The sequence below is a fragment of the Convolutriloba macropyga genome, chromosome 5, assembly GCF_964194025.1.
Source record: "Convolutriloba macropyga chromosome 5, txConMacr16.3, whole genome shotgun sequence".
NCBI classification, from domain to species: Eukaryota; Metazoa; Xenacoelomorpha; order Acoela; family Convolutidae; genus Convolutriloba; species Convolutriloba macropyga.
This window is the reverse complement of record NC_134472.1, coordinates 53,493,144-53,565,232: the sequence shown is the minus strand read 5'-3', so window position 1 is coordinate 53,565,232 and position 72,089 is coordinate 53,493,144. Positions and strand designations below refer to the sequence as shown.

Genomic DNA, 72,089 nt, shown 5'->3' with positions numbered 1-72,089 from the left:
GTTCCTTTATTTTCACGCAGTCGAACACCCCTAACTCTAAAATTTCGTCTAAAGAGGAAATCTGCAGCATCATTTTGACCATATCAAAATCAAAAAACAGTCGCTTTCACTCATCAGCCAACTAGCTTACCAACTCTCGTGATGGAAAAACACTACGAGGAACAAATTCGAGCTAGCTCAACATACAGTGGTGGACAGGCAAGGCAAAATATTTCTGGTGCAGCTGGTCTGGGGGCCCTAACTGTGCGCGTGGGACGATCAGCACTTCCTCTTTCGACAAAATATGCCCTGCTTCTCGCCAAAAAAGTTGGACGCAACCTAATTGAAGCAGCGATTCTAGAGTTGGGTCAGACTTTGCGAGGAAAAAAGAAGATTATGTGTGCCCTCAAAACCTCTGTAAAAAGTTGATTGCTCAAACTATTGAAAAACGTGCGAGCGCCCCTCGGGGTGCTCGCACGTTGTCAAGGGGCGCATCCAGACACGGAAGGCCGGCGCGGTCGGGCGGACCGGCGCGTGTGGGCGGGTAAAGGGTCGCGCGCAAAGTAATGCTTCGAGCAAACAAAAGATAACAATTGTTAATAAAACAGAGGAAGCCTACCGCCAGAACTTGCTCCGAATCACCCTCAAAAGGCAGTCGACTCTCCACAGCTTCCACAGCTGATATCCCTTCAAATTTGGAATTTAACAAACAACGCATCTTTCAAAAGTCTAGCCACTGACATTGTCAACCCAGTAACTCACACTGCTCTGGATTTTTTTAGGAACCTAGTGTTTCGGTCAATTATGAAGGTGCTTACGATCAAGAGGTTTTCACGCAGTACGGATCAAATGGGCCTACTCTAGATTTTGTCGTTAGTGGGGCAATTGGAATTGTATTGATGTGTATTACGTTCATTTCTCTCTGTAGCAAGCATTTATGAATAGCTAAAATGAATGGCAGTTTTTTTCACAAACAATACGCTACATAGTTTGTTCTCGCAACTATAGCTTTACTTGTACGGTTGCCTGATAGCAGACGGCAACAATACGTATCACTATCGCGCATTCATAGAGATTGAGTCGACCACAAACAAAGATAGCAAAGAAACGTGGGCCGCCAGTCAAGTCTACACCCACAATCGTGATCCAGACGACTCGTGAACTACAACAGAGTGGTACGCAAAACGATTACAAACAACTGTAGACTTCGATTATCGGATCAACTTTTATGGAGCTCTATAAGTCGATTTTTTTCACGTGTGAAATACTCTTGTTGCCAGATATTAGTATGCGGATCCAGCTTTATCGCTTCAGCAACGAGTTCAGTCTCATTGGCTTGGGCGATGACGCCAAAAAATCATTCTGTGTGAACGTCAAAAAGGCAACAATTTTCGTGAGAAAAATTAGCATTAAGAAATCCGTAAAGCTCTCTATTGAGCGTGCACTTTTGAAACCTCAGCAAGGTATCCTTACATCGAGAGTCTCTGCAAAAGCTACATTATTCAGTCGTGTCAAAATAGTTTTGTCAAGGAGTCCATTTTTGGATCAGAACTAATTCGTTGAATAACATTTTGCATGATAGCGAATGCAAAGTTCAGGGGTACCTTAGCATCTGACCTGTTCCACTACATCAAATTTGGATTAACACGTTTGGAAATCAGTCGCAGAAACGGTTTGCCAATCGCTGGATCACCAGTTGATGCTCAAAACAATTCTCGTCTGTATCACGAAAACTGACTGCTTTAGGTTTTAAAAACGGTGGTATTTGTATCGAGTTTGACAATTTTGACAATCATTTTGTACTAATGTTCGTCTTGACGTCCCCGCAAAAAGCCTCCAAGTGACTTACACTTTTTCCTGATTTTATTGGAGCACCAACTACCCTCGAGTTTTCTTTCAAGACAGCTCTGACAAAAGCTATAGAGCTTTACTTGATTGGTGAAATTCTTAGTCAAGTCTTCATAAACAGCGCCCGAGACATTAGCAAAAAGCAGATTTTAAAAAGCAATTTTTAAGCTCATGGATAACCGTTCTATTACTGCAATTGTGAAAAAAAGTCCGAAACTTAAATTCGCCTTCAGAGGAGTTTGGTCGGCAGAAAACTTCCCGAAAGATTCAAAAAAAGCGCTCTATATTTCAAAAAATAAACACATCAAAATCTAACATGGAAGGCACCCATTGGATTTTACTAATAACAGTTCCACAGTCCTATAAAAATTTCTCGTAAAGGAAAAAAGTGTAACTTGCGTTAAAATGTTATTGTTTGGATCAGTCTGAATATACCACCACTTGCTTTCTTTATCGATGTTTATACCAGGCTACAAATGTTACATAAAAATGAGGTCTACATTTTGCACGAATTATCATCATCAGTCCAGAAAGCATCATTCAACCTTTGCGGATTATATTGTACATACGAGGTTATTTTGTTTTTCTCCAGAGTGAATACCAATATGAATAGCAAGTGCTTTGTATCTGATGAACAGTTTCGCTCAAAATGTGCCTCAGTCTTGAATGACATAAAAATTATGAGTGAGATCAATTTGGTGCGGGTTTTTAATTCTAGATTACGTACAGATTATAGTTTTTCTTTGATGTAACTTGTTCAAATACATTTTTCTTCTGATATACAATCTGAATCCAGCAGGGTCGTTAACCTCATCCGCTTCCTGAAGCTTTACATCATTTTCTTCCGCTTGCTCATTGTCAACGTCACCATCACCACCACAGTTAACATCATCATCGACATCATCACCAACATAAACACCATCATCATTCTAACCATCTTCATCGTTTGCCAAATCGTCAACACGATCGGCTTCTTCGATTGCTTCGTCATCAATGAAGGGGTTACGACTATTGTCGCTTTCTTCAACGTCGTCAGTAGTGCTTAGTACATCCCAATCAATAAAATTGCTTTCGTCACCGTCAGCGTGCAAGTCGTGCTGAAGAAACCCGGGATTTGGAACATGTGTAGCAAAGGTATCATTTGAGGCAGCACTGTTGAAACATTCAAGTTCATCTCTGCTATTCTGCTGGCCAACTAACGACAGCTCACTGCAGTCTGATGCACTCCCGGTGCTGCTTTCGCCACCATCAATGTCACAAAACTGACAGAGTAAACATTCACGGTCACCCTTTGCATGTATTGTTGACTCTGCATCCTCACTCTCTTGGTTCAGCCAAAAGTTTCCATGTGGCAGGGTATCTATACCTGGCTCAAAAATGTATCGTGTATCGTCGAAACAGCTCAAGGCAATTTTGTTCGTAATTGTTACAATAGTTTTATGGTTCTCTGACGTAATGTGTGTCATTGGCGCCCTTTCAGTTTTTCTGTTTTTCAAGCAGTTAACAAACTTGCCATGGTCCAAGCTCTTTTTTACACTTTTTTGCACTCTCTTTGCGCTCTGCTTAGCACCACTCCGGTACTTGATGCTGTATATTTTCGAACGCAGAAAGACAGCCTCCTCCAGTATTTGTCTATTGAGCTCGTTCGTCATTGTCAAAGGAGCTTTTTTGTTGATTGGGTGATCTGAGGGATAGTCGAACAGGTCGAGGAGGCGTTCAATTTCTTTCATGTCTTCATAGACGTCATCTGTTTCAATTCGGTAAAAAAGAGAGTCAGTGTCTTTAAACGTCATCAAGATTTTTTGTCCGTATCGCGGCTTCATCTCAACTTGGAAAGATCTAGGATAGCCACCCGACTTGCGTGGGTTTGTCCCAAAATATCTTATGCTGTGACAAGGACACAGAGCACAGATTTTCACTGATAATCTGAAGAGATTTATAGTTGGGTTGGCTGGTAAACTTCATTGCTTCTTGCTTGTTGGTGGCAAATTGATCATTCCGGTGGTTTCGTTTGTTTACCATTGTTTTACCAAAACAAGCATTTGACATCAATTTGTAAAAAATTTGTTCAAAAGGACTCTTGGCTTGCTCTTGCATCACTGTGTTTTTCTCTCTATATGATGGTATCCATATTGACTGTTTGAATTTGAGTGCTTTGTGAATTTTGACAAACTGAATCCCGTTCTGGATATAAAACTGCAGGTTTTGTATATGGCAAATGTAATTCTTTTTATCAAAAATTGTTTCTACAAGCGTTGAAACATCCTCATTCATTTTCTCATTGAAATCAGAACAGTACTCGGACAGCCAATCAGACTGTATCACAAGTTCTTCGGGAGTTAGTAGTACATCTTGATGTTCGGTATGAAACTCAGATGGATATGCAAGATCAACTTCAACAATGAATATGTATTCTCCCTCGCAATCCCATTCGAAAGAACCAATCGGCATTTTTTTATCATTGTACCAGCGTACAGAGAAGTAACATCAAAGAAAGCTCCAAAACCACGGTTTCATTGATCTTGAAGTCAGGAATATACTTGTTGTTTGCTTTGAAGTACCGCAAAGATCTGACGCCATTCAGCCCCCTTCTGATTGCTTTTTCGCAGAACAACAGCATGTCATAGTCTTGCAGCAATTATTACTTGACACCAGTTGTCATTAGCATCGCATCCCAACTTAAATTGGGAGCGCTAGAAAATCAAGCAGGGTCCAACTTGTAGACCTCCAAGCAGACGTTACGAAACTTTTCAAATACACTTGCAAGCAAAAGTAAATCAGTTTTCAGGTAAATGTCGTGATAATCTCCAAAATTCTTGCAACCGATCAATTGATACATCTCATGAGCTTCCTGATACGGTTGCAGAGTAATGTCAATCTTTCCTGAGAGCGTATTGACCCTGTCAGGACCATATTCTGGATAGGGGGCATCAATTTTTTCAGATGTGTCGAAGTAGCAATAGGGGAAAAGCCTTTCCTCCTAATCTTTTTAAACATTTCCTCTGCATCAGGAGAGAATTTTTGTTTCAGAAGACTAGGGTTTTCGTAGGAGAGTGTTTGTGCATGTGCGTCTAACTCAGACGTCATGAAGTTCAGACTATCCAGAAATCGTAAATCACTTTTGATGCATTTTGTCGACGTAACTTCCAATTGGTATACGCAACGAAAGGGCGATAAAGGTCTCATCTTTTTTAGCAAATGCATTTAACTCTTCTCCATCGTAGATTTCCAAGTCCTTAATATTATGATGAGATTCGTAGCGAGACAAGTTGTGAAAGAACACTGTACAAATTTCATCACACTGCAATTAATATTGCAATTCCTGTGAGCAAAGCCATATTTCCTGTCAAATGAGAATGATGATCACCTTTGTTCTCTTCTTCACAACAATCAAAATCTTTGTTACATATGCAGCAAGAAGCAGTCCAAGATGCCAAAAATTAGCTTTGTCTACCAAATTCATTTTGAGTTTTCGGAAGTTCTGCTGCTCCTGATAAGCCCATTCCAGCCACTCCCGAAGGTTTATATCATTTCGCCAATAATTTGTTCTCAGCGGTAGGAAATTTGTTTCTCAGCTTTCCCACTTCTTATATCTATCAAAATGCGCCAAAACTGCAAGGAAACTGATCTTCGATATTCAGGGTGGCAGCACCCATGTTGTTTAGATTGCTTCCAGAATAATCTTGCAACATATCGGTGAAAAAGAATTTTCTGTCATCAAAGGCCTCCAGGTCAGCGTAAACAACAAAACGACACCAAATTTGTCGGTTGAAGCTTTCAAATTGCAATTTTTCGAGCTTGTTTGGCATTTGGATCGGCAGAGGCTCCTGATTAAAGCAAATTCGTCTTTCTGCATCATTTTGCCCCTGTTAATACACTGCAGACACCAATCACAAAATTTTCGGACATTATTCTTGGATCTAGCAGTTTGCTCGGAATAGCGTCTTCAGGAGTTGACCGAGATTTTTGATAGAACAATAATGAGAATTTTAATCGTCTGACACAATCAAAAGATGTATTTTAGTAATTTGAACACTCTTCTGCTTCGTAAGATAGACAGGAAATATTTCATTCCCTTTATGTCCATAGACATTCACTGCTAGATTACAATTTTCTAAAAAGCTGGATTAGCTGGGAGAGGCATTGGCATAATCTTTTCATTGAAATTCAGGTCAACAAAGTGTGATTGATAGCTGCTCGGATGTTGTTGATTTTATTGAACGGGAAAGAGCGCGGCCAGAACACAAAAAATCAAAAAAAGCTATTGCTCAAACTTTGATGTTAAGGACACTTCTTCGCAAAACTCTCCAATGTCTTTGGAGTCATGATATACATTGCAAATTTCAATGGACTTTATTTATCCGTTTTCACATCAAGACTTTTCATTCGATCAATAACACAACGACTACCACCCGTAAAAAAGATATTAATTTGAGTCATATTTTTGTCAATATGATAGTAATATTCTTCTGATGTCAATTTTCGCCAAACAATGTCCAAGCTGGTGAAGTAGGAAGTGGTTTTGTCTAAAGTTATGGGTTTTAAAAAAATCAATTGAAACACACAGCGAAAGTTTCATGGTCTGCGAATCTATGTGGCTGTCAATAAAACCAATTAAACTCAATTCGTTTGCTGCAAACCTCGTCACTTGACGGCTTGAATCGGAATGTTTGAAAGCAGCCACGAATAGATTTTTGGACTCGTTCACGGTAGGTTAATGTATCGTTGATTTCATGATTTGAAGCTCAATTGTCATTTAATTTCTGTTGTGAAGAAAAAATGTCTGACATGGTGAACAATTCTGGTAACGTCCACTGTTATGAATTGTCCTCAAATGTCTGACTAAGCTACGCGATATAGTATAGTAACCGAAGCATTCACCGCATTTGTACGATTGACTTGGCTCAGTGGTGTGTTGCTGTTCCCGATGAACTATTAGATTGCGCCTTGTTTTGAAAGAGGTTCTACAACTGCTACACTTCCACATTGTGGAATCTAAAGCAGAGAAATTTTGAAAACTTTCAAAGGGAGGACTCATTGGGTATTTTTGAAAAAATTGGGTCTTTTCGTAAGTTTTCGAAAATTATCAAAGGGGGAATCTTTTTGGTGATGTCCTCAAATGTCTGACTAAGCTACGCGATGTAGTATAGTAACCGGAGCATTCGCCGCTTTTGTATGATTGACTTGGCTCGGCGATGTGTTGCTGTTCCCGATAAATTATTGGATCGCGTCTGGTTTTGAAAGAGGTTCTACAAGTGCTACAAATTTACATTGTGAAACCTAAAGCAGAGAAATTTTGAAAACTTTGGGTGGTTTTGAAAAAATTTGGGTTTTTTCAAAAAATTTTGAAATTTTTCACAGGGGGACCCTTTGGGTGATGTTGACAAATTTTTTGAAATTTTTCAAAAATTAAGCCCTTCACACACTTAGTCCGAATTTGCTCTTCTTCCTGAGTGGACCCTGCATTTTGTATAGGGCTAGGAACGATTCCTGAGCCAAGAGGGAATTTGTCAAGGTCAGCAGCTGGAGAACCTCTAATTTTGCGTGAGGGTCTCGGTCCGAGGCATCAAGAAAACTATATCTCAGTGGTCATTTGTCAAGCCGATTTTGGAAAATGTCCAGCTGCAACCATTTTCCGACATCTTTTTGACTAATTTTTTAAATGGAGTTTTCCCTTTATTCATACTTTTCATAGATTTCATAATTTTTTCTCCCATATACAGGCACTCACGTATCTTTTATTAAATATCATTGAACTCAGTTTTTACTGAGATACTTAATCAGAAAACATTCAAGAATCATGGCTTCATCATTTTCAGAAATACCGATTTAAATCTTTGTCATAGCTTTAAGGAATCATAAAATTTTATGAAATCAATAAATTTTGTCAATAGTGCGAAGGGTATACCATAAAACGAAGTTCAACAAAGAGATTCAACTCTTGGTTAAAAGTTTTGCCCAGGTTTTTGTCTTATCAATGAAATAAACATCAAACCCAAATATTAGGACAACTTTTCTTCCGAATATTGCTGAACGCCATGTTTGCTGCAAAGATAACTAAAATTTACGATTGTTCGATCATCGATAAAAATTTCAATGGGGAAAACTGTAAGGTGAAGCAAAAAACAGATAAGGATTGACAGCAGTAAAAACCAACCAGCAGCTGCAAGGCATCAGTCGTCGTAAATTTAATTTCAAAGCAGTTGGTTCAGATTTACTATTAAATATTTGATTTTTCCTACGTTGCCATCTAATTTATTCGGTATGACCTTGAGAGACACAATTTCCTTTACACAATGAGGAGCAACGGAAAAATACTCACGGTCTCACAGCCAAGATGTGACAACATCCATCAGGAGAAACAATACGAAAATACGCACCTTATTGTGGAACAGCACCTTATTATCCCGAGGAACATCTTCAACCGAATGATGGATGTCTTCCATTTAACAGATCAAATGGAATATATACTTGCTCATAGGTTGCTTGATTATGCCGTGCATCAAGCAACAGTATTCAAGTCAAGCGGAATCATGGAAGCAGACAGTGAGAATTGCGAAATCATTGGTGATTACATGCTAACTAACAAATGTTACATGCGGTTGAGTTTTGTCGTGTACCAGCCCGAAACTTATAAAAGTTCATATTATTTTCACACGAAAAATTTTGCGAGCTGACGCAAGAAAAACGAGAGTAAACCAAGTGTCCATAAAACTCTGGGAGTTCTGTGGATTAATTGTCTATACAAGGAAACATGAACGAATGGAACGAGAGTCGAGGCCTGCTAATAGTATTGGGGTTGGTGCTGTAGAAGAAAAGGTTCCAGCAAGAAATTTCGGGTTGATAACAAAAACACAGAATTCGACTGATCAAACAAAAAGCTTGTATACGAAAACTTGGGTAAAAATTCAAAAACTGTTGTGATAAACTGAGTAAAACAAATTGCTTCTGTTTTCTGGCATATTTATTTTCTCTAGTATATTCGCTGTTAAATTATGAACTGTTGCTTTCTTTCGAAAAGTGCGCGCACAGTGCATTCCAATAGGGCAAAAAAGAGTAGCCTTGCATAACATCTAAGCTAGAGGTTTGAAATGAACCAATTGCCAATAGCGTTGTTTAAATGAATCAATTGCCTACAGCGCTGCCTGACATAAGAAAGAATTTTAATGGTTACAACCTCTAGCTCAGAAAAAAAAATTGGTGGCGTAGGTTCAAATCACGATGGGGGCGGAGTTTTGGGCTGAACGGATTAGGTGGAAATGTGTAAAACAGACCAAATGTGTAAAACAGACCACCAATTTCTCACTACTCACGCGCAGTGAGCCTCAAGAGACACCGAAAGCAGCAACAAAATTTTCGTAAGCGCTGCACAGAAAGAGTGAGAATTTTATGTTCTGGGCAGACAGGGCGGAAAAAGGGGAATGCTCAGATATCATCACATCAGAGTTGCTCCAGAACTTCTGGCCAGTTGGTTGTCTTGCATTGGACTAATCATCAACATAAGTAAGGCGAATGATTTGACCATGGAAGTAACACAAGACAAATTTGTGACTGTTGTTCATACTGCACAGAGCAAAACCCGAGAGTTGGAAGTTATGACGATTTGTTAATGGATCACGAAAAATATGAGGAAATCAGTCAGGTGGATCCTTAGATTATGCTGATTTCTTGCAGATTGTTATCGACTATTTGCACATTCATGTCGACAGTTTTTAGAGCAACAAATTTTCATTTAGCAGATACTGGAAACAGATTAACAAAAACAGTTCAACGGAGCGGGAGCAAAAATTTGGCCGGTACTGCAGAGGTTCCGCTCAAACTGCGGAAGACCTTTGACGCAACAGATAAAAACTGATAAATCAGACTTTTTAAATAGATACTCTTAAGAGATGCCTGTTTGGGTGTTATTGAAATTAAAGTTACATAATTGTTTCTTTTATAATCAAATGCAATTTTTGCTCAATACATTTATTGCAAATTTTTTGCAAAACCTCTTTGGTCTACATTTTTCCCCGGAGATTGTCAGGAGCCCATCAAAACAAGTCAATTGCAATTTGGTTCCAGCAAAAAAGTTGACACTGTTTTGTGACCAATATTGGACTTGAATAACTTTTTTTTGAAACATGTGTGTATTTCGAAGGACAAAATAATCTCGTTATTTCGTTGTTTTTGTACTCAATACGAATTTCGTTCAATTTTTGTCTTCTCAATTGTATTCTTCTGAAATTCTAAAATTTTGCAAGGGATGAAGGGACAAATGAACTCTGGATGTGAATATGTCATCCAACGCATCTGAGAACTATAGTTTCTTCTTATTCGTCAATATAGCCTAATTCGCAATTTTAGGCTTAAATACTAAAGAAAAATGGAGATTATTGGGAACAGTAGATAATGACAACGGGACCGAGATAGCAATTACTTTTGGTGTTTTTTTAAACAGATTCTTTGGAGATCATACTCGAGATTTCAAACTAATTCCCTTTCCGGGCGTGATGTAATTTGTAAGCCGGACAGCTTGAAAGAGTACTAAAAATTTCAAAATCTGTTTAATACGTATTCTTGCACAAATGTAACTGGAACAATTTTTTTCACAACTGACACATTTTATTTGGATAAACAAAAACCCTTCCAGTCAGGCAGAGTTTAGGCCCTCGAAGTAACATTTCACAATGTAAGTTTAGCCATTGGACTAAATTATCTGAGGATTAGCTAATTAATTTTTGGCTAAATTTGAATCCTTTTGCTCACCCAATGTCTTGGTTCAGGTTTAACTTGCTAATATACAATAATCGTGTCAACCTGCGTTGACAGCCTATCTTTATTTGCAAATTTCTCTATCTACGTTCTCACATTTATTCGATTGAGTTGGGGTAGACACAGAGACAAAACAGATATGGAGAATTTAGTCAGGAGATCATTTCAAAGATAAGCTTTGATTGACTCCTAGCGTTGAAATAGTTAAAAATAAGGTCTGTGATGCATTTGAAGACTTCTATTTATATGACTGATCTCTTATAGCTGCAGTTTTACATTAATTCAGAGTATTGCATATCTACATTTAAAAGACAGAAGGTTCTAGAACAATTGAAAAACCCGCAGATGAAGTTAAAACATCTTCGGATTAAGACATCAAAAATGAGGACGGTCGACTGCTTCGGAAGATTTTTTTTAGAGTATCAATTGCCTCGCTTCTCTTGGATAAGAACTAGCCAAGCTAATTCTCGCTGATACTAGAGCTGCCTGCTTGTTGTAGATTTGGCTAGCAGGATTAACACATAAAGTACGGAAGTGCAAACCGAAAATTCATCTATTGTGGTCTACAGGAACCCTGATTTCCAGGTGGGCAAAATATTCTGGCTTCTTTTTCAAGTGATTGTTTGTGGTAGTATTTTGAAGAGAACAACGACAAGATTTTCTTCATTAGCGAAAACTAGTAGCTCCCTTGGTTATAGGTGTTTCTTTTTGTGTAGTTGGTGTGAAACTTGGTATTGCCTACCGCTAAATCGTAATTGTTCATTTAACCGAGTTCTAGTCGAAAAGAGACATCTCGGAATCGGACTTGCTTATTCCTGTAATGTATGGGTTATTGCGTATAAGTTAGAAACGAAAGATCAGTTTCTGTAGTAACTAAAGTAACTATTATTATCCTTTTCGTTTCTTAGGATTGTGGGCTAGCAGATTTAACACTACTCTAGTTCTTTTATAACAGAATTTTTGGTTTGCTTGATTGGGATTAGAATAGAAAAATTTCCCAACCCAATTTTTCAAACTCTTCGTTGTCAATTACAGCGGGGTAATGGCAAACTAGCTGCGTGCATTGCAAAGGTACAAAACAAGAAAAAACAAGTGGAAGAGAAAAAGATTTTGAAGTAGTAAAGAAAAAGACTGTTTAGGAAATAAAAGAACAATAGAAGATCAAAACGAAAAAAATCAAACGAAATAAAGAAACTTTAAATCCCCGGGAAACCAGTCATTGAAATTCATAAGTTCTGGAAAAAGAGTTTAGCTGGCATCTTTCGTTTTTTTGAAGATGAACCTTAAAAGAAATAACTTGGCAGGTTATAGAGAAATTTAAAAAGGGGACTTACAAAAGTCCATTCCAACCATTTGATAAACGTTTGACAAATGCAATTGCAAAAAACATCAATAACAACAACAACTACAAGTGAATCGTAGTTCCCGCCTCTAGTTCCTTTGCGTTAAATAGTAAGGAGCTTGACTGCGTCGAGCAATGGATTTGCCATTGTGAGGCACTTGACAAGCAAACCATTGTGATGAGGACATGCGGCGACCAGACTTTCCACTCGCCTCAGCAACAACGTTTTCTACGAAAACCGTGATCTCCAAAATTAGTATTCAATCAAATGCAATCAGGGCAACCATGGACCATCGATTGAACGAGCACATATTGCACGTAACAACCGAAATGGCGCCGTTCCCACCACTGAACAGATATCTGGCTTCCCAAATAAAATGAAGGGGTAGCATCAGCGAGTTGTCAAGAGCATGTTCTTCACATCATCTGAAATAGCCATGGCCTTTGAAACAATTGCAAACAATGAGAATGCCCATTAACGACCGAGTCAAAGAGGAAATGTCCACTAGGTACAAAGAGATAGCGTTGAATATTGGAAAAAAAGAACCCAAGATTTGTCAACAAATGTGGGCACAGAACTCAGTAAAATTTTGAAGAAAACCATCAAGGATTTCATGCACGCAGTTTTTAGAACAGCTTGAATGAAACACGCAAATACTGGACAGTACCTTAGATCCGCCGAATATTTTTCATACAACTTACTAGAGCCAACAGGAACTTGAGCGGTTCAGAGATATTGTTCCACTTGTTGGCTAAATCGCTAGTACTATCGGCTCTGGCTGTAGTTTGAAGTCAATGGAAACGAGCCAGTTGTTAAGCTTATCATACATAGATCAACGAGAAGAAAGTCTTAACAGTACAACAACCGGGAGCGCTATTGGCACTTTTTTATGTTGGTGCAAAGCTGAAAGGGAAGTTTTACAGAGCGATACCAGACACAAAACAATTCAAAGCTTTAGAGACATTTATCTTGCAAGAATATAAGTAGTCAATTTTCAATCAATACAACATTTGGTGGGCTTAGAAAGTAGTAAATCAGTTTGATATTATTTTGAAATTAGAAAAACTAAGACAAATGACGGTTTGTGCAGCAGCGGAAAATGAGTGGCAACTTTGAGATTCAGATGAAGGCTAAGATCACAATCAAACATCAGCGGAAAAAGAATCAGATTTTCAAAATCGTAAGATCCAAAATAACTGACATTGATGCTGAGCTGAAGACACTATGAACAGCTGCCTTCTTTCGGCATTTTTTGCTATAACCGATGAAAACTTGGAACAATTCCAATGGTGCCAAAGAATGACAATGGAGACTCTGTCCGAATTACGAGCTCCTTTTCCGAATAGCCCCGGCAAGGATGGCATTCGTGAAACTAGAACTAGAAGATGTGATCAATTGAAACAATTTTAGTCCCTACAATGCCCTTACAGTGCACATATGACATCAATAAACCGCAAAAGCACAGATTCGATGTCAAATTAAGATAAGTTTAATGAAATACGACAAAATATGCATTCGCTTACACTGGATTGATCAAATTCACTTTTGTCTCCAAGATGTTATCACAATTTTAATACCGGAGTTAGACTTTTGGCATTGGCAGGTCCAAGTTGGCAATTTGCAATTTGAACCAGAGCTCAGTCACGTATTTGGAAGAAAATTTAATGTCCAAAGGATCTCTCCGATCAAGAGAAAATCAAAGCCTTGAAATCTTGAAATATTCCTTAACATTATAGAAGTGAGCTCATTCATAGGATTCCCTAACTATTGTCGGAAATTTTCAAAGAATTGCCAGAAAGATTTTCATCGTCAGATTGATTTATATCAGATAAAAATGCAAGTGAAAACAATTTGGGTGCTCTGTCTTCAAATCTCAAATGTCATATGATGTGTTGAGTAGCCGGTGAATTTTGAAGGAGAATCCTTTCTACAATCAAATTCTACAATTCAAGAGCAAAACAAGCTGCTCAGGTTCTTCTAACCGAGGCAAAGAAATGAGACATGCTGTTATAATGAGGTTCGAAATTTGTTGACATCAGAGTATGCTTCGCCTCAGTGGTCGGTTGGGTAAATCATAAACGGTATGTTCTCCCGGTTTTTGCCGTTGGACCATCACCCTGGTTAAAAACATGGAAATCTTGACGAACCTTGACGACTGATTAAAGGGGAGCAGAGAGAGATGTTTGGTGACTACACCGCAGTTGAAAGTGTTACAAAACACGAGTGTTGATTTAGCATAGATTCGACCCAAGTTCGATAACAAAATTGACGCTAGCATGCAAACAGAACATCTCATGTTTATTAGAAATTATTCTGAAACCAATAAAGATTTAAATTTCAAACCCCGAACTCATAAAGTGTTCCCCGTTTACTCTAAAACAACCCTCAAACAGAAAGAAGAGAGCATGACGCAGATTATAAAACGCACTATGGCATCATTTTGTTGAATTTGTACTATGTCGTGATCGAAAAGCCGGCGTTAAGGGGGATAGGGGTCCTGACAAGATGACCGAAGAAGGGAATGATTACTTTAGCCACGCTGGTTGTGGCGCAAAACTATTTATCATTGACACCTGCAACCCCTATGCACCCAACCTGAAACCTCCCAATCAAACGTAATTAAGGAACCCTCCTTAAATCTTAGAAAAATCAGATAGAGTTGTAAATCAGAAGTGTTGTATGGAAGAAACAAATACTAAAATCCGACTGTTTTTGAATCCATTGATCTGCAGGAAAAAATCAGGTACTACAAAATAACACTAAAAAAACAATTGGCAGGGAGTGACATTGTTTCAAGCGGCTTAATACGTCAAAAATTGTCCAGCAAAAAAAGAAAAATCCTTAATGTGTTAATGGCGATCTACAGCTAGAAGTAAGAGCAGCTCATCGTTAGAAACGATCAACGTCTGGATTCATTTCAACAAAGTTGCAGCCGATAATTTGTTTATGAGGGTACAAATATCTTCCTGTACTCACGAACCAACCAATTCAGCGAATTTACAGTTTTTTTAATTCTGGGAAACAGAACTGCTGAAGCCTTGACAAAAGCATTCTTTAGAAAGGGACTGCTTGATGCATAAGAGTAAATTCAAACCTACCGGTGCTCAATTTAAGCCGATAATTTAATCTTGAGCTCACCTTAGCACACTCGGTGCAACGGCCTGCATGAGTTTCACAACCGGGTCATGGCTGATGCTATTCCGAAATTCTCGGTGCAGCATAGGAATACGTGGGCGAAAATTTTTCCGTACCAGGGCTTTGTCTGAGCACAACAAAATATAAACAAATTGGACATTTCCCATTTTTTCTTTTGTATGACAAAGATTGCAAGTACCCAATCGTTTTATTTCAACCAAGGCAGCAGTTCATAATATGCAAAGCTATAATTTTCCTCGAAAAAGATTCTTTTTTGACAGAGGTGCCCCATGATGCTTTAGATCTAAATGTTTTGAAGGAGTATCTGCTCCTGAAGCAGAATAAAATCCGACTCTTGAACAACCCCAAAGTTTTTTTCTATAGTTTTTAAAGCAGGAAAAGAATCGAGTCAACCTAAACAATGATTAAACCAGAAATAAAACGCAATTCTTTGAAAAACGTCTTCAAGATGTGAAATAGCATTGCATAGGAAGTTGTAGGTGCAATCTAGAAAAAATTGCATTGATTAGGAGGAATACACATAGTAAAAGAAACATTGGCTGTTCAGATAAATTATACAAGAAAAAAACTTTTTACTAGGGGCCTAAAATGACAACAAAAAATGAAAATCATTGATGACGCCTTGGAAGAACCCTCTAGAGCGCTCTGACTTATTGCCGCTAAACTAACAAATAATCTAGTTTGCTTTTTGAAAACTCTAAAACAAACTGATTTGAGCAACTGCTTTTTTGTTACACTTTACAACGCATAAGATTCGAAGATGACCAGTAAAGTTTAACTGACAGATGGGTAGATTTAACGTGAGCAGATGTGTCCGTCGTTTCATGCAATCGAGGTTTTCAGTTTCACGTCAAGGACTGTTGTAATCAAGTTCCTATTCTTGGGAGAAGTTAATTGTTAACATCTGAATGATAGGTTCAAAGGACATATATATATAAAGCCAAGATGGAGATCGAATTCGAATCAAGTTTAAATTTGTCGGCATTGATCATCGACAGAAGATCAGAAATCGTCAGTTAAACTTTTCTCTCGCCTGATTAAATTTTCATAATGGAAAACTTCAGGACTCCTTCGTAAAGATCATATCCCTCTCTTTTTGTAAATAATTCTGGTTGGTATAGCTTCTCCGAATCCTTGCTCTTGTTTTTCCATTTCGACATGGTGCTCCCGTTTTCCGAGAAAGTCGCTACCCTCCAGGTATTGAAGCATCTCCAGTGGTATATGTTGGTGCAACATCTAAGCTTCTTCGTTAGTAGAAATTTAAGAGTATTTTTAGTCTTTATTTAAACAAAACGAGCAATTCAGTTGTCATTAACCAGCACGGTCCTGTTTGAGTCCGTTGGCACGCTGAAAGAGGTTATCAATCCATCAAACAAAAAGCAGTTAACTCGAACCGCTGGTGAATTCCGTGTTGCTTTGAATAGGACATATCCAGCTCAGCAAGTCCGTTGTCTCTTGTTTGATAGTTGTGTGATTTTATCCTTTTTCTCCCCTGTGAATCACAAACTTGTTTTATGTCCACACCTATAAACTCCTGGTCATTATCTAATACTGAGGTTTTTGGCATACCAAACCTCACAAAGATCTCGCACAAAAAAAACGTTTTCTGTTTACCAATTTCTGCCTCAGTTAAAGGTTAAAGCTATTTTCCCCAGTGTAGTCCAATTTTCATGGCAATTTACCGTTTAGTTAAATATCGAAGATTGTTCTGTTTGATTCAGGGACACCAGGCTACCATTCGGTGTGGGTTTTTCAGTGAAAAACAGGTCTTACTAGGGGGAAAGGAACAAAACCACGAGCGATGATTTTGTTGGAGACACTTGGGGCATCTTATTGTTTTTCGAAAATTTTTTGCATCAGGGAATTGATTCCAAATATGGTCTTTACATGACATCTTAGAACCGTAAATTCGAGTTCTGCTCAACTCTGCAATTTCTAGTCTTCTCTAAGCATCAGCATGGGGTACTTGCACACCGCTGGTTTTATAACAAGGCCATTGCCAATCTGGTGATTCTATCTGACTCCGTTTTGTGGCTTTTTTTCATGTCGTGCAACGAAATAAATGAGAGGCTTCTGGTCAGTCTGCAGAGTGAATCTACAAATGAACAGGAAGACAATGGCCAGTTCCTGCATTTCTATGTTTGCGTAATTCTGTTTGGCTTGGCACAGAGTTTTTGTTTGTTTTCCCAGAGACTAAGCTGATGAAAGGTCTCTTCTTTTCTGTAACTCGTCTGTTGTCACAGTGGCTCCAAGTTGTAGGGGTTAACAGAGGGTTAGCTAACAAAAACTTAATGTTTTTTTTTAAAGTTTACACTTTTACGAAAAGTAACATTTTTGTAAGCAAATTTTGGATTTATTGGTCCATAAAGTTCATCCAATACATTTTTCCTCCACAAAATTTTATGGTAAAATCCGGCCATAAACTTCCATCTACCAGGACATCTCCCTGAAATTTCATCACGTCCTCGATTTCTTTCGGAATTAATTCAAAGCAATTCTAAAAAATACATGCAGCTCAGGTAATTCCCTAAAACTTTTGGACCAAAAGAAAGCCTGAAAATCATGATTGCTCCTTGTGATATGTAAATTGGACATACCTATTTTTCATCTTCTTGATCAGTTTGGTAGAAGGCGTCAGACTAATTAGTTTTGCAAAAAATATGAAGCCCATGGGGATTTTGTAAGATGGGGATTTGTTAATCGTTGTGGCCCCATTTATTGTAGTTTTGCTTTGAGCCTGTTTTGCAGAGTTTGAGGTTTCTGGTCTACCTGAAATTTGGTTGACATCCCGCTATGAGCTTCTATTGTGCTTTTACCCTAGGCTACAGAATTTTTTTCATCGCACACCTGATTGACGTTTCCGGAAGGTACAATAGCCCTTCGAATTAGCCCACCCTTGTTTTCTGCTGCACAACTGGTAATTGCTTCTGCATGAACAAAGTTGCATTCCACTAAAAATCACAACTTAATGAGTTGAAAATTGTGAGCTGATGGCAATTATGGGCCTCACTACGTCTAATTTTATCATCTAAATTTACTTCAGCAATCCTTATCCAAATATGCAGTAAATATGCGACATTGTGCTACCTGCACTTATATCCAATTTTTTTAAGGATTCTTTTTTAATGTTTCCCCGAATTTAGTACATTTCCATCTCCGATTCTAAATATGTTTGAACAGACGATTTATCTTTTTCTATGCAGAAGTTCTTGTGTCGGTCATGCTACGGGTTGGTTTTTACATCTTCACGTTTTTGCGATTTTGCCGAACATTACGGTGGTTACAATTTTAGTTCAAAGACGGTTACGGATTTCTGCTGTCTGGCTTAAAGTAATCTAATACACCAGATACCATTGTCATTTTTTAACAATGAATTTTTCAATTGGATTTTTGAAGGTATTCTTGAAGCTGTTAATTCACTGTAAAGGGCTTGTTACCTGGTGAAGAGCTGGCAAAAGCATTTCCCGAACTATGAAAAGCAAAAGCTGGGTCATTTCCCTAACAACATTGTTCGTTTTGCTTTTATACTGTCTGGTCTCTCAAGTGAATGTTTGTCCTCAAGGTCTCCCAAGTCTGAGATGAATTTTTTTATCTACCTCCTCCAAGAATTTGGTTGATGTTTAAACTATTTCAATGTCGAGGTAGCGTGCTTCTCTGAACCGTGCTACAGAAACATCATAGGACTGTCCTATATTTTGGATAACCGACAGATTTATAGTCCTCTCTGCCACTATAACCCTCTCTGTGAGAGTAATATAGTTTTTTATTACTAATTTAGTCAGTTTGAAATGAGTTTCTAATGGCTTCTTCGGGCTCACAAGATGTGTGCTACTTAAGGGTACTTAATCATACCAGTGGTGTTGACTTCGTTTTATGCGCAAATTTTTGCCACAAACAAGTTATTCAGCAAGAAAAAAATGTCATATAATTTACAGTCGCTTAAGAATTGCGTTTTGGCAACTCATACTAATAAAAACGTTTGTTACCAAAATGTTCGCAATTATAATATCAAATTGGACTTGAAACTCCTGTTGCCTTGGCAAGATTTTTGTCAAATGTGAAACCATCCGCACTGTACCAAAACTATCCATGCAAGACATATCTTGTCGTGTGCTAGACCACAACACCATTGAAGTAGTCCCGAGCACGGTTCAAGAAAATTCAACAAAATCAAACTTATTTTAGAAATGTTTTTGATAAAATTCAGAGCTAAGCTTGTTTTTTGTACTTATCAATGCAGAAACAACACAAAAAGTTTAAATCGGCGAGAAACAATTTCAATTAATTATACCATGCAAGGATAAACAAAATTTGGTTCCAGTTCTCGGATGTGATTTTCTATTTTTTACGTTCATGTAATCTTGTTTATCAATTCGAGACTGGTTAATGTTAGAATCAGGTTTCTATGTATGGGAGGATCTAGCTTCTAATAACCAAGACAAAGTTGGAATTAGAAATAAATCATCCGGTATTTTCTTGCATAATGAAGCTTCAATAAAGAAATATTCTATGTCTTCTGAGGTTCAAAGTCAATAAATCATAAATTTTGCATTTGAAACCATGACATGTAAAATCTTCGCAAAATAAAAGCATCGAGTTTTATCCCAGACGTAGTAAATTGACGATTAGACAGAAAAACAACAGATAGAAGAGAAAACTGATTAATTTTTCACAAAACTTGAAACCATATATAGCAATACAAAAATGCAAACACTTAGAAGGATCTCTATGCAACATATTCAACCAGATGCAACAGATATAAAACAGTCTTGTTTTTCAATGAACCATAGCTATTGAATACCAACTTATTACGTTTTAATTAAACGTATTGCGTATTCACCAACAAACGCAAAACAAAAACATTACTTACAACACAAGAAAATCATCCTGGAAATCGATTACAATCTGGACCGACGTTGTTACTGTATATAGAATCCGCCAAGGCCGCCTAAAGTTAATTTTCAGATCGATCTCAGGGTAGAATGGAATAGTTTTAGTTTTCTCTTAATTTGCAAAAACTTTGGTTGAAGTTTATTTTTAGAATAGTTTTCAATGTTTTCTTTATGATAATGATTAGAAATAAGGATCAGAAGTTAACATATTGTCTTTTGAAAAATATTGATTTCAGCAGTAAATCCTTAAAAATCAAAAATAAGTAAGAGTTTTGTTACTTTAACTTTTGGTTGTTTACTACACAATGTAATTAATATGAGATGGTCCAAGTTTTGATGGTAATATCGCTAAAGATCTTTGTATGGCCGTAATGCTAGTAACCATTTTTTACAAAATCGGATAGAGAACACCAAACCTGTGATCTCAATTGGATGAAGAAACAGAAACTGCTTTAGGAGCTCACAATCTAAATGCTTGGGCAATATCAGTGAAAAGAGATGTATATAATGAGAAAAGAGATGTATAGAAGACATGTTCGAAAAAGTTTTAAAAGTAAGCAAACAATTTTCTCTTTACGAGAAAAAGAACAAAACATCGGTAGAAGACATTTTCCAGCGTTCTGCAACAAAAACCTTCTTCCTGAACTAGATTGGAACAAATGTTAATAAATTCTATTATGTGGTTGTCATACGTAGTTGTGGTACCAAAAATAAACGAGCAAAGGTTGTTAACACTGGAGATTATGTGAAATAGAATGAAATGGGAATTTATAAAAACGCATGATAAAACTTTAAAAGATGAAAAATGGAAGAAATAAATACTTATCGAGCATAGTTTTTATAGAACAAAAAGAAAATGATATAAAAAGATGATTCAGTTTCGTTTTTCAGGAGAATAGGTAATTTTTATCTCGTTGATTTACAATGCAGAAGCTGCTCTTTTCACTCTCAAGTATAGTGGCTAAAAAATTAAGCTGGTTAACAGAAACATGCACAGATGCATAGGCCTATTAACCTGTGAGCTCCAAAAAGCGAGAAAAATGTTCAGGTATTTTTTAAAAGCTTTACATTTTTTTTGTATAATGTTGATGGTTGTTTTACTGTTGAATTTTTGTCTGCATTTTTGTTACTTCTAGCAATGATTTTGGGAGGTAAAAACACTGTTTCTTAACATTCAAATTTTCAATTTGCGTGATCTTATTTGTTTACGAAATGTAATTTTAGTTTGTTAACGTATCTCAACGATAACGTATATCAACAAAATATAGAAATAGAAGAATAAGGTATTTCGTGAAGAAAGTCAAGTCAGTTTTTTATTTATTTTATGAAATATTAACAAAAAAGCAAGGAGTTTCTCTTATTTATAAACAACACAACGCTTTGCATTTTTAAAACAGGTTGTCGGGATAGGTCTTTTAAAACTATCTTGTTGTTATCTATTTCTGTTTGAGGTTCTCGCGGCTCCGGAAGGTTGCTTCTCTTCAATTACTGAAGCATCTTACAGTGCCACAACTATCTGTTCTCTACCTTCGGATCAATAGACCGCTTACCAGTGGATGCCGTCTTTGTTTACTCATGGTTTCCAGCCGACCAATTTTGTTATCCCTAATAAGCAATGTCTTCTTCGAATTCTCCGTCTGAGTGAATAAAATGTCCTGTTGCGGAACTGCCTGGAACAGTTGCTGAACTGCTGGTGACCTTGAAGAAGAGTGGTTAACACATAAAAACCTGTGACTGCTGCAAGTCTCACTTTCCGTCTGAACTGTAGTTTCAGGTTTGTTATGCCACGAATTGTTACTGTGTTTTGAAGTCCTGCAGTGAAAAAAACTCCAAATGACACAGTCAAGGAATCCGCATACTGAAATCAAAACTCTACAACTATTGGAATCAGGGTCAATCCAAGAATTCTCAAGGCAAGTTCGTAAGTTAGGTGAGGCAGCCAATGCTCATTATAAAGTCGCGGGACGACAGAAAGCTAAAAAAAAGATGCCTCTGGTACGGAATATTGGACACTGAAATCAGATATACACTCTTGAAGGAAGAACTGCGGAGCTTTAACGCGACTACACAACGGGCCCTTGCTCAAGACGCCATCAGTAAGGCGGAATCCAGTCAACTGCGAAGACGATGAAACGGACACGTGAGAAGAACAGAAGGTGGACAAGATCATGATGAATCAATAACAGCTGACTTAAGAGCAGTCACGTTTTTTTTGTCGATTGATCAAGTTTCAGATCAGAAACTTCAAAAAGATGCTAGAGCAACACGATAGACATACACAGGTCATGAAGAATATTCTTGAGACCCCGACCAGGTTTCTGTCACAATCAGTTCAAGACAGATATCAGAGTAGAAGTCCGAGAAGACCTGAAAGCTATCGCCCCAGGATGTCTGCGTTGCACTGCTATAATTGCCGAGAATTTGCGTAACGTGAAATCAGTGTCCACGGAAAGCAACAATGCAACCGCAATTATCTCTGATCTCAGACAGCAACATACCAGTCATAAAAAGCATTTTACTATAAGCGAACCCTCGACAAGTGAGCTGTATTGAAAAGGTTTCAAATGGAAGCAGTTTTTGAACCCACCGCTACGTAATGTATGGTCTTGACGTACAAAAACACATAGCGTTAGTGGATACTGGGAGCAATGCCAACGAGTTGGATCGTCTTTCTCATTGCACATTCATTAACGGGCTAAAAACGGAGAAACCGAAACGTGAATTCTGCAACGAGCCTCTGGTGGGGTTTGCTGTTACGTTGAGCGACCGACCTGGGCATCAGAGATGCAACACAGCCACAGCCACTAACAATGCGGGACGATGAGGACACTTGGATTACTAATTCAACAATTGCGAAACAAAACAACAGAGATTTCAGCACACAAACAGATTTGGAGATGTTAATGCCAGCATTTAGCCCAAAAACTTACTTCAGTTTGATTCAGTTGGACATTTCTGGGAATTGAAACATGCAGTGGACATTAGAGCATCTGAACAAGGACAAAAAAACATAATCGGGGATCAGCAGTCACAGTCGAGAACTCGGGTGACATGCAACCGAATTAGGCATGAAAGATACTACAGCCGTGGTTAAGCAGCGTAAAAGCAATCTGCAGAGGTCAATAAACAACAAACTTGAGAAAATTTATTAAAAAGTGTTTTTCATTAGGTTATGATAATGAAGGAGACCATGGACTCGCTGGAAATTAATAACAATTAGACTTGTAATTATAACGTGTTTTCACTTCATTAATGTAATTCTTTAATTTTTTTATAATTAATTAGCAGAATAGTGAAGTCTGAGTTGCGGGTGCTGAAATGTGGTTTCCAACTTAAAACATATTAAGAAATTTAAGAATATTGACAAAATGTTAGCAGACGTACTCTCCTTGCGTTTTATGTCAGATTTTTCAATTTAATTTAGAAGGAAATTTAAATAGCTAACTAAGTTATGACTTTACAGGCGGTTTGAAAACAAATATTAATTTTGACAATAATTGCAGATCTGTTTTGCGCAAATGAATGGACTAAGAAACTTCAACGATATTCGATTAAATTCGGCCTTGAATATATCTTTTGTTTTTACTTTTGCGGAGTCTGTATACAAATGGCTTTTTGTACTTTTTCAGAGCTTCCTTTCATTTTCATTCTGTAAATAAAAAAATGGGGTGTAGTTTTATAAGAACATTTCTTCCAGAAATGGGACTGAAATGAAATCATTTTGGAATCCAATTGGAATTCGTTTATCAATAAAAAGGTTTAGTTATCTTTGACAACTTTAGCCAAAAAAAACAAAAGCAGTAAAATATACTCTGTATTTTTTCCTACATTTATAGCGATTATATAATCTGGAACAGTAACTTTTTACATGATGTTAATTTTTTGGACTGTAATATCTGCAACTGAGGTACGTCTTCGAAAGTTTCTAAGTAGAAATTCCAGCGCTCATGTTATACTTCAAACACAAACTCTGGTGTCTAGGACAGACTCCTATAGAGCAGTTGACATCGTGATACTTTTTTCAAGACAACTTAACATGGTGATTCAAAAGTCTTTCAGTTTAAAACAGTCGTCTATGAAGTAGAGTACAGGAGTTGTGTCAACTCAAAATTTTTCAACAACTAGGAACTACGCCTACAAATACTCCACCACTTTGACAATTTAGTATCTTCCATGAAGAAGGAGTGTGGCAGAGCACGAAGCAAAACGGAACTGACGAATCGACGAATTGAGGATCTTTACTAACCAGACAGATCTCATACAGCGTCTAAGACAATCTCCTGTCTAGTTTGCGATGGGAGCAGCGACTGCAATAACCTTAGAGAAAGCCGCCTGCAGATTTTTCTATGAGTTTGGTTTCTGCCAAAGTGCTAAAGAACACGGAACAATTAGAATGCTGACCACACAATCTCAAATCACAAACCGTTCACCTTAACAACTTTTAAACCGAATAAGTCAATGTTCCAGCAAGCAGCATCTTGAAACTACACCAATCGAGTGTCAAATTACACAGAGAACAAATTTCGGTGACTGGAAATTAACTTGGACAATCTTCAGTATACAATGGAAGGCATACAACCAGCACAAGCTTGTGGTCACTGGAAAAAAGGAAATTTATTTGTTTGCTTTCCGAGCCGAGAGTGCAATCAACGTCAGTTGGAGACCAAAACAATACACAGCGAGATACAGTATTAAGCGCTGTACACGGAAGATCAGAAGACACAATTTGCTACAAGTCTGGTTGTTCTAGCGAACGGAAAACCACCTGCAAAGCTGATACCTTACTTGGATGTACAGGAAATACTCTCATTGCTGAAATTTGACGGAAAACAGTTATCAAGGCCCTCGAAAAATTCCAGTCTATATTACAGTTTACCACTAGTCAAGAATGTGTATGTCAAAAACGACTGAACTCCTGATCAAAGTGATGATTCCCATGTAGAGTGGAGAGCCTATTCACAACGTCTACAAGGCAATCGCGCTACCACAACCTATCATAAATTCTAACACTGAAAAAAGGCTTGAACTAAATAATTGTGTCAAGAAGCAAAAAATATGCAGCAATGAACATTGAAGAATATATATCACGCTCTAGTACGTCACAGTTAACACTTTGCACGAAATCTTTGACGTTGGTGATCACAGAAGATCAGTTAAGGTTAACGGTTCTACTTCAAGACCATGAGGTGGCGGCATTGAAGACTTGTGTACGAGAAATATCTGAATTGCCAGTTTTGCTATTGTATACTGGGATAACTCTATCTACTTTTTGTGTTCGGCAAGTGAGTAGCAATTCCTCTTCAATATAACGTACTCAGATGAAAAAAAATCTCTAGGAGGGTGAATGTTGGCAAAATCCACTTGTTACAAACTCCGATCAACGGAAAACTACGCCATCCAACTAACGGATCGGTGATGTTACCTTAATCTGCAGAATGTGTAGAGCCAAGTGGATCAATGATAAAAGTCAGAACTCCAGATAGTCTTGACGAAGTTTTTATTATCTCAATTTTTCCTACAAATCTTCAAACAAACGAGCAGAAGACGCTGGTGCTAAATAGGGTTAGATCAGAGCTTCAAAACCTTCAAACGCTGGACATAACACCTCGATTCATAAAAAAATGGTTGACAAAATGCAAAAAAACTCATTTCCAGCTCTTGTGGTGGAACACACTTTCAGAAACGTCTGGCCTATTTTTGTTCACCTTATGGACGCTGGGACTCCTACTTGCGGCTGCTGGCTAGCAATGAAGGTTTACGTAGACAACAGAAAAAAAAACAACCATGAATATTTCGTCAACTGATCAAATCAGAGATACAGGAAGTGAATATCATAAGGGAGAAAGACCAAACCTAGTAAAAGGATTGCAAATCAGCGAAACTCAAGTTGATTAAAACTATCGTACCGCAAATCATTTTGCGGTGCTGTTTCCTAAGTAAACTCTCTGCTCTATGTGCATTGAGTTGTACTGTTCAGGAGAATAGCTTAGTCGGAATGAGTAGATGTAGGAAAGAAAAATTGAACTTAAGCATTTTCCGAAAAGAACTAAATAAATACTGACCTTGAATTATTCCTCAACATAAAAACAAATTTGAGACTGTACCAAGAAAATATTGTTCTAGAAACTGGAACTGAGGAGAACGATTGAATGAGTAAACATTGTTTCTGATAAAGTCTCTGTGATAGATCTACTGACACTTTCTCACACATGTAAAGAAGGATTAGAGACCCATATTAGGAACCTATGGTATCAAAGTTTTTAATAATCTTCCTAAAATTTTTTCCAAATAAGCATTTTTCACACAGTAATTAGAAATCTTCGGTAAAAACAGGAATAATATATCCTATCAAAACATAGATAAGCATTATATATACGGCTCAATTTTGGCCATCTTTGTAACAAACCGTTTTTAAAATAAACTTATTTTAAAATAAACTAAATTGTTGTGATATTTATATTTACGGAGTAACCTTGATTCGATGAGTGAGTTAACAGATCTCTGTTGAAGTTCTGAAAATTGTAATGTTTGTTGAAGTTAGTGTAATCCGTTGATAACGATTTTTGTATAATTAACTTAGCAGTTTTTCAACCATTTTCTCTTTCTAGAATTGTTCGTATAAATTAGTAGAAATTAGGCCGGTCTCTATCGGGTATTGACTATATATTTCGCTGCTTGGAAAAACAGAAAACCTAAACTAGTTGTTCCAAAACAACCAGAACCTAGTATTCATTAAAAATAGGTAATTGCTAATTTATTGCAGTTTTCTTCCAAATCAAAATTGTACAATTGTACATATTTATTAACATCACATCGCATCCTTAAAGCTCTAAACAAAATATTCAGTTCTAGCTTCAATATAATGGATATGTTTTAGTTCGATTACTATTAATAATAATGATCAACCAATCAATAATTAGGTTAGGTTAAGTAACGAAAGTAGAAGACAATACTGAGGCCGGCGACAACATCAAGGCTATTGATTTGTCATTGTACCAATGAGAAATCAATAGCCAATCACCTTCAAAGATACCATACAGTGCAGCCGCTCTGAGGCAAAACTGCCTGTTCGTAGAGGACTTGGCAAGTTAAATCAAACCATGGAGTTTGAAATGGTGATCCAAGTATACAAATAAAACGGTCTGCAATAACCTGAAGAACCTTATGGACAGCGTCATAGCGTTCTATCAAGTTTCTTAAAACTCGTCTTGTTGGGCTCTGTTGTGAACACCAACGAGCTCTTCCTGTCATATACTCTCTTTTTTAAGTATATTGACTGATCGGTAATTAGTTATTTGAATTGAGGACCTGGTATCATTGTCAATCTTAGAGTAATCAATTTGTTTCATTTGTTACAAAAATTTCTTAGGAACTAAAATATCATATAACATAGAGTTGCTTTTTAAACTTATTGTAACATCAATATTTTTTTGGCAATTGAGTACAGTTCTATACAGCCTCAAAACAGTTCATTTAGGGGTTGAACAAATGGCTTTGCATGCCACTTAAGTTCAATTGGGAGCAGTAGTTTTGTGAAGTTACTACCCCATCCTGTAGTTTGTTTTTCCTCTAAGGATTTATTCTAGGATTACTTGTGGAATTGTGAATAGGGTAAATCTCCATCCTAAATATTCAAATTTTATCCTCAAATTCTATCCTCCCAATATCCTCATGGTTCGCATGATCCCTGTGGGACAACCAAACACTCATGCAAATCATATATGACCCATAAATTTACAAAAAAATGTTCTCTTTGCACATGCCCGGTGATTCTTCTTTCTTATACAGTGTCATAGGGTACAACAAAAGATCTGCGTGATTTTGGAAAGATTAAAATTGCATTGTTGTCAATCTTTGCGCAACCACTTGTAGTCCATACGAATCACATTTCTTTTCAATGGCTGACATGTTAAATGAAAATCTTGCTATACATATTATTTATGGCCTCCATGAGATTTTGTAATATGCTGCCCCTGAAGTTGGGCAGGAAATTTGTACCGTAATGAAAATAACTAATTCCAGTCTTAGCAAGCGGAAGAATCCAAACAGGATCTTGTAGATCCAAGAACAGAGCCACTGGAGTGCAAACCCACAGAACTGACGTTGGGCTCTGAATTGAAGCCTTGCGTTGGGTCATCTTCTAAATCGTACGGGAGGTAGGCATTGGCGATGTCAAATTTTCCATGAAACAATTCGTCTACATTTGTGATTTTGCGACTGGTAGTGTCGTCGTATTCAAATTTGTCAATAATTCGGCTGTATTGGTACCTAGAAAGAGAGCAGCGTGTGATTTCATTTTGGAAAAGTTCAAGTCACATAAATCTTAGAGGCGCTCATTGATATAGGGGAACAGTGACAAATAAACACTGTCAATGGTTTCTATTAATTCAGGAAATATATAAATTTTGTTGTTAAGCTCCAAATATTCTGCAATTAAATAGTTACCCATACCGACTCCCACTGCGTCTCAAACTCAACTTTATAAAACTTTGATTTCAAAACTATTCCCTTGAACAAAATTTCTGAACGCGCGATCATTACTGAGACGCAAAGTTATCAAATTTCTGTTACCACCAGTGGTTGCCGGTGATAAGAAAAGACGTGTAATTCCCCATTTTGAGCTTCGCGCGCATACAATCTAAATGAAAATGTTAAGTTTCTAGTTAAGCTACTACAGTTTAAGATAACTGTTAGGAGCCATATAATAGCGATGTAAAACTGATTTCAGCTATATCTCGATGCATATTTGTGCACTCTGTCATGTTATCAAATCTGCTAATCCAGGTTGAGGTGCGCGTTAATGATCAGACCCATCCAGATTAAAGTCAGCCATGATCAGACCCATCCAGACAATAATCAGCCATTATCAGATTTTAGCTCGTGTTTCGTTCGTGCTCGCTTTTAACTAGTTTTTGTTGTTGCCATGATGAGAACCATCCAGATGATAATCAGCCATGGTCAGACTTTACCTCGTTTTTGATACGTGCTCGTTTTTACCTCGTTTTGGTTGCCATGATCAGACCAATCCATAAAATAATCAGCCATGATCAGAGTTTAGCTCGTTTTTCATAAGTGGTCGTCTTCAACTCATTTTTGTTGTTGACATGATCAGATCCGTCCAGACGATAATCAGCCGTGATCTCTCTTTAGCTCGTTTTTCATACGCGCTCATTTTTATCTCGTTTTATCTCGTAAAAGCAAGCTCGTGTTTCTTAGGTGCTCGCTTTTAACTAGTTTTTGTTGTTGCCATGATGAGAACTATCCAGATGATAATCAGCCATGATCAGAGGTTAGCTCGATTTTCATAAGTACTCGTTTTTTATTTGTTTTTGTTGTTGCCAAGATCAAAACCATACAGACGATAACCAGCCATGGTCAGACTTTACCTCGTTTTTCATACGTTCTCGTTTTTACGTCGTTTTTGTTGTTGCCATGATCAGACCAATCCATACAGTAATCAGCCATGATCAGAGTTTAGCTCGTTTTTCATAAGTGCTCGTCTTCAACTCATTTTTGTTGTTTCCAAAATCAGACCCATCCACACGATAATCAACCATGATCAGATTTTGGCTTGTTTTTCATACATGCTCGTTTTTAACTCGTTTTTGGTGTTGCCATGATCATAGCAATCCAGATGCTAATCAGCCATGGTCAGGCTTTAGTTCGTTTTTAATGAGTGCTCGTTTTCAACTCGTTTTTGTTGTTTCCAAGATCAGACCCATCCACACGATAATCAACCATGATCAGATTTTGGCTTGTTTTTCATACATGCTCGTTTTTAGCTCGTTTTTGATGTTGCCATGATCATAGCAATCCAGATGCTAATCAGCCATGGTCAGGCTTTAGTTCGTTTTTAATGAGTGCTCGTTTTCAACTCGTTTTTGTTGTTTCCAAGATCAGACCCATCCACACGATAATCAACCATGATCAGATTTTGGCTTGTTTTTGATACATGCTCGTTTTTAGCTCGTTTTTATTGTTGACTTGAACAGACCCATCCGGACAATGATCACCCAGGTTGATAACAATCCAGACCATTTTTGTTTATGAAAAGACCGAATTTGGTCTGTGATTCAGATTTTGACTTGTTCGCAGTTTCAGCGCGTTCATATGCTCGTTCAAAACTCCTTATATAAAAACCCGTTCAGTCCAAAACACGATATGATCTAGATTTTGGCTCGTTGAAGTTATGAAGAGACTCAGGCAAAACAAAAAGTTCAAGATCCAGATTTTGCTTCGTTCGTGTTTAAAAAAAGACCAATCTTTAAAATAAGTTAATCCATTTAGGCATTCTGGTATATATTTTGTATTTGTATATTTTCCATTCTAGAATCCACGGTGTTCACTCTTCCAATCTTATCCTTAATTTTCAACCGCGGCTTATAAGGATGAAATTGGGATTGAATAAGTATGAAATTGAAATCCACAATCTTCACTCTTTCACTTCTATCCCCAATTTTAAGCGTTTGCAAATGCTCAAAGTCTCAACCCGGGTTTCCTTACATTTTGGTTCCCCCAAACTACATTCCAAACCTACAATTTTGTGACCCCAAACCTTAACGTACAAACGAACATATTTCATTCGGAAGCCACTTAGTATTTCACCTAATGTTTGGCTGATTTGTAAATCCAATTTGGGAAAAATCAGAAAATTATTCAAAATCAAAACAAAAGAGCATGAACACAAATCATTGTGCATGAATCTACTTTGAAAAAGTGTATTAGGCACGTGGTTTGTAGCATTAGACTGTTACTCACTTGTCGCCCTGTTTCTCGAACACGAAGTATGATTGGGGTGACCTTCTGATGTAGAGAGTGGGTGCCAGAGTGTCCACTGGCATCAACTTGTGACTCCGGTGTCTCCGAAGGGACTCCTCGTGCATACTGCGCTTCCTAAAAATGCGCGAGAAGTGAAGTGGTTTCTCTTGACCAGAATAAAAATTTAAGAAATTGGTAGAAATTGTTCTGTTGTCTTTATCAATCTTTCCATTCAAATGATAATAATTTGAATACATACTAATAAGTTTTTTTAAGTTTATGAGTTTTTTTTTTACTTAATTACACTAAAGCTGTAATTGAGCGTGGTAAGATGTATCGACGGGCTTCTAGGATAGTTCTAAAACATTAAAAAATCCCAAACAAAATCAAAAAATTATTCAAAAGCAGGTTTTTGCGCATAGTTGATTCCATAGTTGAAACAAATCGTCTCGGCATAGAAATAAGAAAAAGTAAAGAAGCATAACAAGAGTCTTGTAGATTTTGTTGCTTTAGACGAAAAAACACCGAAGCTAGTTGATTTGTAAAAAGAGATTAAATGACTTACGTCAAAAGAGTTGCTTTCCAACTACTAAGACAGTCATTTTTTGCAGTTTGCTTAAGGCTTCGAATCATTTTTCAGAGACCACAAATCGAGTAGCATGTCAAAAAGAGACAAATTTGTAGCATTTTTCAATTTAATTTTAATTGTAAACTTCCGCTAACGGTTAGAATTTGTGAATAAGAGAGCAATTTTTATCACACATCAACGATTCAAGGATGCTGAAATCAAATTAAAATTCAAAAAGGGGTCAAGCCAAAACCTTCCTTTTAAAAACACACACGAATTGTCATTACGAGCGTCTGCCGGTACTAAAAAACTAGTTACAATGAATGTGGCTGGAACCTCCTCTCGAATTTTGACGCCTTATGCAGAAAGCGCTTGAATTACTTGTAAGTATTTTCCACACGACAATTAAGTAGCCTCAAAGGGTAAAACTTCCCCAGAAAAGGTCTTAGTATTTTACTTTCGGCGTGAACGAAGTTTTAAATTTTTTTGCGTTAAGCGGATTTGAACAATTGTGAAAAACCCAAAACTTTATTGGAAGTATTTTTCACAAATAGATCTTGAAATGATACATTTTGAAATTGAGTACATATATATAATTGGGAAATTGGTTTCTTAAACAGGCGGCAGACATGAGTGAGAAACTTTTGTCAACATTGATTACTGAATTGAGGAATTATACTGCAAATAATCTGCCGCAAAATTGTTTTTACTTGTTTGTTTTTGTCTTTCATGTTGTGGATTAGGCTTCCCTTATTAGACAATTATATTTGGTGCGGCTTTGTGAAATCTAGTAATATTTTGAGCCAGTTCACAGCGAATTCGGCTACTTTTAAAATTGATTTCTGTTTCCAGTCTTTTGAAACGCAATATTTGCAGCAAAAAGTAGGTTCCATTTTTGAACTTCGAGTTCAAAATGGAAAACATTGTCTGAAAGTTATACTTAGGGCACTGGTTTTTCAACCTTGAAGTTTGTAAATACGTTTCACTGGTACAATGTAATAAGATAGGAGAAATGAAATGTGGTTACAAAAGTGAGTAAGTTTATTAGCAAAATTTGGTAGCCGTAGATGCTCGTTGTAGTATTATTGCTTCAAACTTATTTGAAAGCAATTAAAATTCAAATTTTTAATTTTTTTGAGCTATGCTGGCATAATTTGAATACAAAAAATAAAAGATGGTCATGAGTAAAACTAGAATGGTGACATTACTTAGAAATCTGAAATTCAATCCAATACCGTTCTGAGTTGGTAAAATTTTGCCATAAAAAGACAGCGATGCTAAGAAAATCATGTTTTAATGACCTTTTTCCTGAACTTCATGTGCTGTTTGATCACTGATAAAGTCACGCAAATTAAAAAGTTGCTTACACACTGGATTCTTTATCTATAGAACCATTTTATTTATGGTTTTGTCTATGTCAAATTTGTATTTTTATTAAGCTAGGCTCCAGTTCTTGAGGTTATATCAACATTTTCACTTCCCCAAACTATCTGTGAGTGGATGGTGGCAACTAGCTGCGAAAAGCACCAATGCGCCTGCCTCTTTGTATCTTAGTTAATACACCTTAATGCCTTGAATTTTTACGCTATTACGCTTTTCGCATTAGTTCGTTTTTAATCCGTTAATAAACAGAGATCTTGAGATCTTAATTTTGTTTACACCCCTTATCACTTTTTACCCTGTAATTTTTGGCGAAAAACTTTAACGCTGGATTTTTTAAATCGAGCATCAGTCATACATGCATACCTCTCTTTTGAATGCCTGGAGATGGCAGCTAGGACTGAGAGTGTAGCAGAGACGCATGCAAGAGTGGATGCAATCTCAAATGCCAGTCTGTAAGAGCCACTCAAGTCAAACACTGCTCCTCCCAGGATGGGTCCGAACATGCCCCCAGATCCGACCGAGAGAAGGGTCCAAGTGAAGGCGTTCATCTTTTTACCCAGAACTTCCTGAGGCATAAAAAAATTTAAACAGGATGAAATGATTTGCAACAAATTATAATTAGGAAAAGAATTGAATAAAGTTTCAAAAAATTTGACTATTCAACAACTTTACGCAACTGTGTTGTTCTTAAGCAAACAGTGCGTTCTTCCTATAGAAAAAACCAGCAAATTAATCCGTTGAAAATAGTAATTCCGCAATAATGTTCTGTTGTTTCAAAGTTTATACCCTTTCATTCAAATTAAGGAGTTGGAAGTTTGAGCTTTAAACAATGCTGTGAATTTTATCAATAAAAGACCCCTAGATAGCAACAGCAGTGTTTTAAATTTCTTTATAATGTTTCATAAGTCCATTAATAAGAGGTCAAAGTATTATGTCATTAAGAGTATTTTAATACCAAGTGAAACCCTTTCTCCATTTTAAACAGAACTAAAATATCGCTTCAAAAACTTTCCCGGTCTTTCCGCTCTCATGTTTTCAAGCATAGTTTTTTATGCGCCAACGGGACTCCAGTAACTACGATAAAAGTGATTTGTTTGTTTGCAATAATAAAGCAAAACACCTGTTTAAAATCAAGGATCCAAACTTGAGTTGAAAAATGGAGTGAACCGAAAAATATGTTTTGCTTCTATTTTTGGGCCGTAAAATTCATTGAATATTTATATTTCAATTTTGATAAATTAGTTTCACTCGAAAAACAGATGACGATTTATTTCATGAAGTTGACCATATGCTTCATTAGCTGGTGGCGCCATCTCCGGAAACCAGCATAAAATAATGCAGCCGATAGTTGTCGAATTCTTCATACCATTTGATCCAGAAAAAAATGTATAATAAAAAAATATATACAAGAAAAAAATATCCAATTTTGCAAAATTCAATAATTTGATATTCAATACTTAATTAGAAGCACGATGAGTAGGAATTTGAACATGGCATGACTTTCAGTTACAGTCGGACTTAAAAATTATTGAATATATTGAATACCTGTTCGCAATCATAACTATGCACAAGATCAATCATTGCCTCCTTGACATTGTTTAGGTAACTTTCACTCGCACCAACTTGGTAAGTTCATAAATCACATTTAACAAGATCTTATGCAAGTAAAGTGTTCCACAGCTAATTTCCTTGCGTTGCTACTAAATTACGAAGTGACTGAAAAATGTACCCTTAAATTTATCTACCCTTACGTATACCCTTAAATGTGCCTCAACTGCTGCACACAACATATCACTTGTGTGGGAAAAAAACAAGTCAAAATACTAGAAAAAACATATTTGGCTTAAAGCATGTCAAGAAAATCAACTTGACAACGTTTAATGCAAATTTCAAGAGATGCATAAAATTAACAATCATTGAAATCAGAATGAAGCTATCATTGAAATTCAGAAATCAAAAACTTTTCTTGATCCAGAAGATTGTTATGTGCGAGTATAACAGACACAATTTTAACATGGTAAATTGATGTTCAGTTTGCAACTTCGAAAAAATTGGCAAAGGCAAAATATTGCATGGTAAAGAATTAGAAAATAAAATAAGAAAGTTATATTTTCAAAAATTTTAATTCCTCTCTTTCTATTTTTATCTCTATCTTTCTCTCTTCCTCTCTAAAACAGAATTGCAATTCTGAGAGATGAAAATAACAAAAAATGGCTAGTGAGAGAAAAGTTTTGAAAATTTTGTTAGCAAATGAACTGAGAAATATTCAAATTTTTATATATGATAATAAAAAAAAATTCTATGAAAACTCATTTGTTTTTTTTTCAGTTAGAGCTATAGACAACAACTCGTAATAATGAGCTCTCCTTCCGACAATAAAAATTTCGATAAAAACATCCTACTGGTCATTAAAATTTCATGTTTTCCCAAAAATTGGAAAATTGCGTGCAAAAAAATAAAAAGAATTCCACGAAAATTCATTTGTTTTTGTTTCAGTTAGAGCTATTGTAGTATTACAGAGCTGCGCTCCAAATGAACGAATAACTATTCCCGCAAAACAAATAAACCGCTGACACACCAATCGTAGCACCTGTCAAACTAATTAACGCACGCTTAGGCTAACAAAATATTAGCATTTGAGCCTATACTTTTCTAATATAATAAACGAGTCTCAGTTTAGGCCAGGATTAACTAGGTCCAAATTCAATCTAAAACTAGAACTAAATATGAGTAGGCGCGGCTAATACTGCTCAATTTATCTGGTTTTTGACTGACATTTGGAACTCAGGGGAACTTCTAAAAGCAATGCAGGTGCATCTGATGAAAAGCAATAAATCCCCCCACAAAGTTCAAGGTTACAAAAGCAGGAGGGAAAAAATAATGCGCATACGCAAGGGTGAAACAAGCTCAATTGCTCCCGCTTTTTCAATATTTTTTAACGGAAAAAAAACAAAAAAAATTTCATAAGATGAGCCGAGTTAATTCTCTCGATTTCTCGGTCAACAGGAAAATTAGGAAACCGTTTCACTAAGAACGTGAACGATTTTACGCCCCACTATGAACGTGAACGGTTTTCCGCCCCATATCGGCCCGATCCTTCGCTGATAAAATTGAGAAAAAGAAGCAGGATGAGATTTTTAGTGCTCTGAGCTAGACCGCAAAAGACGGTCCTTTTTCATTGTCAGTAAATTTAAACTAAATTATCTCTCAAAAATATACTGTTTAAACAGTAACAACTTACACAAAAAACAAAAAAATACTTCGACAAACTTTAAAAGATTTTTTGATTAACGGAATAAGTCTCCGACGCACAAGAAGTGTTGAAACGATCGCGACCCAGTTCATCCCGATAGTACAACAACGCAACTGGTAATACTAAGCTGTACTTTAATACTTATTCTTTTATAAGTTAAACACTTCCAGCCACCAATCTTTAAATTGAGACTTATAGCTCGAACAGGTCTTAGGCATATATCTTTGCCTTCGATTTGTTATATCCTTTATCCAGCTAAATCGGCATACATAAAGAGATCACGTATTGTGGTCTGTCGCAGCCCACTCTAGTTTGATACCATAGACAAAAATTCGAAATAAGGAGCACCTTCCAACAGACAAAATTTTCATAGAAAGTTCTTACTGGCCAAAATAATTGGAAAACTGCGTGACAAAAATAGGCGAACTACTACCTAACACAAACTTCTAAAAAAAACCCAAATTCGAACAACTTAGCAGATTCTAATTAGATATTATAATGTGTGATCTTTATTCCATTGTAGGTTTTGCTCAATTAAGATAAATTTGTAGCGACTTGAATCTGCAAAATATAAGCATAAGTCCTGAATTGCAAAAAAGGGGAATTAATATCAAAATTTTTAAAATTCATACGTAAATTTAATTACAGATCACACCTGAAAAAATTTGAACAGTCTTATCATTTTAGTGTTAAATTAGCCACTAAGAAAATCAAAAGAATACTTGAAAGTAACTCTTGCGTAGATTATCTAAATTTTGTTAAAAAATGAGAATCAAAGAGCCATCAAACTGTACACACAATTTTTTTTTCACAAATATCTCCGTTAAGTCTAGAGGTGTTTGTTACAATTGAATGGTCATCATTTGTGTTTAAATGTGTTTCCCTGGAAAGACAAATACCAAAAATGATGACCATTCAGTTGTTTCAAACACTTCTAGACTTAACGGGGCTAATTGTGAAATCAATCAAAACAATTGTGCCCTAATTTGATGGTTCTTTGACTATCATTATTTCGGATGCTTTCAAAACTAATTCTTCTACATCTCTTTTTGCTTTTGTGAGCATATGGAACTCACTCGCCCAAATGGTGGACATTAATGGCACAGTTTAAAAGTAAAACACACATTTCTGCAAGTGAAATCCACAGACACTTTACGACGCAGAGGTTTACCCCAAAATTTCCGCCTTAGTAAGATTGGCTCGAAAATTAGATACATACAATGAACGATATTAGGAGACATCCTTTGTATCTTAATCTTCGCAATAGGGGTTCCGCCAATTTTGCGATATAAAAGAACATTCGAAACGAAAAATAGGTTACAAGTCTCGTAGCACATTTCCGCTCAATTCGGGTATCTATTATTCGCGCGCATTTTGAGCATGCAATAAGCACTTTAATCAAGATTTAATTGAATCTTTCAAAGCTTTAAAGTGCTTTAAGTACATGCACCCACAAAAACTGATTTTTTTTCCGAAAAATCTCTCGCACATCAAAGGCTTTTTATATCAAGATGGGATTGGCTAATTTTAATAAGTAGTAATAAATAGTACTAATAATTAGTAATGAGTAATAAAAAAAGTACTGTAAGTAGTAATAAAGTAGTAATAAAGTACTACTAGTTGTGATAAGTTATACTTAATTAATTAGGTAGTAATTAAATTGAGCATAATTGAGGATTATATGCGAAATCGAAGTACATTGCGAGCGAAAAATTGATATATAAATGAAGCAGATGCGTGATACAAGCCGTGCAAATCATAGGTTATAAAGTTTGTACTTGTATCTGGCGGCTAGGATTAGGACACTTTTACGAACACGGGTTGCTAATTTCCCTTCCATTTTGCCGGTTTCTGCTAAAGTAACTATTTTCCGCAGTATTGTTCCATTTTCAAAGTATTAACAGAGTAAAAACGAACGAGATACACGCATCGGTTATATCTGGCCGTGACTATTTGGGTATACCTCTGCGTCGTAATGCAAAAGATCTCAAAATGGACCAAACGTCAGCAGTCTGTACTAGCTGCGAATGCAACATGTAGCGACGATAGAATTTTTTCGGTCTTCACATATTTCCTATAATTGCTTGTATTCAACATATTTGCACAAAATTTTTCAAGATGAACAGTTTTACCCGGGTCAAGGTTTTGTGAAAAACATAATGTCAGAATTGTTTTGAATAGTGGCGAGGAGAAATATTTTTCAGTGCAAAACGCCAGGATCTTTTAGCGATGAATGCACTGAAAATGCTCCATTTTTGCAAGATTTGGCATTCTTTTTGGTGATTTTTCTACTGCATTCTCCTGCAAGCGGTTTTACAAAAATTAGCCGTTATCAGAAGAAAGCAATGAAAAAAAGCAAAGAAACGCAAACCTTACAAAAATTTACCGCTTTCAACGCATTCAACAGTATAAATAGCATCCTTTGAACTCACTTATCGCAATACTTAGGTTTTTTAAGCATTTTTTAGCGTCGGCAGCTCGACCCGGTTAACAAAAACACCTGCTGTGGCACTCTAAACATAATCAATTTAATTAAATTATGCTTTGTGCGTTCTATTTTGTTTTATGTTCGTCATTGCCACGCTTAGTATATGTTTTTGATTTGGTACAAGTGTTTAGGTCTCGATCCACGTTTGATTAGATATGGTTTTTTTGATCTCTCGTTGCCGTTAAGGGTTCACGATCGAAAAACTGTTTATGATCAGATTCAATAGGAGTCAGGAAGAGAAGCCCAGATGGAGCATTTCGGATAATTTCCGTTTGTGCCTCCCCCCAGCTTAGTGGGTGCGTATTACTTGCAAACCCCAGTCGCACGTGCCATATTTTAACATAATGATTTACCATGTAATGGCACGTGCTCTGTAACTGAGGGGGGGTAGAAGCATAATGTACTGGGGGGGTCACAAATCGGAAAGATCCAGCATTTCTTTAGCTTTAAAGTTCTTTAATTACATGCAATCACAAAATTGATTTTTTTCCCAAAAAATCCCTCTCACATCAAAGGCTTTGTATATCAATGTGGGATTGGCTAATTTTAATAAGTAGTAATAAATAGTACTGTAATAAAGTAGTAATAAAGTACTACTAGTTGTGATAAGTTAGGCTTATTTAAATAGGTAGTAAATAAGTTGAGCTTAATTGAGGATTATATGTGAAATCGAGCTACATTGCGAGCGAAAAGTCGATATATAAATGGAGCAGATGCGTGATAGAAGCCGTGCAAGAAATAGGTTATAAAGTTTGTACTTGTATTTCGCGGCTAGGATTAGGGCACTTTTACAAACACGGGTTGCTAATTTCCCTTCCATTTTGCCGGTTTCTGCTAAAGTAGCTATTTTCCGCAATATTGTTCCATTTTCAATGTATTAACAAAGTAAAAACGTTTGTTAAGCAATTTTTAGCGTTGGCACCTCGACCCGGGTATCAAAAACACCTGCTGTGGCACTCTAAACATAATCAATTTAATTATGTTATGCTTTGTGCGTTCTATTTTGTTCTATGTCCGTCATTGCCACGTTTAGTATATGTTTTTGATTTGGTACACGTGTTTAGGTCCCGATCCACGTTCGATTAGACATGGTTTTTTTTATCTCTCGTTGCCGTTAAGGGTTCACGATCGAAAAACTGGTTCTGATCAGATTCAATAGGGGTCAGGAAGAGAAGCCCAGATGGAGCATTTCGGATTTTTTCCGTTTGTGCCTGCTGTACTGGGGGGGGGGTCACAAATCGGAAAGATCCAGCATTTCTTTAGCTCCTCTGTGATATTATGTTTCTTTAGAAATCGAATGCCAGTTCATACCTCTGATACGTTGAGGAGAGGTGCCCCAGCGATAGCACTTGACAACCCCACCCCCATAGTGAGCACGTAGTAGCTCCAGGGTGAACCAAGCGCAAAACTGGACAAGAAACACACAGCCAGAATTGCGCCCTTCATTGGAAATATGCGGAAGAACTTGATTTGTCCAGGTAGGAAAATGGGCAATGCAGAGAGACCCAGTCGACCGAGTACTCCTGTGACGCCTTGAAGGGTAAGGATTTGTATCTAAAATACCAAACTATTAATTGTTGAGCAGATAGAAAATTTTTTATGAAAAGTACACAATATCATCTAATAGCGAGGATGAAAAATTTCAAAGTTTCATTTTTTTTCTGATCTGTAGCATTTTGGAAAGTTCAAAATATAACTTAAAAGAACGTAGCGGATTTGCGCACGTTAGTTTCTTATTTATGGTGGCTTTTTGTGCATAGTAAACTTTAGGCTATCGAAAGATAGATACTAGATTGCTATCAGTATAGTTGATTGAAGCCAATGAATGAAATTATAAGTACAGCTTAATGAATAAATCTAATAATAGGCTAGCAATAATAAATTCTATTTATATTAACATATATCTGAAAATATGGTCTTTGCTACACGCAATATCAAAAATATGTTTTAAAGCCTTAAAAGATCAAGTAATCCCTCCTACTTGCAAATCAGTGTACCCATTAGCCTTCATCTCAGTCGGCAGAAACATCAACCCAACTAAATTCGAAGCCCAGAACAAGAACAAGTCCATATTTAGCCAGTAGAAGGCAGGCAGGCGAAGTGTCTGAGTTGAGAACTGTCGCTTGAAGTTGGTCACCAGTTTCATTCGAACCGATCTCTGTGCCTGATTTGTCTTGGCATTCTTTTCAGCTTCTGGTTCTGAAAAGTAGAGACAACGATTTAATCTTCGACCAAAAATATTGATGGCCACTATTCCGGGTTCAAATTTTCTCCTCAAAAGAAGAATAAGATTTGAACGCTAAGCATTTTATTCGATTTAAGAACAGCCATTACTTAAGGAGAAATTGCTAAGAGTCCAAACGTATCAGATCATTAGAAATGTAATTGATCGCACGCTTGATTCATCGTGGACACAGGAAAGCGTATGAAAAACTAAGTGAAGACCATTTTGTCATCGTTTTCTTTCTGATAACCTTCTTGGGTTATTAGTGTGAGGAAATATAGTTCTTTTTCAGAAATGAAAAACTAAATATAATTAATAGGACTAATTCCTAACGATTTCCAGTTCCGATATCTTTTGTTTTTCAGTTCGTTAAAAGACAATAATTGCATTCTTTCTCGACTAGTTTGATTTTTTGGTGTGGGGCGAGGTTGGAGAAATAGGACTCGAAATCTGTATATTCTCTTAGGGGGGGGGGGTACCCTACAACACAATAAATGCACCGAATACGACTCCAAATGCACAATTTTTCATGGAGCGCTACTTGGAGTCGTAAACCCACTGTATCGAAATTCTCTATTTTGCATTCAAAATCTGCACAATTCTCCCTGATAGTTCAGCTGCATCCAATTATAAATCTGCTAGTTTGAATCATAAATCCAATTTTTTGCATCATAATTTTTTGCCATCAATTTTTTTCCAACCTTTCTTTTTTGAAGAGCTAAGAGAACCTAACTTCCTTTATGACACAAGGTAGTGCATAAGAAGCAGAATATCAGCTGTCAAAGACCCACAACTTTTCCGCGTTTTTTCAATTTGCGCCAATATCGTTAAAAAGTAGGTTTCTGCAAAAATCTCACAAATCAATAGTCAGGGTTGAGTGAAAAATCATTTTTCAAAATTGACTCTTTAGAATGAAAACATTATTTGGGGGTCACGATATTGGTATAAAGATTTAAGCGACGAAATTCTACAAAATTAAAACTTGTCGCTATGGTTAATATCTTTCACCAAACAGGACACAATGTTACTGCTATAAGCTGTCACAAGATACCAAAACAATTTCACCCCAGAAAAAATGAACTCTGAAATGGATTCTAAGTGTTTCCAATTCGCAACTATCGAAAACGAACTGGATAAGCAGAGAAAGTGTGGGCGAAGGGTTTATTCACAAAACTTTTGTGACATTTCAACTCTCAAACATTGAAAACAAAAAATATTGATAAATGATGGGTTATCTGTATCTTTGCTAACCGTGAGGTAAGTCGAGTAACTGTTATTTCTGAAAAATTGGAAAAAGGAAAAAATTTTATTAAAACTTTTATAGTTTTTTTAGAAACTTTGATTTTTGGAAAATAAACGATAACCAGTTGTCGAACACTGAGCAAAACAACAGCTAGAAATAAAACGCGAATTTTTATGAATGCTGATTGAACTTGTGAATAAGCAACGAGAAACATCAGAAAGTTTTACACGTACCAAAGAAAACTTGAGCAAATTTTAACTAATTTTGATGTCTCAATTCTGGGGTATCCGCGATAAAGTATTTTGACACTTCCATAATAAAATCTACTTCAAATGAAAACTTGTATAAGAATTTTTTTCTCCAACATTATTTTCTCAAACAGAATAAGAAATTTAACTCATGTCAATTTTGATTTTGTAATGATAATAGAAATTTTATGCGGAATTAAACACGAAGAGATTCCTGAAACGTATTAGTACGATTGTAGATGGTTGTTTCAAAAAAAGTGGAAAAAATTTTGGGGAGGACACTCAGCTGTTATTTTGTTTCTTTTCAATTTTTCTAAAAGGTGAACACAAAACAATGATGCTCCGGGCTGTGAAATATTCAGGATAGGAAAAACAATTGATGATGAAAAACTGCAAATATTCCAAGACTATATTTTTCTGTTTCGTTTTGCTGCCATTGAGCTACATTTTTTTTTGAAATTTGTATGGTTTTCTTATTTGTGTTTTGATGCCAATTGGTAAACAATTTTTTAATACAGGTTACGTAAGGATAAAAAACTTTTAGCTCACCGACCAAACATTTTCTGTTCCATATATATTGGTGTTTTTGAGGTTAAAAAGTGAAAAAAAAATTCGGATGTTTAAATTTTGTGAAGAAAATCAAAATTTCTTTTAATATACGATGAAATTAGCTTTCCAGTTATTAAAAAGTTAAATTTTTAGGCAATCTTGCTGGTTGAAATTTTTTTATAAAATTATAAATTTACTGCAAAAACTTCAGAATGGAAAAACATACTTAGAAATACTGAAGTTTGTTCGGTTACCATATTTCTTCATGCATTTTCTCGCACTAAAAAGTTTCTATCATTTTAGTCTGCCTTTGTTTCCCATTTTTCAGCTCACGGATTGACAATTGCTATCAAAGGGTCCATTCCTAAAAAATAAATATTTGTAAGTTTGTATGAGAAGCCTCATTAAAAAAGTTCGGATAAATTGTTACCCGATCTTATCTTGAGTAAATAAGATGCCTAGCAGTTATCAATATGTTTTGTTTCCTCAGCCTTTCGGAGTTTATTTGTATCAAAAACACAACAAAAAGTTGCAAATGAGAGTTGTTTGTTTATCCAGCTTTATTTTTGTTCTTGAAACTTAGAAAGAGTTGGAATCAATTTTTGAGCAGTGAGCTTAACAAATCCTTTATTCACGCTTAGACGGCCCCAATTTCTGGCCTGCCGATTCATAGGCACAGAATTTTTCACAGTGGAATCATGAATGTTTTAAGCACAATTTCGTACACATTCGTACAATTTCAAACATTTTTAATTTATGACTGAATTTTTTGTCCGGATGTCTTCTGTTCATGGCAGTTTTTCATCGGGATCCCATAATTCATATTCTACTGCTTCAACGCTGAAAATTTGTGCTGTATTCCCTCTTTTTTTAATGGGGGAGGAGGCTCGAGTTAGCCGATATAATTACTACAATACTCACGACTCTTAGAATAGGACTTTGAGAGATACTCTAGGGCAGCCAGGCTGAGATATCCAACCACAAAGAGGAGAATAGCTGAGAACTGAATCGCATCCTGCCACCCAGAACTGTTCTTGTAGTGTGTGAAAATGAATCCAGATATCACCTGGGCCAGAGGCAGAGCGATCTGGGTGAAGGCATTGGCTGCTTTGCACTCTTTGATTTGTGTCCTGTCAAATTTATTTGAGTGGGTTAAAATGTAATTTTGCTCTAAATTAAGTAACATAACAAGAGATATTGCATCTTTTCACTCTTTTCTGCAATTAGTTTAAATATTTACACAAATCATCAACTGCTTTTAACGACACTATTTTGAAATAGATAAATAGCAATGTTTTTTTTTCGTTGAAACAGCTCATTTATCACTGGTACCTTAATTATACAGGAAAGCGTATAATTTGAAACTTTGGGATCTTTTGATGGTTTCTATGGACAACAGTGACAGTAGATCGCCACATATTCTCCCTTTAGGTCAACTATTCTCACTGAGAAAAGTCCGTTATGAATGTCTACCGGTACCAAAAAAACTAGTTACAAAGAATGTGACTGGCACTTAAATTACGTGTAAGTAGTTTCCAAAGGAAAATTAAATATCCTAAAATAGAAAATACTTCTCCATAAATGTGCTCTGTACTTACGTTAGGCTATAAGGGCAATTCACAAAATTTTAAACTTTTTTAAAGCGAAGCGAATTTGGACAATTAAAATAAGCCCATCAATTTTTATTGGAAATATTTTGAAGCAAAGACAGCTTGAATAACTACATTTCGCATTCTAGTACACATATTTAAGTGCCAATGATGGATGTGTTTTCCACATTTACAACATGACCTTCAAATACAGAACTGATCAAAATACTACATCTAACTCAAAAAGCACTAAGCACTTCCAACTCATATGACTAAGACATTATATCAGCATTTATGACTAAAATGAGAAACTATACTGCAATTAAAATACCGCTTTAAAATTTTTCTAGTTAATATACAAATGTTTGGCGCTACTTTGAAAAATACAATTTTATTTCGATTCAGTTAAGAGTAAATTCGGTTTCTTGTAAAACTGATTTTTGCTTCCAGTCCATGAAAACGCAATATGCGCTCCCAAATTGAGTAAACTCTAATTATGGTCAATTAAGCAATGAGGTTCCACAAAAAAAATGCGGCTGGAAGTAAGATCACCTTTTCAATTCCGAGTTTTAAGTTGGAAAACACTAACTGAAATTTTCATTTAAGGCACCACCTTTTTATCCTTCAAGTTTATAAGTACTTTTCACTTGTAAAATGTAATAGGATGTGAAACGTGAAATGTGTTTACAAAAGTAAGAACATTTTCCCCCAAAATTTGGGACGTGCAGACGCTCATTTTGTTGATATATATCAATTGTAGACAACGGTAGTGAAAATTGCTTAAATTTTTCACTCAGTAATGAATTTCATTAATTTTTGGCAGATACCTCTTTACAGAACTTTGCAAGTAGCCGAAAATTTTGTTTTGCGAATCCAATCGTTATTTACTTGACATCAGTTTTAGAAATTAGTAAATCCTTTGAGCTATCAACTGAGTAGTTGCAACTGATCATCAGTTATGATTTCCTCGTTTTTGTCCTAATTGAACTCTTGTTAACTATCGAGTCGATTAGATTTTGTAACCGCGAGTAACAGTGACGTTGTGGGCAACCGTGATTCTCTGTTTGAACAATAATGACAAAAGTTTGTTACCAATTTCATCTTTTTTTCAAAAACAGGCAATAGTGAGGGATATTTCAAACTTTGAAGAAAGTTTGAACCAGACTGCCTTAAGGTCACACGCATTTGCAATAAAAAATGGGGACGTATAAAATTTCGAAAAAGTTTCATTTCAACAAATGAGATATCATATAGTATTAATATTCAAAAAAGCCATATCCTAATTTTTTCCTTCTAATGGGAAGCAAGACACTGGAAAACAACCCCTTTGAATACTCTAAACAATTTTTCATTTAATGCTCTTAAGTTTTCTGAAGCCTCTCTTAAGTAATGATTTAGAAATTGTTGCAAAGCGTTGTTTATTTGAACAGGAGGAAATTTCGAAAAGCAGTTTTGAAAAAGACGTACAATAACTAAAAAGTTAAGGGGAAAAGTGCTGAATTAAAATTTTAGCTCATTTTAGCCCATAAGCCATTAACAACTCTTATCAGCACTTATGGGCGCCTTTTAACTCTCTTTATCTATTTATAAGAATGTGCGTTAAAATAGACTTACACCACCCCCCCCCCCCCCAAACGTGTATCTAGTGTATGCAAAAAACCAGTACATATTTCTATTCAAAATTAAACACGCTCGACTATAAACATCAAATTCGCTAGTTGCGAAGAAGCGACATGTTTTATACAATACCTGGAAGGAAAGTAAAGAGTTCCCTGTATGCTGACGGAGTAGTAGACTAGATTGCAGCCGACACCATAGCCCAAGCCAAGAGTGGAAAACATTGTCAACACATTGGTGCACTTGGAGGCTAAGTACAGACTCACTACACAAATGAACTGGCCCAGCTGAAACATTGAGGAGAATTGCATTTTTTAGACCTACCAAGTCTTATCCAAAAAAGTGTAAAAGACTGACTAGTGTAAAAAATAACATGCTCATAGTTCAAAATCAGTACTGAAATTAAACTTGCAATTAGACTTGCGCAGTGCTGATATTGGCTTGGTCTTAGCTCGGGGCCAACCGTAGACTAGACTTCAACTTATCAAAAGGACACGCTCGACAGCATTTGCCACTCCAAAAAATTGATAATCAAAAACTGAATTTTAGTCGGACCAAAAAGTAAGCCATTCCTGTTTCGAAATATCGTAATGATCACGTGACAATTTTCAATATTTCCGTGGTTTATTATCAGTATTCACCTCCACCACACGCCATTAGGTTATAAAGTCCTGTAACACGTCGAGATTTAGACTAGAGAAAAATTCAAATATGGTAGATATAAAAAAGAATGTTCTAGATAAGAACGTTCTCTTTATTGTCTTTTTTTGTTCTCAAGATGTATCTAAATTTTTCACTAGTTTAAAAGTATTGCGCAAAATCAATGCAAGAGACTCCGACATTTTCAGAAAAATAGAAAATAATAATGCGCATACATCTCAAGTCCAAATGTAGCTAATGAGCCCAAATTGTGACGAGTGATAAACGAAATCTAGCATACTGCTGTTATGACATCTATAACCAGTTCTAATTGGTCAATGTCTATGCGCTGATTAAGAGTCCTATCTAGTGTCATTGTATAATACCATTGCTTACTTTTGCATCAACGTCCAATTCATGTACATCATTGTTTGTATCATTGTTATGAATTTGTAGGTAATTTTACATGCATCGCCTATTGAATTCGTGCAAGTAACGTACAGGTAGCGCGCAGAAACGACAAAAGTGCTGCTTAGTTCAGTCAAACTTAATTGCGTTTTGATGTAATTTTGGCTGCATTTTATTTGGAGTCAACCAGCATTGATCTCAGCCAGTTATTTAATCTTCTAATGAGAAAAATATATTTGGCATCACGGAAAATTACTGAATAAATAAACTGTTCAAATGACTGTTCAGGTTTTTCGTTAGAACAATTTTTCTGAATCTTAGAACGTTAATTTGCACTGCCATTATAGTTGAAAAAGGATAGTCTGGTCACGTGAGGAATTGTCTTGTTTAAAGACACAGATAAAGTGACTCAATGGAACTCGGTTGTTTTTTCATTTGCAAACGATTCTAAAGGACCCTTGCCAAGGATACATTTTTAATGTTAAAATAATTTGGTGATCTCATTTGCCCGTTATGTACGCGAGTTCGAGCACGCTTTCGGTAGTCAATTAATTCAATGTTGCGTCTGTGAAGCTCATGTGTTTTGCTGTAATTTATGGGCCATCCACAGTCCAATTTTTTCATTGAGTTTTTTTTCTCAATGTTGTTTGTTTTTTTTTATTGTTAATTTAGTTTTGGTCACTTTAGCGGAATGCGGAATTTAGTTCCAGCGAGTTTACTAAGCGATTGCCTGCGCATGTGAGTTGATTTGTTTCCTCTAAATTATAACAAATAAAAAACAAGGAGGCTCGGTAATAAGCGATCGCACATAAGGTTCCGACCCCGCTCATCCACAATTTTGGCATAATTGTCTACCAAATTCAAGTATTTTTCAAAAAAAATTGGTGTATGAACAAAAAAAACCTCCAAAGCAAATAACTCAGTGGAGTAAAAATTGATGCGATATGCAAATATTAAGAAAGCGAGTTAAGACGAACAGCAAAATCAAACAACAACAACAAACAATAATTAAATCAAAAAATTTATGTCCGTTTTAAAAAAACAAAAACTAATAACAAAGTCAAAATAGCGTCAGATAAAACTGAAAATAATCAACTTAAATCAACTTGTTATTCGCCAAAAAAGATATGGAGCCAGTCCATAATAAGGCATGGTAAGAATTAGACAAAAAAAAACAAAACCGTAAATTTGAAAAAATTGCCTAATTTTTTGAAAAACAATTGATTTCAAAGTAATGAAACCATTCGAAATCAACAAATTTATCCAATAGATTTATGATTACCAGTTCTTCTTAAGATGGGATTTAAGAACTGTCGGTATTCTATTTTTATGCGGTTACAAAAAGAACAACAAATAGACAACAAACAAAAAATCAGTTAAATTTTGCCTGAAAACGATTTCGAAGCCGTAAAGCCACACTTTGGCCCTCAAAAATGTTCGATTGCACATTTGTTGAACACCAATAATATATTATGTGACCTCTCATTAATGGAATCAGGTAACAAAAGACAAAATAAAAAAGAAAAAAAGCAAAAAAAAAGTGAAACTTTTTTTTTCGAAAAAAAAATACATGAAAGCCATTAATTAAAAAATGAAATATCTGAATAGGTACATTTCTTCTTCCAAAAGAAGCCAATGAGATCTGCAATTATACAGAATATATCCTACGTCAACAAAAAGAACGTAAATTATGACAAAAATCAAAAATTATTTTGATTTTTTTTTGTGGAAAACCGGTGTCGAAGCCAGTAAAATCATAACGAATGCATTAAAAACATTAGATTTTGTGACACCAATCTCTTTGACACCTTCCCTTGACAGCAATTTTGTTATAGTTGTCCTGTAGTTATCGAGACTAGATAACAAACAGACAATAAAAGGAACAAATTTGAGAAGTTAAAGTCTGTTTTTTTTTATATTGGAAAACAATTGTTTTGAAAGTCACGAAAGCCGTCAACTATCTACTAAAATCAGAATATCGGCCCATCACTTTTTCCATGAACAATCATTGAAACCGTTTCATTGTGCAGGAAAGTTCATATGGCTAAAAATAAGAAGTATAAACGGCAGATCAAGACAAAATTTATAAATTCAATTAAACTCTTCGAGAAAGTAATGTCGAACAAGCCATTAAAACCAGAGTCTAAAACCTTAAAATTTCAACATCTTCGATTGTTAATTATTTTGAACACCAATAAATAGATATATGAACTGTCAAAATTGTGCTAATTTGACAAAACCAGGAAACGTGAAAAATGGGCAAATTTCAGAAAAAAAAATTGAAATCTAATAGTATCAAAGCTAGAAAACCATGACTCAACCTGTAAAACCATAATATATTGAATTATGAAACAGTAGAAAGAAGAAGCATTCTTTCATGGCTGACACTAAGCTACAAATGACCAAACTAAGAAAAAAATTGGGGAAAATTTCAATAAGCCATTATTTATTTAAAAATCAAATCTTATAAAAGTCAAAACGAGCATAAGCTTTCAAGTAAAAAATTAGACACAGTGATTTGGAAAAGCGAATGAACCTATCACTAGTGAGCTTTGATTTGAATTGTTCTGTTATTTGATTAATGAATAAAGAAGATAGAGTTTTTGGATCTTTTCCGTTTGTGCCCCCCCAGCTTAGTGGGTGCATATTATTTGCAACCCCCAGACGCACGTGCAATATTTTTACATAATGATTTACTATGTAATGACACGTGCTCTGTCACTGGGGGAGCATAACGTACTGGTGGGGCACAAACGGAAAAGATCCGAGTTTTTTTTAATAAAGAAGACCGATTGATTACAATCTGAATTACTTTCGGATTGTAACAGTCCAAGATTGATCTAAAACTAGTTGAGAAAAGGCTGTTCGTCTATTAAGAGCACTTAATTTTTTTCAAATTATAAAGATATACATATTTTGTTAGTTAAAAAAATAAAAATAAACGCTGCGTTTTTTATAGTCGACGAGTAAAGTTAGCAAAAAACGGCAAAGTTTTAATTATGGAGCACTCGCAACAGAATTTGAAGTAAAAATAGCTCCTTTTTTTGTTTGGAAAGATTGTGTTAGTGGTGTTTGGCTGTGTACTTCCTGCAAATTTAATCAAAGTGGACTAAAGAAACTTATTTCGTTCTGTTTTTGATGAAAAAGTCTGAATTTTGAAATATTTAGCCAGAATTTTTGAAAAAGAAAAAATTAATACAAATTTTTTTTGTTCTTAAAAATAAAATCATCAACACTTATTTTGAAAAAATTCAACAAATTCAAAACTAGCGAAATTTTAGTCAAAAATTACGGAGAATCTGAATAAAATCAACGGAATTCACTCTATTTTCTCAAAAGTTTAAACCCCGATAACTCCCAGTAAGAAGCGAAAATCAAAAAAAAACTTTTTATTCCCCTATTCTGCGCTGGACAAGGTTTCTAATGATACCAGTCTCAACTCTGTACGATGAATATATTGATCGGCCAAAATTGCCTGAACAAAAAAAACCTCATTTGAGTATATAGTTCCTACCCCCCTCAAAAGGGGTCGGAACAAAAAAAATGAAAAAAGGAACTGTTCTCTGGAGGAAAACAAATTCTAATCACATTTTTTTCTTGTGTTAATTAATAGAAATTCAACTTTTAAGTTCCATTGAAAAAGTTCTGCGATGTTGCGCTTTCAGTAACGCAATGTCATTCGATCTTTGTTGGCACACAGCACAGTTGAACAAAATAACAGAAGAAAATCATTAAATGTAAAACTTCATGGTTGATGAGAACATTTTTGAGAACATGCAACGATACTTCATTTATTTCCTTGTGAAGTTTAAGAAATAACATATTTGTTTTGTTTAATCATAATCGGCTTCGGTCTTCCCATAGTGCGGTTCCAGGCCAAACTTTTCATTGAGACTTTTCCTTGTACTTTACACTACCTTATTAACTGACAGGCTATTTTCTGGCGTCACAAACACTCCACTAATCACAGTGAAGGACGATGTCAGAAACCATGCTGCAGATATTACCCACCCAATAGCCGTAGTTGACGTGTCAAAGTGTCCCCTCATTTCATCTATCACCAAACTCAGGCCATAAATGGGAATCATAGCCGGAACCAACATTAAAGTCAGAAGCAAAATCGAAATCCACGCTTTGAAGTCGATCGCAGACGAATCAAACGACAGTCGGGCCATTTTACTTCTTCCCACTTGGCTTCCGGTTCCCACTGGCTCGTTTGGGTTGACTAAAATTCCCGCGGCTCTTCCCCCGCTCGAAGTTGTCGGCATTTTGCCATCCTCGTCCACCGTTTTCAAGTCGTTCAGCTCCTTTTTGATTATCATGATGACCAATTTCGAAATAAATTTCGATGGTCCACTTTTTTTGAAATAACTGTTTACGCCTTTTGGAAGCGTTTCCAATAAATTTGAGTTGACAATTTCAGCTTAATTTTATGCCCATATTGCAATTGTGAAAACAATCTAACAAAAGTTCATATATTCATTTTATTTACCCAGCATTTTAATGAAATTAGCCCTACGTTAAAAATAACCAATTGATTAAGAGTAAAACGGATTGGAGAAAAAACTGCCAAACGACCCGATGATCAATGTCAAATGTACGTTTTATTGGTTCCAGTTTAATTGATTTTGCCGAGTTATAGTCACTTTAGAACAGAAAGTGTTAATTAACTGAAAAGTTAATAACCAGATCATCTTATAGCATTTCATATATCTACCGTACTCTTAGTTTACTGCATGGAAACGTTTCCAACATCTATATCAACATTCTGATTCTTAATTGAAAAGCAGAAATCTCAAAATTGACTTCTGTTTCTCTTTCTCTCAAGGTTCTAACTTCGTTAATTAGATAGAAAACTTTGTATTTCAAATGAGAAGCAATAGCACAAGTAATCCAACTCATTGTATTTGATTATTTCACGTCGAGTAATCTACAATCCCGTCTGATAAGGATCTCCATAATAGCACTATGAACAAACCTGTCAAGACAAACAGACCAAATGCTCTGCTTTAAATTTAGTTCTTATCATCTTTACATTCAAACAATTATGTGCGATTTGATTGAAGGGTTCAAAATTGAAACGGTTAGAGTTTTAATTTGACTAAGCACGCCCCAATATTGCTTCCATTCTCAAATGTGGGTTGGTTAAATTTGAGGTTATGGATGTGGAGCCTTGATTTTGCCTGAAATTTGCAGAACATTTGCAAAGATTAGTGTACCAGCTCTTTGAGGAGCAAATACCCAGATTCAGGCCCCCACTTATGAAAAGAGCATGCTTGACCCGAGATGGCTATGAAAATACGATTCTCGACCCAAGTAGTAAATGAAAAGGCTGTAGCTCAACTTTAAGAACCTCTTGACTCAAGTTTTCCTGTTGAACTTTAGCCCGACTCAAGTTTGATGCTTGCATTTATCTTGACCTGAATATAATACTCGTCCTTATTATTAAGTCATGAGTCGAGGAGACGTCTTTTCTTGAGTCTGTTTTGTTGCCTCGAAAAACACTGATGCTTATAAAGCAGTCTTGTTTATACTCCTTCATCTGGCAATTCCTGAAGACCACTAACCAACCAAAAATTTGATTTTAAATAGTTTTAAATTTGGTTTTAAATTTAAAACGATTGAAAAATGCCACGTTTTTATCCTGTTCAATAAAAAAAGATTACTATAGTAAAAACTACAGTTTCATTAAATCATGTAGAATGGCAATATGGTCCAACCAACAAGACAACTAATTTATCTGTAGAATGCATTAAAATTCTGAAACCTCGTGAAAGGATTCCAACTGTCTCACAAATTGAATAATTATGATGCAATATTATAGTCTTGCGTTGTTGCTACCTCAGTATGTACAGAAGCAAAAATGTCCATAAAAGTTATCAAAAAATGCAAAAATCCAGACTTATGAAAATGCTTACTCCTGAACCATGGAAAAATAATGCTCAGCCATAGCAGGATTACGAACACTGTAGCGCAACAACCCCGATGAGGCGGGACGAGTTTTGGCACGTTAGAGATTGAAGCTGTTAAAGCTCAGAAGATAATTGAGAGAATAAGAATTAATTATAGGAGATTCAAAAGAAAAGAAAATTGTGAAGATTTTAGCAAAAATCAGCGGTATATATAGTCTAAAAGATAAATATAACATTTACAGCGTACATTTGTTAAAAGTTTAATGTATCAAAAATCAGGCGATTTTGGGGCGTATGAGTGGGCGTCATTTCATTATTACATACAAAATTTACTTCACTTGAGATGGTTCACAAAGTTGCATTTCCTATTCAATATTAGTAGATAAATATCAATATTTGACAAACCTACAGATCTCAACTGATTTACATTCATTTTCTAAATTGTGAGCTGCAGTTGTCGTTATAAATCTGGTAAGTTTGTTTTCTTTCTGAGTTTATCAACATTAGTTAAGTTTCTAAGCTCTAAGATATTTTCTAAGTTCTTTTCTGTGCTCCAATACCCCCACTCAGATTGTTGCCGCTAGGTAAGAATCTGGACTCGCCCAATAGTTGTTCTCGATGTTGTTCTAGTTTCTGCTGTGGCAAAGATTTTGTCAGAAGATCTGCTGCCATTTCATCTGTTGGCGTTTAGATCAATTTGATTGAATTGTCATCAACTTGTTCTCGGATGAAATGATATTTCGTGTCGATGTGTTTTGATCGTTTGTGAAGCACGGGGTTCGTTGCAAGCTTTGTGCAACTCTGGTTGTCCTCTCCAATGATTGTGGGCTCACACTGTTCGTACCCCAGTTCTCTGAGAAGACCACGCAAGAAGATGGCTTCTTGCACCGCGGCAGCTAAACCCTGGTATTCTGCCTCACAAGATGAGAGTGGCACTGTCGGTTGCTTCTTGACTTGCCAACTGACAGATCCCCCACTGTCTCCCAGCTTGAAATAGTATCCTGTGGTCGATCGTCTATCATTTACATCTCCACTCCAGTCTGCATCTGTTTCGCTAACTAGAGTGCTGTTGCTGGTTGATGGGAAAAAGAGTCTAAGAGATTTAGTATGTTGTAGGTATCTCAACACGCGCTTGCCAGCATTGAAATGCTCAACATGTGGGTCATTCATGAAGCGTGATAAGACATTTGTGATCCACATGATATCTGGTCTTGTTTGCTTAGCTAGGTAAACTAATGAACCTACTAGACTTCTAAACTCATGTGAATCTACTCTCACTGAATTTTCCTGAGCTACTTCAAGTTTTAGGTTACTTTCTGCTGGCGTTTTGCTTGGTTTGCAGTCTTGCATATTGAACTGTTCTAAAATGTTTTGAGTGTACTTTTCTTGATCTAAAATTACTCCTTTTTCTGTTTTCAGAATTCGCATTCCGAGAAACCATTCAAGATCTCCTCTGTCGTCCATTTTAAACTTTGTTTCTAGTGAATTTTTCAATTTGTCGATCTCGGTTTGACTGTTACCTGCTATGACTAAGTCATCAACCCAGGTTAGAACATAAAGTTTGTCATTTTCTTTGTTTTTTAGAAAAAAACAGTAATCGTGTTTACTTCTCTCAAAACCTTGCTGAATTAGAAAATTTGAAAGCTCCTGATACCAATTTTTGGCTGCTTGCTTCAGTCCATATATTTATTTTTTTAAGCTTACAAACTAACTTGTTGCCATTGCTGTCTAACTTTTCAAAACCTTTTGGTTGCTCTAGATAGACTTCTTCGTCTATTTTAGGATGCAAATAAGCTGCTTTTACATCCATTTGTTTTAAAAAGAAGTTTTCAATAGCTGATAAAGCTAGTAGAATTTTAAAGGTTTCAGGTTTGCTTGTGGGAGCAAAAGTATCGGAATATTCAATTCCTTCAATTTGTTTAAAACCTTTTGCTACATAACGAGCTCTAAACTTATCGATATTTCCGTTTGAGTCGTGTTTAATTTTGTACACCCATCGGCCAGGAATAATATTTTGTCCTTTTTCTTTTGGAACTAAGTCCCAAGTTTCTGTTTCATTTAAACTTTCTATCTCTGTTTTCATTGCTTTAAGCCATTTGTCTTTTTGTTCAGAATTAATAGCGTTTTCAAAGTTTTCAGGCTCGATGAAATTTTTTGTTAATGTGCTTTGAACAGCATGAGAATAGCTTTTACCAAAACGTTCCGGAGGCGCTCTAGACCTATCACTTCGCTTAAGTTCTCTATCTTGAGCTGCTTCTTTTCTCAATCTTTTCATTTCATCGTACTCTGACCAAAGTTGGAAGGTCTTTTGGTCTCCTGAAGGAATTGCTATTTGACCTAGCTTACCTATCATTTGCAGCCTTGTGGGTGGTTTTACTTTTTTCTGTTGCGCATTTTTGACAGGTACTGGAATTTTTGAAGGCTTTCTTTCTATGTTTTTCACTGCGACATTTGGATTAAACTTTACATTAATTTTGGATTTTTGTTTGACAATAGGACTTGGTTTTTCTTCTTTAATTTCTTGATCAACTTCACTTTCTATATTGTTTTCACTTTCTTGAACGCTCTCTGTTTCAGTTAACTCAACCTCTGAACTTAACTCACTTGAGGTGCTTGTATCCTGAAGTTCTTCTCTTACTTCGTCTAAGTCTAGATATAGAAAGCTGTCTTCTATATCTTCGGTTTCATTATGAAAACCTGGTAGACTGTTTTCATCGAACTTAACGTTTCTAGAAGTGAAAATTTGCCTAGTTTTTATGTTCTGCAACAAATAAGCTGTCGTGTTATCAGAGTAACCAATGAACAGGCACTTTGTTGCTTTTGGATCAAATTTTGATTTCTTACTGGCATCACGATTTTTTGAATAGGCTACACAACCAAACACTTTTAGATGGTCGCTTCTTGGTTTTCTACCGAAAAATTTTTCGAAGGCTGATTTTGTATTTTTGTCTTTGACAACTAAATTTCTAGCATAACATGATGTATCTACAGCTCGAACCCAATAGTTTTTTGGCAATTTTGAATCTATTAGAAGGCATCTTGCAGCCTTTACTACTGTTCTGTTAAAACGTTCTGCAACACCATTTTGCTCGGGTGTTTCAGGAACTGTGAACTCACGAGCTATTTCTTTGCTTATGCAAAATTTTTTAAAGGCTCTGTTTTTGTATTCTGTTCCATTATCAGTTCTCAAAATTTTTGGTTGGCCATATTGTGCAACATACTCTTTGAAAGTTTGCAATGCCTGCGTTTTGTATTTCATAAATTTTACTACTGCGTAGCCACTGAATTCGTCTATGAAACTAATTGCATATCTGTTGCCACCTATACTTGATGGACTAATTGGTCCAATAACGTCAGAGTAAACTCTTTCTAGTTTTTGATTTTCTTTGTTATCGCTCACTTTTGGAACAGGCTTTTCGAAATTTTTCCCAGAGCACAAGTTTCACAAAAATCTGAAGCTTGGGAAGCTTCGTCTGTTGTATTTGCTACATCTCTAAAGTTCAAATGTCCAAGTCTTTTGTGCCAAAGTTTTGCTTGACACGTGCACCCACTTAAGTTTGAAAAGTGGTGCTTATTTTCTTTTCTGTATGGTAAGAAGAACAATTTGCATCTTCTTATCAGTCTGAAGCTTTCTTTGCTTCTGAGTTTTAGAACTGACTTAGCTTTTGTGTGAAATAATTCGTGTTGCTTTTGAACTAAACTTGAAACTGAAATTAAGTTTGTTTTGTACTCTGGTAAATGCAGAACTTTTTCAAAAGTCAACTTATGTAGCACACCTTTAGTGTCTCGTGCTTCCACATCTACATCTCCTATTCCTTCAACTTTTGTTTTCCCTCCATCTGGATTGTTAACTGTGGTTTCTAGTTTTTGATAATTTTTAAACCAAGATTTATCTATCATCATTGGATCAGTACTGCCTGAATCTACTACTAAATCAGTTTTTGAAACTTCAAATGAGCTGTCAGCGCTTAAACTAGACGCTAAGCCTTTATGAGGACTTTTTTGTTGATGTTTACATGCACTTGCTAGGTGGCCTTTAGCCTTGCATATACTACATACAGCGTTGTCTTTTTTGTAACAACTAGCTGCTAAATGTCCAGGTTTGTTACATACAAAACACAATCTAGGGCCTTTGGAACTACTAGGCTTAGAAAAAGTCTTCCTAGGATGTGATTTGAATGAAGAGTGTATACCAATTTGATGAGAAGCATTCTTTGCTGACATGGCAACGTGCTGATCCTCCTCCACATCATCTCTCTGTCTGCGACTTTCCTCAAAGTTGGTAAGACGCTTCCTCAGTTCCACAAAGTTCTCTGCAGGATTGAAGCTCTCCTGCACCACAAAATGCTCGTATCGTTGTGGAAGTCCGTTCAATACCATTGCATTAAACAGCGTCTCAGAAAGCTCTTCACCAGCATGATGCAATCGGGTGACCAGTTCTTGCGCTCTGATGAAGTACTGGTGGATGGCTTCGTCCTCTCGAAGTTGTAGTCTGGCCAACTGCCTCATCAGACTGATGACTGTGGTTGTCTCATCGCTTCTGAAGCGTTGCTGGAGAAGTTGCCACGCTTTCTGGCCATCTCCCAGACCCTTGCTGTTCACACAGTCATGTCGGATGAGCATGAGGCTGCTGGCATCTAGCGTCATTGCCAGGTAGCACCAAATCTGATTTTTGCGGCTCTCATCTTCGTGTACAGCTGTAGCTCTAGCTTGAGTCTGTGCCTCGTGTTCTCGCGTTTGCTCATTATTGGCATCTTCCCTCAGTGGTGCTGGCCTGTCAGGTAGCTCAACTGTGTCTGTGAGCGTTTCGAAGAGCCCCTTGGTTTGTGCAAAGGCAGAGAAACGAGTGCTCCATGTTGGGTAGTCCTCAGCCAACCCGCTAAACGTCATCAACTTCAAACTATTGTTTGATGGTTCCATTATGAAGAACTTCAACTTTTCTATTACAATTTCTGATTTAGCTTCTAGAGGGAAATCTCAAATTTTTATCTTGAAACTCTCGTCAATCTAGAAGAGCTAAAACTGCCAACACTGACACCACAATCTCAACCGAAACTCTATTAGCGTATCAACGGTCTGATGGCTGGGCCCATAACCTGTTAGCAGGATTACGAACACTGTAGCGCAACAACCCCGATGAGGCGGGACGAGTTTTGGCACGTTAGAGATTGAAGCTGTTAAAGCTCAAAAGATATTTGAGAGAATAAGAAATAATTATAGGAGATTCAAAAGAAAAAAAATTGTGAAGATTTTAGCAAAAATCAGCGGTATATATAGTCTAAAAGATAAATATAACATTTAAAAGGTACATTTGTTAAAAGGTTAATGTATCAAAAATCAGGCCATTTTGGGGCGTATGAGTGGGCGTCATTTCATTATTACATACGAAATTTACTTCACTTGAGATGGTTCACAAAGTTGCATTTCCTATTCAATATTAGTAGATAAATATCAATATTTGACAAACCTACAGATCTCAACTGATTTACATTCATTTTCTAAATTGTGAGCTGCAGTTGTCGTTATGAATCTGGTAAGTTTGTTTTCTTTCTGAGTTTATCAACATAAGTTAAGTTTCTAAGCTCTAAGATATTTTCTAAGTTCTTTTCTGTGCTCCAATAGAATGGCAATATGGTCCAACCAACAAGACAACTAATTTATCTGTAGAATGCATTAAAATTCTGAAACCTCGTGAAAGGATTCCAACTGTCTCACAAATTGAATTATTATGATGCAATATTATAGTCTTGCGTTGTTGCTACCTCAGTATGTACAGAAGCAAAAATGTCCATAAAAGTTATCAAAAAATGCAAAAATCCAGACTTATGAAAATGCTTACTCCTGAACCATGGAAAAATAATGCTCAGCCATAAGTCAACCTAGTTTGAACTATTGAAGTGCTTTTTCTCGACCAATGAAAAAAAAAGATGTTTGACATAAAATCTTCATAAAAAACAATTGCACGATATATGAAAAAAACTTTCTGTGGGCTTTATGTAAGAAGTAAATTACCTATGAAATTCGAAGTCCGGACCTGATTGCAATCATGCCTGATATCAGAATTAAACGTTCATTTCTCATTATGCTTCTGTTCTTTCAACTTTATTGTCAATAGTATTTTTAGAGTACTATTTGCTAAATTTGGAAGAACAGCTTGGCCAATAATTCCAGCGGTACAGTTAACATTGACAAAATTAGTAGTTGAAAAGTAGAATCTGAAGTATCTGAAAAAATACAGTGAAAGCAAAATCTGAACAATTTTCTGAACACTAATCTTAAAAACTGTAAATTTGAAACAGGTTCACAAGTGGACGATTTGTGTGACATTTTTCTTACCAAAATTACAGCTTATGCTTTTTCATTCGGCTGACCTTCAAAATTTTACTCCACGCATCATCTTTTTGTAAAGTGTTGCTTAATTGGCACCGTATATTTATCGTCGATTTGACAGAAAAAGAAAAACCACAGTTTTGAAAGCCTCTATCTTAGTTGGTAAAAAATATCTTGCAAGAAGTTGATCCTCTGGCAACGAGAATTGTTTACTGCGATGACCTTAAGTTATAAACCACTACTGCAGAACGAATTGCCGAAAGATATTCTTATAAAAGTTACTATAAAATATTACCAAAACGATCAATTATTTAGTGAGGAAGACTGTAATGTTAATTTTTTTTACAACATTGATACTTTTTTTTCAAATTCAATGAATACAATTTCTGGATATCTTCTGTTCAAAAACATGCCTTACAATTTCAACAGAATCGCTAAACTGAAAATCAAACAATTTCTCAAAAATAATTTGAACAAAAACATCAAAGAATCATTCGTTTAAAACAACGCATCTGCTTCTCAACTTTTTTTGATGAAACAAGCGCGGAAAAAATAAGGTTGATATTTTCATCATTTGGCATTAACACTTGCTTTAATTCAGACTTCGAGAATCACCAATGTGTTTTGGAAGTTTAGAATTTAGAAACTTTCATTATCCTTTTGATCTAAAACAGCAACAATGCAAAAAACGATGTCATGAGCATCTAATTTCAAAAACGTGCGTTGAATTACTGGTTGCTTTAAATATTTGGAACACTGTTCGTCTCATCCAATTTATTAGGATCAATTTGTGAGCGCAAAAAAAGTTTTGGCTGGTACACTTTTTATTGAAAATATAAAAGAACGGATAAATGACATACAAAAACATTAAGTACGTCAAAGTGTGCAGCAATCAACTGCAGCATTAAATTTAAAAGAAACTTTGCTAACTTACTGCGGAATTGGTTCTCTTGAAAAGGTTTCTTTGCTAATATCTTTTTAGCACCCATTGTTGAAAAAGTATTTGAAGAGTTGTGGGCATTTTTGCGTAATTAAAGATAATTTCCATTTGAAGAAGATGCAGAGTAAATTTGAGCATTGAAAACAGAAACTCGTTGGCGGCAGCAACTGTAAACTATTATCGAAGCGAATAACATCGTAAACCATTCAAAAATTTTAAAAAGGACAAAAACGTGTGATGATTTAGCTACCAAAATGCTTCCAATTTTTTTGTGCAGTTTTATATAAAAAATCAGATTATAAAATTTGTTTTGTCGGTTTTTCAGTCCACACGCCTAAAAACTAGAAACAGGAAAAAATTTTAGAGAAAAAGATTTCAGATATAATAAGGCGGGAAAGGTTCTGTTGAAATTTGCCTGCTTATAAAAATAAACTAATTTGCAAAATTAAGTAATTTTTTCCAGGTAGCTTTTTAGGCATGCTTTGGGGCGCCAAATCTTGCTTCTTCAGACTTGTCAAGATAATTACCATACTAAAGATTGGCGAACTTTATTCTGTTTACTTTAAGTCATCGGAACCTTGATTTTCGGAGCTGCTTCTTTTGTGTAAAATTAGTATAGTTTTTCTTAGTATTCCTATATAGTAATGTGTGTTTCAAATGCACAGATTTTAAACTTTTTACGCCGATTTTAGCAGTGTTGTAAACCCATTAAGAGTATCATGCGGCCGTAAGTACGTTAGCTTTCCAAATGGTAAGCTTCATTCCATTTCCTTGTTCTATTACCTTCCGAATTTTTGTTCCGACCCCTCTTGAGGGGGGAGGAACTATATACTCAACGGGGATTTTTTGTACAGACAACATTGACCGATCGATATATTCATGGTAGAGAGTTGTGAGTGGTATAATTAAAAAGCCCGTCTAGCGTAGAATATGGAATCAAAAAGATTTTTCTGAAATTCGTTTTCTAGAGCGAGTGATCGTGGTTTAAACTTTTGTCAACATTAGACCGACTTGCGTTACTTTTATTCACATTTTCCGGATTTTTTGCCTAAAATTTCGTCAATTTTGCTAAAATATTTATAAACTCTTAACAGTTTTTTAACAGTAGTACTGTTGATTTTAAAATTAAAAACAAAAAAGTGTTGTTGATTGCATTGATTTAAATTTTTTGGCTAAAATTTGGGCTAAACATTTAAAAATTCAGCCTTTTTCATTAAAAAATTGCCCGAAATAAGCTTCTTCGGTCCACTTTGTTTAAATATGACGGAACTACTCATCCAAAAACAACTAAAGCACAATCATCGTTAACTACAAAGGGAGCTATTCCTACTTCCACTCTCATTGAGAGTAGTCTGGAAATAAAATTTTGCCTTTTTTGCTCACTTTCCTCTAAGATTATCGAAAACGAGCATTTATTTTTGATCTTTTAACTAACGAATTATCTAGATCTATAATATTCAAAACAAATGAGTGTTCTTGATAGACTAACAGCAATAAGCAGCCGTTTTTGTTCCGATCTTGGAATGTTACAATCCAAAAATAAGTCAGATTTTAATCAGTCGCTTTTTTTTTAAAAAAAAAAATTTCAGTCTTTTTTATGTCAATTACAGAAAGAACAATTAAAATCAAAACTCACTCTTCCAATTGGCTTCCTAATCAGTTCCAAATTATTTCATCTGATTTCTTTAAACGAAAGATTATGGTCCTTTTGACTTTTCAAAATGTTTGATTTTTAAATATACAATGGCTTATTGAACTTTGCCACTTTTTTTCTCTTAATTTGGACATTTTGTAGCTTAGTGTCAGCAAAAGAAAAATTCTTTATCTTCCTCCTATTTCTACTGACTTAAAATTTAATCTTTTTTTTGGTTTACGCGTTAAGTTATGGTTTTCTGGTTTTGAGACTACTAGATTTCACAAAATTCTTTTTATTTTTATGCATTGGCCCATTTTTCAGAATTTTTTTTTTCATTTTGTCACATTATCGTTTCATTGACTGTTCTCATGTTACATTTTTGACGTTCACAAAAATAAAAATTGAACATATAGATGTCTTAAAGGCATAGATTATGGTTTAACGGCTTCGACACACTTTTCTCGAAGAATTAATTTGCAATTTTTTACAAGTCTTTAACTGTCATTTTTAATTTGAAAATCTTTTAGTGTATATAAGAAGTAAAAGTTTTGAGTTTCGTTGGTCGTATGAAGTTTCCTCAATAATGAAAGCTTCCGTCGGTTTTTTTATGAATTTTCGTTGTGAATTTACTAGTAAATTCGTTATGAGTTCACTGGCTTTGGGCCAGGTTTTTTGCAAAAAAAGTAAACTAATTTTAAATTTTTGTCTAAATTCGACGTTTTTTGAAGACTTAGGACGTATCCAGGAAGATAACCGGGCTCAAGTGTTTCTTTTGGACGATAAAACGAACCTGTTTAATTATTTCAATTTGAAATAACTGTTTTCGAAAAATACAAAAGTTTTAATTAATTTTGCCTCTTTCCCTTTTTGTCTTCTTGTTATCTATTTTCATTAATGAGAGGGGTTAAAACATATCAATGGCGTTCGAAAAAGCCTCATTTGAACATTTTTTGAGAGCAAAATTTTGGCTTGACTGCTTCAGCAGCGTTTTGTCGCAAGTTTTAATTGAATTCTTGTTTGTTGTCTCTTTTTGTTGATATTTTTGTAACCGCAAAAAAAAATTGAATAATTAAAGGTCCTAATGCCTTGCTATGGAAGCGTAAGTGATCATGTTGGTTGTTTTCAATTGCTATCTCATGGTTTTCATTACTTTGAAATTAACTGTTTTGAAGAATTTAAGCCAATTTTCTAACTTTGTTGTTTTTTGTTCTTTTTTGTTTAAATGTTACCGGGCCTTATTATGGAGTAGTCCTATATTTTTTGAAGTGAAATACAAATTATTTTATTTAGCTTCAGTTTTACCTGACGTTGTTTTGACCTCGTTTTTAAATTTTCTTTTTTTAAAAAATATACATAACGTTTTGGATGTAATTAATGTTTGTTGTTATTGTTGTTTGTTTTTGTTGATCCTCTCGACTTGCTTTCTTAATAATGGCTGATCCCATCAAACTAATGAGGCATTTTTTACTAAATCTAATGCGAGTTATTTGCGTTGGAGTCAATCTTTTTGTTCATGCACATTTTTTTTGAAAAATAAGTGAATTTTTGGGCGTTTCTTCTCTGTTCATCATTTGGCAGAAATTTATGCCAAAAATTGCGGGTGAGTGGGGTCAGAACTTTCTCTGCGAACGCAAATTACCGAGCCTCCTTGTTTAAAAGATATATTTCAAGAATATACAAAGAATGTACAAAAATATACAGTCCACAGACGTTGATATTAAAATTAAACATTTTTTCTTTACAACGTAAAATCTATAACACCGAAAATCAAAAACAATCAGAGGAAAATTTAATAGTGAGAAAACATTTCTACAAAATATTTTTGAGTGCGACTAACCTAGATTTCTAATTCTGTAATAATTTCCTAGATTCGGGCGATGTACGTTTTTCATTTAAGAGCAATCATTTAAGAGCAACCATTTAATGGGGCGCTTTATATATTTTTTGGAATGCTTAAGATTATTTCTTTGTTTTTTTTTCAATTCACAGACACGAAAGATTTTAAACAAAACCTCAGTTTTTTGCACTTCAATTTTCCGTGCAAGAGGAGGCCATTGAACATACAAAACATTTTCGAAGAAAAAATATGGTGGTCTGGCTTCACCGTTTGCATTAAATTGTTCGTGATTTTTTTTCTGTCTTTGTTCAGCGTTTGTTTGCAGTCTTTTGACTAATTATCACCAATGCTAGGTACAATTATCTTCCTAAGCAGTTACAGGATGAACAAATTTTTTACATTTAGTTATTTGATGATTCCGGTGGTTGCTATGTCTTCAGGTTTAAAAAAATTTATACAAATTATTGCTTTTTTCTGAGATTCGCCAATTTCAATCTCATTTCTGCCCCCTCTTAGCACAATATCATTAGACAAGAGGATGCATTATTTTCGAGTGAACTATATTGTGGTCTTTCTTGCTATTTTTAAACTTAAATAGTGGTTTTTTGGCGTTGATGATACGAGTTTTCATAAATTTTTGTTTGTTCTTTGACATTTTCCATTTTTTGAGGATTTTTGCTGTTTTGTCTGATCCTCGCATTAATGTGACATTAATGATTTGCCGCATATAATAATAATGTCGTTGAAAGAAAGTGCATTTGTTCATATTTAATTTTTAGGGAATCGATTATGATTTTTACAGCACAGACACAGTTTTCTAGCAATTTTTTTTTGAATTTTTTTGCTTTCTTGTTCATTTTGAAGTTGTATAACATTCTGGATATTGACATATTTTATTGACATATTGTTTATTACCGGGCCTTATTATGGAGTAGTCCTATATTTTTTGAAGTGAATTACAAATTATTTTATTTAGCTTCAGTTTTACCTGACGTTGTTTTGACCTCGTTTTTAAGTTTTCTTTTTTTAAAAAATATACATAACGTTTTGGATGTAATTAACGTTTGTTGTTATTGTTGTTTGTTTTTGTTGATCCTCTCGACTTGCTTTCTTAATAATGGCTGATCCCATCAAACTAATGAGGCATTTTTTACTCAATCTAATGCGAGTTATTTGCGTTGGAGTCAATCTTTTTGTTCATGCACATTTTTTTTGAAAAATAAGTGAATATTTGGGCGTTTCTTCTCTGTTCATCATTTGGCAGAAATTTATGCCAAAAATTGCGGGTGAGTGGGGTCAGAACTTTCTCTGCGAACGCAAATTACCGAGCCTCCTTGTTTAAAAGATATATTTCAAGAATATACAAAGAATGTACAAAAATATACAGTCCACAGACGTTGATATTATTATTAAACATTTTTTCTGTACAACGTAAAATCTATAACACCGAAAATCAAAACAATCAGAGGAAAATTTAAGAGAAAATATTTCTACAAAATTTATTTTGAGTGCGACTAGCCTAGATTTCTAATTCTGTAATAATTTCCTAGATTCTGGCGATGTACGTTTTTCATTTAAGAGCAATCTAGAAGGAAAGATATTTAACCAGATGCTAGCAAAATTGTTTCGGTTCAGATCCCACTTGTTGGTTATTAATTGCGCGAGATCTTTCACTAAAGTAACTTCTGCCAATAGTGACACATGCTTTTCGCGGCAACTTGTTCAATCTTTACAGGAGCAGCAAAACAACTGTTCTCAATTTTCATTAGGCTAATTTGCAACCATACATCAATCTCGACAAGAGAAAGCCGAGGCTATTTACTGATGGTGCAAGTTAATGTTTTTTCCATAAACATACGCCTAATTAAACCTCCTAGCAATCTTCGGGGAAGATTAGCAGGTCACTGGGGCATCCTATCAATATAAAAGCGCTCAACTTCTACCCCAGAGGTAAACGCGAATTAAGTTCACTTTCTCTGTGCATTTTATTTGAGCATTATTCTTCTCTTTTGAAGACCGAGAGAGTTCATATAAACTTAAATTTTAGACCCATTTTGCATTAAAGCCAGACACAGAAACTGAAGTGAACTTGATTCCAGTACATGTGCAAAAGATCAAACCGGTTCAATTTTATTCAGCATGCGCAGCTCTAAGGGAAAGCGGGTATACAACAAAATTTGATCTGATTTGCCACGCGCGACAATTCGATTAACTGCCACAAAACGAACCGGCTGTACTTTTAATCAATAAATAAATTCTTCCACTTTCGTGAACTCAATTTTGAACTGAATTCACTCCGCTCTCTTTTTATTCAGGCATTCACGTGATACCAATTGAACAAATAAATAATATATATCCATGTTGCAAAATTCTGTACGCAATGAAATAATTTTGCACTTGCATTTAGCAGAGTTTTAAGCTTCTGTGTTTTGCAAATTAATGGATAAAATTGCTCCCATTTTCAATTATTTATGAACTTTTATAATTTGAAGCTCAAATAGTTTTCATCCTTTAGCGAAAAAGTCGCAAACAATCGTTTCTCCATGAAAAGGTTATGTCGTTTTTTTTTCATAAATAATTTAGAGCGCTGAAAATCATTTTTGATGGTAATATTGCACACCGTATGAACTGGTTTAACTTTTATGTTTACAATTTTTGCACAGAAATAGTGATGTCGGTTTCTCATTAAATAATTTAGAGCACTCCATTTTTGTGGAAATAAAATTGCACCCCGCTACAAGTGATTTAACTTTTTAAGTGCTTAAAATTCATTACATGAAACGGCATTTGATTGTTTGAAAAACAAGCATCTCATTATGAAAAAGTATTTGATTATGGGAATAAGACACCGGTTTTTTACAACTGAAAACAGGTTGAATAAAAGCGCATGTAAAATTGATTCCATGTATCAAAACAACAGACTTATAGCACCACGACGCCACTGTGCTAAATATACAAAATTGAGATAAAAACGTGAGTCGACAGAGAAATCCAAATTTGGTTGGTACGTACTACATGCACCACGCCGGCGACAGGCAAGTGAAGTCCAGTGCAAGTTGCACGCTTTTTAAAGCGACTCCGGTGAACCGTTTTAACGACCACCGTACCTATAATGAATTATTGATTCGATTGGACGCATTTAGCATAAGACAATTTTAGCCGAACATTTTCAAGCTTTGTTTAAACAGGAATTTTATGAAATTCTATAAATTTAAACAGAAACTTCATTTTATACCATGCCCACCCTTCCTCTTTTCTCTCTTTCTTCTTTATCAGCGGACAGTGGGCATGAAAAGTACGCCTTTTTGCCTATGTCCTATCGATTCTATATGTGGGTTTGTTTTGCATCATAATTTTGATATTTCCATATTTTAGACAACCTTGATATACCTGCAACCGTCCCCATCCCCCCTTTTCCTCTCTCCTCCAACTAATACAAACCCGGCAAACCCGTTAAACCCACTGTGCTTTTACCAGCCTAAGGGAAAGAAGTTTTTTAACATCAAATTTTGTAGTTTTATCCCACCTTTACATGAATTTGTTCCATAAAAGGAGTGTGACAACGGAGGCGTTTTATGCTAATAGAGACATCATAGCAACTGCTTTCTCTCAAGACGCATCGTTTGCTGGTATATACCTTTTCGTTTACCGTCACCTGAATTTTATATGACGCGCATGTCTTGGTCCGGTTGAATATAGTTCAAACTAATACAGTAAAAAAGGCCTTTTTGGTTCAAACTGCTCCACATGAAGAGAGTTCTCTATAGTTAGATTTTTGATAGAGTAATTAAAAATGCAGTGAACTCAGCTTAAACTGTGGCGTGTTTTTCAACTCTCGCTGAATTGATTGGTTTTCAGATGTCAGTTTAATTGGAACTCTAATTAAGAGAACAATTAAAAACGCAATCGCAAGAGCGTCGAACTTTTGAGAGGCGCGTTTTTCTTTTGACCATTTTTGTAAACTGTAAAAAGCCGAACAAAGCAAAAAAAACGTACAACAAAAAACTGGAATAGTTTACAAGTTCAGAAGTTGGACGTGTTTTAGTTCAATAGATTTAAAGTTCACTTAGTTCATTGATTTTAAGTACCATAGTTCACGAGGTTTTTCACTCTATTGTAAGAACAGCAGGGGTGCATTGGGTTGACTGAAAAAAAAGTCAAAGGTTGTTAAGACTTATATAAGAATTTACTTTCTGTTTAACAATGAAATTAATGATTCTGGCTCAAAAAATTAATGACTCTGGCTACTGATTCTGGCTCAATTACTGATTCTGGCTCTTAATTGTTGTCAAACAAAAAACGAAAAATGTCCTTGTGTAATTTGCACTATATGTTATAAGTTCTTGCGAGGCAATATATTTGTTCCGACCCACTAGTGGGGGAGGAACTATAAACTCAACTGGTTTTTTTCTGCAGTCAATTTTATTATCACTGATCGATTTATTCATTGTACAGGATTAATAGTGGTATCATTCAAAAGCTTGTTAGGCGTAGAATTTTAAATTTGCTCCCCTTTTTTGGAGGAGTAAACCCTTCCCTTTTTCCGAGGAGTAACGGAGGTTTAAATTTCACATTTTTCTTTATTTTGCTGAAATTTTTATCAATTTCTGTAAAACTCGATAAAATTGTTAACGGTAGTCTAATTGTTTTTACGTTAAGAGATAGAGGAGAGTTGCTGAATGGTTTGAACTACCTGTTTTGGCAAAATTTTTCAAACTTAATTTTTGAGAACTCAGTATTTTCCCCTTTTTTGCATAAAAAATGACATGAAATATGCCCACATTTGTGGTCACATTTTTGCTGTCTTTCTCTAATTTAAACCAAAATTTTTATTTTTAAAAAAGCATAGAATATTTTCGATGTGTTACGATTTTCGTTTGCCAAAAAACAATAACCCAATATCTTAGAACAATTGCGTCAATAACAGCGGCGCAGCAATATCAAGGCCAGTTTTAGTCTCATCGGCAAATATCAAGGCAAAAGGATTCCAATTGTGTTTTGGGATTGTGTGTCTTTTTGAAACAGTTTTTTTAATGTTTTCAGGCCAATTACAAGAAAGGCTTTAAATTTAGAGTTTCAATTGACAAAAGTTCTCCCTAGTTCCTAATAGGGTCCAATGAAACAATATTGTGTTTTATGAGTAACGCACTAGATATTTTTGGCTCCAAAAAATTGTTTTCGTAAATTTTCAAGGAAATCTTTTGATTTGATGTATCGTTTGATGTTCTTTTTGTAGTCCTATGATTGAATCTGATTATTCAATTGTCTTATTCGGTATCTAGGGAGCTATTAAAGAAAATATCTAATGCGTTCAGTCGATACATAATGCTTTTTTGGTAGGAAAACTCGATGAGCATACAAAATTTATCATTTGTTTTGGATGTAATGACTTTTTGGTCAAAATAGCTATTTCGGGGATATTTGATAACTTTTTTGTTTTAAATGAGCAGCAGCTAGAACAAGACCAGTCTATTTCTGGCTATGGAAATTGATAGTTGAAAAGTTAATAGGACTTTAATGGGGGCTTTATATATTTTTTGGAATGCTTTTGATTTTTTTTAAATTTTTTTTCAAATTTTTTTCACAGACCAGATTGATTTCAAACAAAACCTCAGTTTTTTACATGTCAATTTTACGTGCAAAAGGAGGTCATTGAACATACAAAACATTTTCAGTGAAAAAATATGGTGGTCTGGCTTCACGGTTTGCATTAAATTGTTCGTGAATTTTTGATTTCTGTCTTTGTTCAGCGTTAATTTGCAGTCTTTTGGCTAATTATCACCAATGACAGGTACAATTATCTTCCTAAGTGGCTACAGGATGAAATATTTGTTTTCATTTAGTTAGTCGATGATACTGGTGGTTGCTATGTCTTGAGGTTTAAAAAATTGATATTTCTTTCAAAATTCTTTCAAAATGTTTATTTTTTTTTATGCTTTTTGTTTGTCTACTTGATATTCATGCTCAGAAAGGACATGTCCCATACCTGATTAAGTGAAGTGCGAAATAAATCATTTAAATTAAATCCTATCTAATGCTATATTTGATTCTTCCATAAAGTTTCTGTTTATAAAATTATATAGACATTGGGTTTCGATCTTAAGTAAGGCTTGGTGTTTTGTGTCTGATTCTGTTGTTTGTCTTGTCCCTTATTCCTCATAATAGCTGGTGTCATCGGCCTTCTGATGTGTTATTGTTTCATATTCATAGTGATTAGCGCGAAAGCTATTTTTAATGGATGAACCGTTTTTTTTTAACAATAAGCGATTTTTGAAAGTTTTATATCTCTTACTCATCTGTTGGACAATTAAGTCAAAAAACGTGGTTGAGCAGGTTCCGAACTTGATGTGCGAACGCACATTTTTGTGTCTTCTTATTTAATGTCTATCATAATTAGATTGTTGGAGGAAAAATTTATTTAAGTGGAAGCTTTTTATGAATTCCCTCTGATTGCAGTTCAAAACCCTTCAGGTAATTTATTAATTCTAATAATATAATTTAATCAGGAAACAAAATTAAATTCTAATTGAATTTTCTGATCAAACCCCGCATACATCGGTTAAGGTTGTTGCTATAAAATTACTCAATTAAATGATCTTCTTTGCGTTTGAAGAAAACGTTTTTCCGTTATTGGCCCCCAGAACGTTTGAATAACGCTCGTAATGACAAATAGCAGAAAAAATTTTTTCTTCAGCATAATATTTCTGGCGAACAATCTGAGTCCAATAAAATTAGCAGATTTATCCAGTGTTTGGTTGGAAATTTTAAGCAAAACTTACATTCGGTTTGTGAATTAATTCATATTACATTGAATGACAATCACCTGTAATCATAAATGAGAATTCATCGATGACTTCAATTTTAGAGCGAAATTCAAGCCCCAGTCTTATAAGCCTTCATAAAAACCTGGCAGTATTGCGTCACTCTTTACGTGGAATACATAGAATTAGAAAACGAATTTTGATTGAATGATAAGAAATAAACGTGATCTCTACATGAACTATTGAAATCAAAATGCAATCATTGTAAAATTTGTTGTCAAAGAGTTTAGAAATCTAGGTGGTTTTGGGTGAATGCGCTCAATAGTCTCATGGAGTTTTTTGGGCAGGGTCCCTGCCGGCTTAAATTTGTAATCTGACTCTTACCCTCAAAATGATAGGAGCGATTTCTCGAACTGCACCCGCAAGAATTGGCTGCAATTTTGCACGCAGGTCTGAATAGAAAAATTATGGCCATGAGTCCTTACGTTGAGGAGGATTGAAACAATCAATTTTTGCTTTTTTGCATTTTTTGGCATTTTTCTTGCAGAAGTGGCGTTAAATTTGGAAAAAGTGAAATTTCTCCAATATCAAAATGAAGATGGAATGCGGTGTGGGTCTGTTCAATTTGTCCTGAAAAATGGATTATTAGACGAAATCTATTAAAGACCACTTTTCTCTGTTTTCAGAAGGGGAGAAAGTTTTTTTCAATGATTATTAATATTCCATGCGCCGGGTACTTGTCCTCTTATTTGGCCTCGGGCCGTTTTCACTATAATGTTGTAAGAGCGTCGAGAGCAGCAGCTGTTGCGATCACTCGCAATTGGAAAAACCAAAGATAAATAGCAAGAAGCTGCGGGGAAGCGGCTGCGAAAAATACTGTGAGCAATTTTTTGGATTGCAACCATATAAAATTTGGTTGAAATTTAATATACATGCTAGAAATTAAAAATCAGGACCACTGACCTTTATGACTGAAAACTATCGAAAAAGTTTTTTGATGGGTTTAGTTCACTTTTCCTGAAAAAGCACGTTGAACTGGAAGAAAAGAAAATTTCTCGAAGTGGGTACTGGAAGTTAGGAGGCGTTAGGATGTATTGAATTTTGCCTGAATCTGGTTTATATAATCGAAACGAGATGAAGTATACTTTTTTCGGTTGAAAAAACCGGTTTCCTGTTTTAATTTTGTCTAGGATGCTTTTTTCTCTTATGAGCGAAGGAAGTTGGTGCAAAGCGCTATGAATTGCCGCATCTCACTCTAGAGATTTTTAGATCGTTTCTCGCCAGGGGAAACAGAGAATGAGAAATCGTCAACGAAAACAGTTCGATCTTCTCGTTGACTAGGAGTTACATGCAACAATAGTTATCACTTCAGTTCCTAATTGAAAGGTAAAGGCGATTTTGTTCAAACTTGAGTGTTTGATACGAAATTTATGTGGCCAGTTGAAGAAGCTTTGTTTTTCTTTTGTTTTATTTTTTTGTATAAATTATTTAATTCACGAAATTAGAAAATCTTGGTTCATAAACGATCAACGATCATTGTTATCAGTTCAACCCATGCGATCACCCATGCAATCAAAATAGTTTCCTTTTTGGAAAAATTGTTTGAGGTAAAACTTCCTGTTCTGGACAATCACATTTCACCCGCCACTGAGTTACAACTAGTATGATAATTCATTAAATTTGGGCCCCCGCTCATTGGGTGAGTCGAAAACTTATCACTCTAAATTGTCCCCG

The 72,089-nt window shown here is 35.5% G+C and overlaps 1 protein-coding gene across 1 annotated transcript; it reads right to left on the bottom strand.

Moving 5' to 3' along the window:
• Window positions 1-27,873: 27,873 nt before the first annotated feature.
• LOC142339464 (uncharacterized) lies at window positions 27,874-51,926 on the bottom strand. The gene is made up of 9 exons (XM_075389507.1): window positions 51,693-51,926; window positions 50,857-51,320; window positions 46,025-46,179; window positions 43,608-43,816; window positions 40,404-40,621; window positions 39,734-39,976; window positions 33,045-33,247; window positions 30,731-30,865; window positions 27,874-28,240 (listed from the first exon to the last, which is right to left on the bottom strand). The coding sequence occupies exons 2-9, from the start codon at window positions 51,259-51,261 to the stop codon at window positions 27,997-27,999; spliced, it is 1,812 nt and encodes a 603-aa protein (XP_075245622.1). The 5' UTR covers window positions 51,262-51,320; window positions 51,693-51,926; the 3' UTR covers window positions 27,874-27,996.
• Window positions 51,927-72,089: the final 20,163 nt, after the last annotated feature.

Excerpts from the sequence above, each read along its gene's own strand:
- LOC142339464 (XM_075389507.1), bottom strand. The coding sequence starts at position 51,261 with ATGATAATCAAAAAGGAGCTGAACGACTTGAAAACGGTGGACGAGGAT. Across the intron at positions 46,180-50,856 it reads ATAGCCTGTCAGTTAATAAG|CTGGGCCAGTTCATTTGTGT; the intron begins GTAGTGTAAAGT and ends TCAATGTTTCAG. Across the intron at positions 43,817-46,024 it reads ACTCTTTACTTTCCTTCCAG|GACACAAATCAAAGAGTGCA; the intron begins GTATTGTATAAA and ends TAAATTTGACAG.